This window comes from Vombatus ursinus, unplaced genomic scaffold (assembly GCF_900497805.2).
Source record: "Vombatus ursinus unplaced genomic scaffold, bare-nosed wombat genome assembly UNPS02014959.1, whole genome shotgun sequence".
Classification (NCBI taxonomy): domain Eukaryota; kingdom Metazoa; phylum Chordata; class Mammalia; order Diprotodontia; family Vombatidae; genus Vombatus; species Vombatus ursinus.
This window is the reverse complement of record NW_020954737.1, coordinates 15,261,014-15,322,613: the sequence shown is the minus strand read 5'-3', so window position 1 is coordinate 15,322,613 and position 61,600 is coordinate 15,261,014. Positions and strand designations below refer to the sequence as shown.

At 38.3% G+C, this 61,600-nt stretch overlaps 1 protein-coding gene and 1 pseudogene across 2 annotated transcripts; both read right to left on the bottom strand.

Moving 5' to 3' along the window:
- Positions 1-1,041: 1,041 nt before the first annotated feature.
- LOC114030374 lies at positions 1,042-4,691 on the bottom strand (annotated as a pseudogene).
- A 15,839-nt stretch (positions 4,692-20,530) lies between these two features.
- Positions 20,531-38,685, bottom strand: FAIM (Fas apoptotic inhibitory molecule). Of its 2 annotated transcripts, none has more exons than XM_027845229.1 (5): positions 35,502-35,556; positions 29,335-29,470; positions 28,164-28,392; positions 24,045-24,094; positions 20,531-21,079 (listed from the first exon to the last, which is right to left on the bottom strand). In XM_027845229.1, exons 2-5 carry the CDS (start codon positions 29,443-29,445, stop codon positions 20,930-20,932), a joined length of 540 nt encoding a protein of 179 aa, XP_027701030.1. In that variant the 5' UTR covers positions 29,446-29,470; positions 35,502-35,556; the 3' UTR covers positions 20,531-20,929. The 2 variants fall into 2 exon arrangements, with proteins under 2 accessions (XP_027701030.1, XP_027701029.1); XM_027845228.1 differs by lacking the exon at positions 35,502-35,556 and adding an exon at positions 38,630-38,685 and having other exon boundaries at positions 20,533-21,079.
- Between the last annotated feature and the right edge of the window lie 22,915 nt (positions 38,686-61,600).

Below are 61,600 nucleotides of genomic sequence, written 5' to 3'. Positions count from 1 at the left end.
GTGTGTGTGTGTGTGTGTGTGTGTATGTGTGTGGGTGTGTTCATACATACATACATTCATAGTTTCTAGTTTGGTGAACTTCTTGCTTCAGTTAATCTGAAGTTTGGGTGACCTTTCTCTTTTTTATTCAAACTTTCCCCTCACATTCAGTATTCTTCATTTTCCAGCTTTATATAATACTCAGTGTTCCAGCCAAACAAATACAATAGTGTTATATGAAGGAAAGGGAGCTGAAGTTGGAGTCAAAGGATCTGAGTTTGAATCTCAGCTCTGCCATTCCTTCCCTATGTGACCTGGGTCAAATCACTTAGTCTCTCTGGGCCACAGTTCTCCCATCTACAAAATGAGAGTTAGACTAGAAAATCTGTAAGGTCTCTTCCAGATCTAAATCTATAATTCTATGACTCCATATTATTTATCTCTTAAATAGTCCTATTCTTTCCCACCTCTATGCCTTTGCTCGTGGTTTTCCCTATGTCTATAGTATCTTCTTGTCCCCAGTTAGTCTATTTATTTATATTTTATATTCTCACTTTGTTTCATCCAGGCTAGTCCAGTGCTGTAACAGGTGGAGTAAAATACGCTTGATACATTTGTGTTAGGGGACCAGATTTGGGCTTTCCATTACAGACAGGGCTGCTCTTGGGAAGTCATACAACTTTGTAACCAATGTGACTTTAACGTGATTAATTGTGTAGTCATTGAAATAGCCTGATTGGAATAGTTTATGCCCCACAAGGGCTATGAGAACATTATTCTATCAAAATTATTTCAGATTTTTTTCAGACGTATTTTTTCAAATGTAGGTCCTCTCACTTATGAATATGCAACTCTTAGAATTTATTTTGATGTTCTGGGAACAAGGACTTATTTCCTACTTGACAGTACCCCTTCTTGTAGAACATTCTCAAAAAGCTCCATTCCTCTCTAATGTCTCCTCTCCCCTTCTACTCCCCTCCCCTTCACCTCCCGCCATCAAAGTGTATTTTACAATCCAGAAAACATCTCTTCCCCTCTGCTATGGCAGGAGTCCTTTGCAAATCAAGCAGCCAGTTCCCAGGGTAGTTTCTTTTCTGGTACATGGGATCCATTTTTGTCATCAGTTAAAGGAGTTTGGGTTTTCAAACACTGTGGAGTCATTGCTAAATGAGGATACATGGTTTAATTGGTAATTTTCCAGTTTCAGTCTCTCAAAAGAAATGCTGAGCTTTTGGGTTATGACTGACAGGTAAAGATTCCCTTCTTATACCCCAATACTCTCTGAGGCAGTTCATCCATCATGAAATCAGTGAAATTCCAAATAAGCTCTCCAATACATATTCTTTGTGCTTTTGGGACAGAACTAAATGATACTGCTGTAGTACAACTTTCTGATTTTCTTTGCTACTCATTAGAGGAAGGTACTAGTGACACCCAGGGATGACGTCTGCTCTGTACTGACTTTGTATAATTCACATAATTGGTTATTGATATGATAATTGGTTTCTGGTATAATTTACCAGCAGTGGATAGAGTGCAGGGCTGGAGTCAAGAAGACCTAAATTCAAATCTGACCTCAGACACTTAACTAGGTATGTGACCCTGGGAAAGTCACTTAACCTTGTTTGCCTATTTCCTCATCTCTTAAAAATGAGCTGGAGAAGGGAATGGCAAACCACTCCAGTAACTTTGCCAAGAGAACCCCAAAGAGGGTCAGAAAGAGTCATACACAGCTGAAAAATGACCAAACAATAAAATAATAATTTATACTAGTTCACAAACTGGATATTGAGCTGAAGCCTCACTTTGAGGTGTCTGTAATCATGGTACCAGGAGTGGTAGCTGGTTATACAGATCACATCATCTTATGCAGCCACAACATGATATGGCTTCATAATCCATATCAGGCTTAGAATTGGTCACAGGTCAGAGGATTCTGGGAAGATAGTGGAGTAGGTCAGAAAATTCCAAGCTCTTAAGCTTTGTTCACACCTCAGGGCAAACAAAGTGTGGGTAAAAATAAATAAGAAGAGGGGCATAACAGAGGGCCTCCTGGGACAACCAGAGATCTGAAGGAAAGTTTGGTCCCTGTGAAGAGTAAACACCTCCAGGCTAGGGTTCACTTAAACAACAAGTGGCAAGCCTTGGGGTTAGCTGGTTTGGGAGGCTGCCTCAGCCCCAGCCACAGGAACTTTTATCCCCAAGACAGTGAGGGGAGTTGGGCATCTGAGCCAGGAAAGAATGAGGGAACCTCTGCTGACAATGAATGCCAGACTCAGCTGTGCTGCAGAGAGCAGTTGGGGTGAGAAGGAACCAGCATATGCCCAGTGAGTGCAGAAGCAGTGGAGCAGGGTGTCCCTGGCTATGAGCACTTACAGGAGGCTGGAGGTTTGGCTTTGATTCCAGGCTAGTGGGGAAAACTGAAGATCTGAGGCCAGAGGCACCATCTCCCATACTCCAGGATTAGAGGTGATTACAAAAATTAAGCTATTACTACACAGGCAAAGGAGAAAGAATCCAACCATAGAAAGTTATTATGGGAATAGAAAAAAAGCAGGGTTCATCTTCAGAGGAGGATATTGAAGTAAAGTAACCCACTTCTACCCCAAAGAGTAACGTCAAATGGTCACCTGCCCAAAAATAATTTATAGAAGAACTTGAAAAAGACTTTAAAAATTAAATGAGACAGATTGAGGAAAAACTATAAAAAAAATAAGAACAATCCAAGAAAAACAAGATTATGAAAAAGAAAGTCACCCAATTAGAAGAGGAGATCCAGAATCTTAAGGAAGAAAATGACACCTTGAAAATTTGAGTTGGGCAAGGGGAAACCAACAAAGTTATAAGAGATCAAGAAATAATAAAGCAAAATATGAAAATGAAATGAAAAATGAATAGATGAGAAAGTGAAACATAAGAAAAACAACTGATCTGGAGAATAGATCAAGAAGAAGAAACATGAGAATGATTAAACTACCTAAAAGCTATGATCAAAAAAAGAATCTTGATACAATAATACAAGGTGGGGAAAGTAGAAATAGAAAAAATACATTGATCACCCCTTGAAAGAGATCATATGAAGAAAACTCATAGAAATATTATACTCAAATTCCAAAATCCCCAACTCAAGGATAAAATATTAAGAGCAACAAGAAAAAAAATTTTAAATATGATGGTGCCACAATAAGAATCACACAAGACCTCTTGGCAGAGACACTAAAGGACTGCGGGTCTTGGAACACTATATATCAAAGAGCAAAAGAACTGGGGTTCTGGCCAAAAATATCATACCGAGCAAAGTTAAGCATAACTCTGAATAAAAAAAAATGGACATTTGATCAACTGTCAGACTTCTAGAACTTTGTTAGAAAAAAAACCAAAACCTGAACTTAATAGAAGATTTGACATACAAGAGCCAAAAGAAACATAAGGTACATACCAAAGACTGATTAAAAGGGATTCAATAAGGACGGACCATTTACCTTTTATGTACGTACAATGTAAAACCTATGTCTCAGATTAGCAATTGGGTAGTTTGTAAGAAAGACTGAGGTAGACCTGAGTATGATATGACTTTAAAAAGTAAATTCATCTAGGAACAGTTAAAAAGAGTAATTATCTTATACAAATGAGGTGTGAGAGGAAGAACCAACACAGAAGAACTGGATGGGGGAGGAGGGCTGATAGTTCTGGTAACTTACTTTCATTGGTTCAAGAGGGAACAATACATATATATCTAGAAGAGTATAAAAGTCTTCTAAATTCAGAAGAAATAAAATGGTAAGAGGATAGGGAGGGGGGAGAGGATAAGGGAAGGATCTCTAAAGGGGTGAGTGAAGGAATAGGTTAAAGGGGGGTATAGAAGGATGTTTAGATTTATGGGAATGGGAGGATAGGGGATGGAGCCTTGTAGGGAGGGTAGGCTAAGTAATAAGAGAGCAAAGTAGGGTAGAAATAAAATAGAGGAGTCAGGAGGGATAGGAAATAAGAGATATACACAACATAAAAACAAAGATCAGGTGTAGAATTTGTTAAGGAAAGTATATGTCTATATATGTACGTATGTGTTTATGTATATATGTATGTGTATATATGTATATATCTATATATAAATATATCCACACTTAATTGTAGCCTTCCTAGAGGTGGAGGGAGAGGAAAAAAGAACAAAGTAAAAAGTGCACAGCAGAGAACAAAAGGAAACTTACAAGGAAGCAAAGAAAAGATGGACAGCTTTCTACACAACGTGTAGTTTATCATATAGGCTTTCTTGAAATAAAAATTTATTTGTATGTATTTTGAATCCTCTCTTTTGTTCTGCTGCGCACATGACATACTTTTCCCCCTTTTCTTACTTGATATTTAAGTTTCAATATTTAAGATTATGATATGTTTCTTTTTCTTTTTTCTACTCTGTATTTGAGTTCTGGTGTTTAAGTGTAAAGGAAAAAAAAAAAGAATTGGTCACAGGTCCCATAGGATCCAAAGCTTTTGCTGATCTTAAATTGGCAGGTGACAGGCACCAGCCAGAAAGGCTTATTGGCCATAGACCACATAACCACAACTGGATGATTCTTGTCCCTCCAGAACAGCTCCTCCATCACCTGTAGGTGGTGATTCAGAGAGATGTTCCCAGAAGTCACGGGCAGCATGAGCCTCACATCTGGACACTCATTAATGATTGTGATTCCACAGCAGTCACAGAGCTGCATCACCTCATCTTAGATATGAAAGTGGAGCAGGTCGAAATCCTTCATCAGCAGAGTCTAGTTGAATCCTTTCCCATGGATATCTGCATCCTTAGGCTTGTCAATCCTGTGGAAGTAGAAAGGTTTCCCAGTGATGAGAAAGGACTCTGGGTGACTGTTATAATCACATAATACCCACAGGAAGTGTGTAGATATCACACACTATCTGGGTTGCAGTCAGCACCAACAGGGTCACCTGCAATGAATACAGGTGAGCATGCTGTTCATGGATCAAATAAGACCACCATATCTGGAGGTTAAACACTTTTAGTTGGTCCTGAATACTCATCCCCTTGGCTTGCTTCCACTTTGCCCTCTGTCCCAGAGAAGCATTTCCAACTAGAAGTTCCCACTGCCTTGTAATCTTGTAGTTTATCAACTCTGTGCTCTGGGACACATCAGGGGTGGCAGCTGTCATTAGTGTAGAAGAGAGGAATGATATAGAGAAAAACAGTGGTGAAGCCAACATAGTTGAAGAAGTCAACATTTGTAGTCTAAATTAAATAGTGCTTGAGATACCAAGAGCTATTGGTCTTCTACTGGATGATACAGGTCAGCAGAGTATAAGTATTGAGGGTGTTGTTGATAACAGTAGTATTACAACACAATTCCTCAGGATTGCTATGCATCAAGCCCGCTGATGTTGGCCTCAAAGGGGAGGTAGTCACCCTCATATTTGACACATGGACTCCATTCACTCACAACACTGCGTGGTAATAGGTACTGTCAGTCCTTAATATTACCCTAGGGCATGAGTGCTGGGCCCAGCACTGAGGCATGAACACTTCCCACTGTACCACATTCAGCTTATGAAGCTACTCAGCTTGCTGTCTTGGCTCACAGTGTTAAAACTTAAATAGACTGACGATAGGGCCCGACTCCATTAGGGGTCTCTGGTACCAATGTTCCTGGAAGCCCTGGTTGTTCTCCTCCAAGAAGTCAATCCCAAAGAGCTAGAAGTCACTGAGATCCTTGCACTCATAACTTGGGGACTTCTGGGGGTAAGACCATCATTTTTTTCAGGGCCCATGCCCAGTCACAGAGAGAAGCCCAGAGGTTGTCCACTCAGGTCACCCACAGCCCATGGACCAAGGCTTTTGCTCCTCCAGCTACTGCCTGATTTTATTTTTAAAAGAAGTTTTATTGATCCCTTTTTACCAGTCATTTCCAGATAAAGTTGAGCATCTTTGACCCCCTCACCAAGGTAATAAAAGCTTAAGCAAAAACAACCTATACAATGACTAAATCTTACAAAATATTCAACCTTCTGCCCTATAGTCCTCCCACCAACCCCAACTTCTTTCATTTAGGAGGAGGGAGTCATATTTCATACTGTGTTCTTCAGGACCAGTGTTAGGTATCACACTTTCTCAGAAGTTGTCTTCCTTGTTTACATTACTGTTGTCATTTTGTATGTTGTTCTCTTGGTTCAACTTATTTCACTCTGTACCAATTCCTACAACTCTTTCCATATTTCTCCAACTTTCTTACATTTCTCAGTTCTTGGTGCCCAAAATTTTAAAAGTACTACCCATTTTACACTTTTATGAAAGTATCGAATTACTTGGAGAATGGTATTAATTAGTAAAATCTGTTGTCATTGTTGCTACTTAGTGTTTATAAAATCATTATGACGATAATATTCTATTATACTTGTATAGCACATATAGAGTTCAATCATTCCCTAACCAATGGGAATCCACTTTGTTTCCAGTTCCTTCTTACCGCAAAAAGTACTGATATATTTTATTGTGTTGTTTTTGTTGTTGTTCAGTCAGGTCTGACTCTTCATAATCACATTTGGGGTTTTCTTGGCAAAGATACTGGAGTGATTTACCATTTTCTTCTGCAGCTCATTTTATAGATGAGGAAATGGAGGCAAACAGGGTTAAGTGACTTGCCTAGGGTCACACAGCTAGTATCTGAGACTGGATTTCAACTTGGGAAAATGAGTCTTCTTGACTCTTGGCCTGGCACTCTATCCACTGTGCCACCTAGCTGCCCCTTTTAGTATATATAGGAAAGGGTATGAACACTTCAGTCACTTTCCCACATAAGTCCAAGTTGTTTCCAGAACAGTTTAACCAATTCACAGAGACAGTCATTGGAAAACTATGGTTAAAAAAGGTTTCATACATAAAATAAATTTTTAAAGAAAGGCAGTTCTGCCTTCATGGTAAGCCTTGCTTAGGTTAAGAGGGTATGGAGAGATGGCATTAGAAATAGGTAGAGTCAATGGTAAGTAGGTGAGCACTGGGTTAATAAAATGTTGGAATTTGTGTCAGATTTTTTTTTCTTACAAACAACGGAAAGTGCTGTGATGGAATGTTTAGATAAAACACAATGCATAAAAGATGCCTTCATTTCAATTTTGTACATTTGGAATGGGAGGCATTCATTTCCCAGGTAATACCACAGCCTCTATCACATAAGCAGGAGCCTTGGGGTTTGCTAAAGACCACTGGAGAAAACAACTCACTATAAATTTGGTAATCATTCTGAAAATCACTCAGTCAAATAAGGAAAGAAATTTAATGTTGGGTCTACATGGGAGATTTTCCACAATTTGGCAAGCAGCTGCTGCTTTGTTATAATTTCATTTTCATGAGCTACCCCCACCCTTAACCCCAAAAATGTCATTACCAAAGGGCCTGTGGAAGCCATTATCATTTCAACTGCTCCTCTTCTATTTCCTTTGCTGGCTTTTTTCCCTTTGCGTACCTTCTAATTAAACATTTTCAAGGCCTCAGTTCTTGGCTCTCTGTCCTTTCACTGTACTCTCTTCTTAGGCTTAATTCCTTCTCATGACTTCAGCTCTTACTTGTATCCTGATGACTTCCAAATCTTTATCTTGAGTCCTTCCCTAAGATAAAGGACCTGAACTCCACTCACTTCCCAATTCTGTACTTGGATTTCCTGAAATCCAACAGTTGCAAACTAAATTCACCATCTGTGGTGGGAGTAAGAAGTACCACCTCTACTAGGTTAGTTTTTTCTCCTAACATACAGCAAAGCTCTATGTGAGACTTACTTGGCCTAGGTAGAGAAGATCCCAAAGTAGGCAATATCACTCCATGGTGGGGAGGGGTGGGGTTGCTGGAACTATCCAGGGTGGCAGTAGTAGCCTCTGGTGCAATTGGGGAGGGGTGTTGAATAAAAATAAAGGGGTGGGGGAAGCATAAGGAAAGAAGAGAAGAGAAGAAAAATTTGAAAAAAACATTCGTACATTTCATTTGTTTTGACAGAGTTAAAGTCATAGTGATTACATTGTTTTCCAAATAAACATACAAAATGCAAGTTATAACCAATCAGTGGTCAAGCCCACTGACAGGTCTGAACAAGCAAGTGTTGGCAGGCAAACTTGTTGCGCATTGTTGGGAAGTCCAGCATGCATAGGCAGAAATAGGTGTGTGTAATGACTTGTGTATGATACAATACTATGTGGTTACATGACACAATATTGTGCCATTAAAATTTCAATGCAGGAAAAAAATCAGAAATTTACAATAAATTATTAAATTTAAGATGCATAATTTTAAAAATTACATATTTTTGAAATGATGCTAAAAAATAGTTAATGAGTTAAAGATTTCCAAGGGGGCACTGAATAATTTTGTTTTTTTTTTAAAAGGGGGCAATAGACCAAATAAGTTTGGGAACTTCTGGTCTAGGGAATTAAGACCCAAGCTGTTGCTGTGGTTTCCCTGTTGCCTAGGGCATAAAAGGCCAGTCAATGACCAGTCAGTGCCCTTCTACTTGATAGCAGTCTCCCTGCCATGTGATTTACCATATCCAACACATCCTACTGATCAGATGTGTTTTTTTAACAGACAAAATGGAAGGCTGCGTCTACCTGAACAAATGCCATATTCTGTTATGAGTATCTTTCTCATGACATGGCTAAGTAAAGCTACTTTTGTTAACTGTTAGATGGATTGGAAGTATTTCATTTTGTTCCAGTCCTGGACCTGGAACACCAAACTGGCCTGAGTCAAGTTCAGTCTTTAACAATTGGTTATTACCCATTTAGGATCCTATTGGAATGAGGGAGTGGTTCATGTGGTCAGAGTCGGAGAAGGGCAATGAAAAGAAGTGGAGCCCTGGGTGAAAGGATGATCTGATGTGGCTGCCATAGGTGACCCCTGGCAGGACAGAAAAGGGGACTGCATTTACCCAAAGGATTAGCTGAGTGAATGCTAAAGGAGGTGGATGTGGAGTTTAGATAAAGTTAATACCAGGAAAAGTATTCTTTTTTTTAAATTCAAAACTTAAAGCGCCAAATAAAATAGGAATTTCCATATATATGTATGTATAGAAATATATATGTAGTATGCATATATACATATATATATAGAAATTCCTATTTTATGAAATTCCTATTTATGATCATACTTTTGGAAGTAAATATTCCCTTTGTTAAAGGTCAATGTGATATATATATATTCATATATATATAAATGTTTCAATATATGTAAGCTTCATATATATACATATATATGTTTCAATTAACCTTTTTTTCTAGGCAATTAGGTGACAGTGGATATAACTTCTGGGCCTAGAGTCACAAAGGCCTGAGTACTAATCTGATGTCAGACATTTAGCCATTTGCGTGACTTACCCTGACAAAGTCACTCTGCTCAGTTTCTTCATCTGTAGAATGGGGATAATAATAGCACCTACCTCATGGGGAGTTCAGAGATCATTTAATCTAGCTACATACATACACATATATGCACATACATACATACATGTGTGTATGTATTTATACACATACAAATATATAATACACACACATGAAACATTGACCTTTAACAAAAGGAATATTTATTTCCAAAGCTATAATCACAGATACATAAATTTACTCCCACAATACATGGGAGGTATAATCTCCCTGTCCCCTTGTACCACCTCAGTCTTTGGGGAGGGGAAGGGGATTAGGTTCATAGTTTAGCTCCTTTCCCAAAGAGCACATAGTTCTATTAAAAGTCCAAAGGCCCCCCTCAGGCTTGAGTCCCAGGTACCCTGACTTCTCAGGATTTCTATCCAGGCCTGGCTAGTTGCACCACTCAGTCTTGCAATCCTGGCTCCAACTTGGGGATCACCTCCTGGGGATCATCTCTGGCACCTGAAACTGAGGACGAACAACACAGAACAGAAACACACCCCTTTCCCACTTCCTTGCTGTTCAGTAATTTCAGTTGTATCTGACTCTTTGTGACCCCATTTGGGGTTTTCTTGGCAAAGATACTAGAGTGGTTTGCCATTTCCTTCTCCAGCTCATTTTACAGATGAGGAAATTGAGGCAAAGAGGGTTAAGTGACTTGCCTAAGGTTAGCCAGCTAGTGAGTGTCTGAGGCCAGATTTGAATTCATGAAGATGAGTCTTCCTGACTCTAGACCCTACATAGGTGTCTACATAGGTCTACATAGGTGCCCTCAACTCCCTGGCCATTTCTCCAGTGTTGGAATAGAGATAGGCAGAGGAAGGAATTTTTCCTCCCCTCTCAACAGGTCAGTGGATGTAGCAGACAAGAGTGACAGAAAAGAGCAGCCAAAAAGATAGTGGAAAGAGAGGGACTTACTTGGTTGGTTTCACCAATTTTAAAGACTCAGGTAGCCAATCAAAAGAGATTATCCTATGCACCCACAAGGACTCTGCGGGCTTCACTGAATGTGTTCAAATGCCCTTCAAGGCTGGCTCTGTGTTAGAAACCTAGGTTACACGTAGTAAAATAAGATTGTACATGAAATTGTGAATCTATTATGTACAGCTTATTTTTCTTTTTAAAAATATAATTAATTCAACAGGTAACTTTGGAAGATGACTTATCTGTGATTCTTTCTGGTTTCCCTTTTGTTCTATGAATTGAAAAAAAAAAGCTTCAATGACCCTCTTTTATTTTTTTTAGGCCATTAAGTGAAAGTGAATATAACCTCTAGGCCTACAGTCAGGAAGACCTGAGTACAAATTTGACATTAGACCCTTAGCCAGTTGTGTGACTTACCCTGAGAAAGGTCTACCTCAGTCTACCTCAGTTTCTTCATCCATAGAATAACAATAATAATAGCACCTACCTCACAGGAAACTCAGAGGTCATTTGGTCTGACCCTACCTGATCAGGAACTAACTCTACTACATATCCAATGCTGTAGTGATGGAGAACTCAGTATGTTACAAAGCAATCCCTTCCACCTCTGAACAGCTCTAATAATTAGCTATTTCTTCCTCATACCTGTCAACTCTGAAAACAAATGACCAAAGAGTCACAAAGGTTATGTAACCACTGCTAACTGAAAAATAAAATACCAGAGAGCTCACAGAAGTAATGTCCCATCTGCTAGCTCTGACAAACAAAATAAATAACTAAAAAGGCACAGCAGCTATGCAAACACTGTTAACTCTGAAAATACCAAAGAGTTCCTGTACAACCATAGTTAACTTTGAAAAATAAAATAAAATAAAGGTAAAATAAAACCAAAGAGCTAACAGTGGTCATAAGCAAAAAGCTTTCTTTATTCCTTTGGAGGTGGGAAACTAGACACATGTGCCTCTAGGAGGAGACCCAGCTTTAGTAAGGCCAAGCCTTGATGAATATAGCAGGAGCTCCACAGTGAGCTGTAGCTGTGACAATGAGGGGTAACAGCAACAATGAGACAGGTCGGATTCAGAGCAGAGCTTCATGTCCGGAAGGTGGGTCCTGCAGGTGTTTGTCCAAGATAAGGGACCACCTATGATTTTGCTGCAGCAGAGTTCATCCAGAAGGTGAGAGCAAAGGATTGTTGTTATGCCAAGCTCAGGGCACAGCTTGTTTTCTGGACCTTAGCTTTGGAAAACAGGGTGTCTCCTAATAGTAAAAAGAGAGGAGTGCTCTTAGCATAGGGTTGACATACTGAACTTAAATTTACTTCTTTACAACTTTTACCTATTACTCCTAGCTTTTCCCTTTGAGACTAAGCCAAATAAATCTATAATGTTTTTAAGTACTAATCTTTGCCCAACATCACCTCAGCTTTCCCAAGGAGAGCTCTGTGTTTTAGGTTTATGGTAATGGGGATGGAGATTGTTTACCTTCATTGAATACGCAGAGGACAAGGTGCTCTGTGTGCCAGATGATGTAACTCATGCTGCTAAGGGCTATACTTGCATGTAATCAGGTATGCTGAAACTAGCTGGAAGTGGCTCAAGAGAGTAATTGTTAAACTTTCTATGAGTGTTCTACATCTCAGATATTGACAAATGCTACAAATCAGGGCTTGGTTTATTGTTTTGTTGATTGTCTAGATTCTAGACCTAACTAAGAAAGTAATGGATAAAATGTTAATAACTCAGATTAAACTTTAAAGTATGTCATCACTATATTTTTCCCCTTGAAAATTAGCCAATTATTTTTAAAAAGCCAGTTATAAAACATTTACCAGCATACCATTGCATGTAATGCCCAAGTTGCTTCTTAAAAGATTTCACGGTAGGATGAACATAACTGATAACACAAAGTGAATAATGCTGGTGGTTAAAAAAAAAAAATCTGCTCGTGCAGGTTCAGTTGGATATCTGAGCTAAAGGAGTGGAATTTTTTTTTTAATTGTGTTGTTACTCCCAATCAACAAAATCAGGATGTCTGTGCCTGGCTGGCCAAGTCTCCCTCCTGGCTCAGCCTGAGAGTTGTATAACCAGGCTAATGAGGATAGTTCAGACAATCTGAGGGGCACTTACAGGCTGGTGCCTTTATTTAGTACTTTTGGAAGAACCTCGATGGTGCAGAGGATATAGCTCCAGCCTTGTAGTCAGAAGGACCTGAGTTCAAATCTGGTCTCAGATACTTGACACTTACTAGCTGTGTGACCCTGAGTAAGTCACTTAACCCCAATTGCCTCACAAAAAAAAAAAAAGAACCTCCCCATGATGGTGTGGACATGTCCAATGGCACCTTTTTGAAATGACCACAGATAATCTTGATTAACTATCAGCAGGTGGGACTGCCCTCAAGATGCACTAGTTGGTTGGGAGCTGCCCCTTGACACCTCCTGGAAGACTGGTTTCTTGGCTGCTCCAAGATGAATTAGTTGTCTTAGATTTTTGGGAAAATGGATGTGTGTTACACAAAGTAATTCCCTGGAGCTGGCCTATCAAAGGAAGCCAATAGACCTGCTCAAACCTTTCCTCCTTTTCTACCTTTCTTCACCTAAGAGCTCACCCAAGAACCATGGCAGAGGCAGACATGCTCACCTGAATAGCCTAAGAAAGGAGTTCTTCCTAAACTCTATAGGCCTTCTAGGAAGCAGCAAGAGAGTCGAATGCCCCACAGATAACTCCAAATTGGAGTGTTCAGGGGTCTAGTCTTCTATTGAGAGAAGGGGAATTTCCTGAACAGAACAACCCAGGAAGTGAGAAAAGCATAACACATGGGGCCCCATGTATGTAAGGTGGCATGGATCCAATTTGATATAAGTTCCCAGGATCCATGGCCATAAACAATCTCACTGTGCTCGCATATCATTATGTAGCCAATTTAATGTAAACATTTGAGTTTAGCCAGTAAAAACCCCCACTTTGCTTGCACAGGAGCTCATGGTTGGCATGTTGTCTTGTTTCTCTATAAATCAAATGCCCACTGGTCGGTGAATGTGGAATTGTAAGCTCAGAATGCGAAAGCGCAAAGCTGTGCTTGTTTCGACCTGCCATCATGGAGAAGAATAATTAGGGGGATGCTGTAGGAGCTGGTGCTCCTATTCTCACTGGCCCCTGCAAGGTGGATGCTGTAGTTGCTGGGCTCCCCCCACCCTGTCTCGAAGAATAAAGTAAATTAACCTCTTATCATGTCTCTGCAGTCATCCTTCTGTCTGCCCAGATCTAGAGTGAACCTGCTAGGGGCTGGAGCTGAACAGCTCTTGTGTTACACCCCACTTTGGGGAGACGTAGCGACATGCATGACATGGAGGAGTGAGGTACCTGAACTTTGTCTTCTGAATTACAGTGAATTATGTGAATGGTATGGGTTGGAATGATTGGGGGGGGAGGGGAGTGCTTCTCATGCAGTCCCAAATGTATTCCACTTCCAGGAGAGTATGAGCTCTCAGTCGTACCACAACTCTTGGTGCAATGAAAGAGAGACTCTCTGGAATATTAGTCTGGCAACTACAAGTGTGTGTCCCTTCAGGAGTCAGTGGTACCATGACGCTTGAAGTCTCTCAGGTTTCCACTGGGTTAAAATGAGTCAGTCATCATCAGAGAATGTTGGGAGTATTGTCAAATCATGTTCAAACTACGAGGTGACACTGTGTGTAGAGTTTGGAACCCTGTAGAGAATTAAGATCCATCGGAGAAGGAGAATTGTGTCTTTATTTTATTGTGTTTTCTGCACTGTTTATGGGCTTCTGGGATCCTGCACCCAGTTCATGCCCAAAATTTAGGGAGCTAGGCAACAGAGTATTATTTGCAACTGCAAACTCATTGAATGGTATAGCAAGGGAGGCCCTAAATTGTAGCAGCTAATCCACAAAGTGGGTAATAATCTGGAGATGATCCTTTCTAATTAAAAAAAAAAAAGACATTACCCTTGAGCTACCCCGCTGGGGCCTATAGGGCCAATTATTTTACTACATAAGGCAGGGCTCTCCCTCTCCCCCCAAGACTTATGATTTCATTGGTGTAGTAGGGTGTGCCTCGTAAGAAAACTTCCTGTACTAATATAGATCAGCAACTAACTGTTGTGCAACGTACAGTCTTAGAGATTTGCCTACGGTCATGCACTACATATCAGAGGCAGGATTTGAACCCAGGCCTTCTTGACTATATTCTCTATATACTGGCACCAGGTAATGAGGATTACTCCTAAGTAGATGTGGGGGGGGGTGGAGAATGGGGAGTGGGACTCCTAAATAAAATCATTATTTGATAACCTGAAACTCAACATGTAGAAAAATGAACTCCTTATTTTCATAATCATCACTACCACCATTAAAAACCTGCTCCACCTCATGGTATCACCAGCTTCCCACTTTTCCAGGCTTATAACCTCAGCAAACATCTTTGACTCTTCCCTCTTCCTCCCCGCCCCCACATCCAATCAGTTGCCAAATCCTGCTCATGCTACCTCCAAAATAATTTTTGGCTCCTTTCCACATCCACTATGATTTCCCTTGCCAAGTCTTACTTTCTTTTCCCCTTACTGCCATTAGCCTCATAATTAATCTTCTTATATCCAGCCAGTCTCTTCTCCAATCCATCCTACTTTTTTTTTAATGCAAAGTTCAAATCATTTTGCTCTTTAACTTAAAAATAGTTAGTAGCTCCAAATAAAGTATAAACTCTCTACCCTAACATTTAAAGCCCTCTACAACCTAGCTCTAATCTGTTCCCAACTCACTTCACTTGACTTGCGCTCATATATTTTATGTCTTAAGTAAACTGAATTACTCTCCAACCCTTTTCTTGCTGTGCCTTCTCTCACCACAGTGCTTTTGCCCCTCCCATCACCCATGCCTGGAATGCTTCTTATCTCTATTGAAATCTCTCTCTTCCTCCAAAGTCCAACTCAAGTGCCACCATTTTAAATAAAATCATCTAAGAGACCTTATCTCCCAGATGAAAGTAATCTCTTCCTCACATTTCCCACACATAGCGTATTGTCTTGATCTCTCCTTTGTAAATATCACATTTCCACCTTTCATCTTGGTTGTTTATCTACATTTGATTTTCAGGTGCAGAGTAGATTCTTTACATATCTATCTTTGGATCCCAAGAACTCAGTACAGTGCTTACACATATTAGGTGCTTAATAAATGTTAAATTAAATTGTAATTAAATGGGTCAAAAATGAATTCAGATTGTTGGGGATTAAAATAGGTTTAATAACTTTGTGAAACAAGCCTTTCCCCTTGTAATGGGAGCAAACATATGATCCCCTCCCCCAATTGTAGGAACTTGGCTTTTTCCCAGTAGATCACCTATGCTGCCTTGGTGCTAAAAGACTTGGTACTTAGGGATTATATACTAATGTCTTGGCCTAACTGATGACAGCAGGGAGAAGGGGATGAATCAAAGAGACTTGTCATTACAAACGCTAGTGTTTCTACTCTGCCCATTATTTTTGCTGTGCAGGCCATAAATTCTGCTCTCATTAATTCTCATTTGAATCACTGGAGAACAGTGTGCTGTGTGGTGCCATGTTCTCCTCAAATTCCACAAGGTACTCTGTCTCATCAGGTATTGGATTATTTTTCTTTGTTTTGCTGTATTTATTCATAGATACCTGAACTTGTTTACTAGATCTGGAGGATATATTTTCTTCTGCTGTTACTGTTTTCCCCATTGATTTATCTGCTTATGTTCAAAATTTTTGAGTTTTCTTCTTCCTGAAATCTTTAGTAATTTCGAGTTTTTTTTTTCTGCCTTATTTTTCCCTACCACTCACTTTCTGACTCCCTCTCCTGATTGTGGTTTCCTTCGGGGCTAGATACAAAATCATCTTAGCCACCTTCCATGCTAGTTCACCAGCCTAGGTCTTTGCCCCAAGTAACTTTTGAGTGGTCAGAACTAGCCCCAGTTGGATGCTTCATGCTTAATGGAGTGCTGCACAGCTTCCTTTTTACCTCTTTTCCCCACATACTCATGGTGTCCTGTCTTGCTCCCTATTCCTTAGTTTTATGACCCTATATTAGTTTGTAGCTTTGCAGTACTGGTGTTACGGGATTGTCTGTCCTGACACTAGTTCTGCTGGTATTACAGCAGGACAGACACTGTCCTGGCACTGTCCTGCTGGTGTTATAGGGTTGTCTGCTGTAGCACTGACAGTTCAGAGATTTCAGTGCCAGTAATACAGGCTTTTGCTCCTGAAGGCTTTGGCTGTACTATCTATTGCAGCCAGGGGAAATTTCCAAAGCCTGGAATCATGTTCTCTAGGGCACTGGAAAGAGGTGGGAAGAACATGGTGTAGGGTTGTGTTTTGTTGAAAGCCTTTGTGTCCTTGGGGTCTAGCATGGGAAAGGAGGGTCACTTAGTCAGCTCAAGGTCAGTAAGTGTCAGTTCATGAGTTTAGTTTTTTTTTTCTTTTAAACCTTTTGGATTCTAGGCATCCCAGACCATGGTGCAAAATTTCTGTTTTGGAGAGGTCTGAGGGGTTGTAGGGATCAAAGAAAATGTCTAGTCTTCCATCTTATTGCTCACATGACCCAGAAGTCAAAATCAAAGAGGACTGGTAACTGGTACCAAGAAAATCTGTTCACTCAATAGAACTTAAAAATAGTGACCCCATCCTCAGAAGATGTCTCTCTTCCTCTATTGAACCTGCTCTTAGGTAAAGCAAACAACTTAATTGCTATTGCTATCTAGAGTAACTAACTTCTTCATTACTTCCACTCTATCCCCAAACATTCACTAAGAAATCTCTTCTTATTTGCAGAATCGAGGGTGGTAACTAGAGAATAGGTCATAGGTCATGCCTGGTGGGAAGAATAAGGAAGTATATGGTCCTAGCTTAATGAAGAATTGAAGGCCACATTCTAAGAGTGAGGGCCAGGGGAGAGGCTGAACACCCAAGAAGCCTCCAAACCTCATTAACAGTATCCAAAAACTGAAGTACAATACTTAGCAAAAACTAAGTACTAGGGGCAGCTAGGTGGAGCAGTGGATAGAGCAACTAGACCTGGAGTCAGGAGGACCTGAGTTCAAATTTGACCTCAGACACATAACACTCACTAGCTGTATGACTCTGGGCAAGTCACTTAACCCCAATTGCCTCATATATATAAAAAACCAAAAAACCAAAACTAAGTGTACTTGCATTTAAATAATCATACAAAAATATTTTATAAAATACTGCAAAAGGATGGAAGATTCTGAACAATATTCCCTGACAAAACAGTATTAAGCCAGTAGAAAGCTTAGCTTGAGTCCCAACAAAACAATACCAACCTGAGAACAGATGAAACTGGGAAGGACAACAAATATACAAAATGGAACATGTCTGCCAATGCTTCTGTATCAGTCTAGTCTTACTAGCTACGTGATCATTGGTCAGTCAGCCAACAAGCATTTATTAAGCACCTATCATATGCCAGGCACTATGCTAAGCACTGGGGATACAAAGAAAGACAAGACAGTCCCTGCTCTCAAGGTACGGTCAAATGCAGGAGACAACATGCAAATGACTTTATACAAACGATATATACAGGACAAATTGGAGATACGCAACAGAAAGAAGGCTCTAGAATTAAAGGGCATCAGGAAAAGTTTCCTGTAGAAGATGGGATTTTAGCTGAGATTTTACAGGAGGTAGAAATGAAGGAGAGTGTTCCAGGCATGGATGGCCGGTGAAAATGCCTGGTCAAGAGATGGAGTTTCTTATGTGAGGGTGTGTGTCACTGGATCACAAGGTACTTGGGGAGTTGTTGGGTATAAGACTAGAAAGGTCAAGAGATTAAAAGGGCTTTGAATGTCAGAGGATTTTATATTTGATCCTGGAAGTAACAGGTAATCACTGAAGTTTATTGAGTAGGGAGACATGATCAGACCTGCACTTTAGGAAGGTCATTTTGATAGTTGAGTGATGGTCTGGAGGGGGGAGAGACACTCATGGCAATAGCCTAAGCACAACCAGATACATGTCAGAGTTCAGACTAACTGAGGAAACAGCAGATTCACATCTCCCATTTAAGCTTGCTCTGGGCATATTCTCATTGAATGGAATGGTGGACAAAATCATCCACACCATTTAAATTATTTTTCTCTTTGTGTGTGTATGCATGAGCAAATTCATCTGTCAAGTATAATTAAGTCTAAGTTAAATATCATATATAATGTAACTCCATTGTACAAGGTGCCTCAATAAACGCAATCCCAGAGGCAGTTTTGTTCAATGAGCCTTGGATTATCAATATCAAAGGAGGCATGAAACAATGTTCACTAAAGGTATATGCCAGTAATAATGGATGTTCCACAGAGTCCAAAGGGAAGATGGGTTTCCATAGCAAGGCTCTCTATATTTTTCTGTTTGCAAACTGCAAAACACTGATTGTTCAAGCTGCAGAATACTACAAGGACTTGCCACAATAAGATCTATAGTCATTCAAAAGAAATAGGACCAATGCTCCACAGAGGAAAAAAAAATAAGTGAAAAATGTATATTAGGCAGAATGCAATGGAATAGATGGCTCATTTTATCTATCTTCCCTCTAGATTTGGTTAACAAAATAAATACTCCCACTCAAGTGAGGTCACCAGTAAACTTCTTTGATCTAGCTACTTTTCTTTTGGAAATCATTAGTTTTCAAGGGATACTGATTAGGCCCTTCAATTCAAGGGAGACCCAGGCCACTCACATCATCAATTCTCAATTTTTACATCACAACATTGGTGTTGAAGGTTTCTACATCTCATAATCATGGAATACTAAGATCTCCAAAGGATCAAAATTGTGAATGACTTAAAGCTGCAATGGAAAGATGCGTGCTGAGTCTTTGTGATATATTGTCGTATTTTCCTTGCTAGTATTTCATTTAAAATTTTTACATCAGTATTCACTAGGGAAATTGGTCTATAGTTTTTGTTGTTTTTTGCTCTTCCTGGTTTAGGTATCAGCACCATATTTGTGTCATAAAAGGAATCTGCTAGGACTGCTTCTTTGCCCATTTTCCCAAACAGTTTATACCAAACCTAACTTTTAACACATGCTAAGGACTAGTGTTACTGTGTTAAGAACCCTGACCTAGCTCCACTTATTAAGCTTGAGGGTCTTAGACAAGCCATTTGACTTCTTTCTCTAAGCTTCAGTTTTCTCATTTGTGGAATAAGACTAAAGCCTGCCTTGCCTTGCTCACAGGGTTTTAGGATTAAATGAGAATGTTTGTCAATCTACATTTATTAAGTGCCTCTTTGGTTCTGGGCACTGTGCTAAGCCCTAGGGATATAAAGACAGGTAAAAGCAAACCCTGCCCTCAAGGGACTAATACTCCTTTTTTGTCACAACTGTCAAGCATTTTTCCCCTCCCCTCAGGAAAAAAAACAAAAAACAGAAACAGTAGTAACAGATAAGTATAGTTAGGCAAAAAAAAAAAAAAAAATTCCCATATGCATATTAGGCCATGACCTACCCATGAGGAGGAGAGTAGCATTCTTTATCATTCTCTAGAATCAGTTGATAATTGCATTGATTAGAGTTCTTAAGTCTTGTCTTTACAGTGTTGTTATTGTATGTGTTCTCCTGGTTGTGCTCACTCATCAATTCATTTATTCATTTATATCAGTTCACCAGTCTTCCCAAGTTTCTCTGAAACTCTCCCTTTAATTATTTCTTAGAACACAATAGTATTCCATTACGTGAATATTCATAATGTTCATATTCATATACCATAATTTGTTCAGCTAGTCCCCAATTGATAGGTATTGCCTTAGTTTCCAATTCTTTGCCACCTCAAAAAGAACTACTATATCTATATATATTTTTTTCACATGTAGGTCTTTTTTCTCTTTCTTTGATATTCCTGGGATGCAGAACTAATAGTGGTATCACTGGATCAAAGGATGTGCACAGTTTAGTAACTTTATGAGCATAGTCCCAAATAAGCAGTTTTGGAACCTACTTCTAACATTCTGGAACTTCATCTAAGGCAATAGGTTTTGTCCTGATTGTGTCATCTGTTTTCATCACACGTCACGCATAATTCATAAAATGGATAAACTACAACTGAATTTCAACTTTTTTTATTAAAATCAGATACTGATAACATTAGATATTTCCTACTATGAGAAATCTTTAAAAAAATTGATTTAATTGGTTAAAAATGAGAAAAGAATTCCAGTATGTTCCAACTGTTTTAAACCCAAATAAATGGAACCTATCTTCAAGAGCTGAAAAAGACAAATTTATCAGTTTCTTTAAAAAAAAAAATAATCAGCACCAATTTTATTACAGTTTATTATATCAAAAGTTTCCCTCTTTAAAACATTTCTATTTTAGTCTACATCTTTTCTTTTACTCAGTGTTATATAACATTTTACATTATTCACAAAATAATTTGCATTATCTAAGGCTTACATAATCAATTTTTCCTCTGTGCCTCAAACAGAATATTAATTCCACATAACTAGAAAATAAGAATAGCACAGACTAAATGTATGGGGAAATACACATTAAATTACCACAGTAATTTTAAATCCCTGATTTTTTTTTTTACTTTACAAGTATCAAATTCATAAACAAGCAGTCACTCCAAAGTCTCTGCAATTTCTTTATCATCCACTATTAGAGTATGAATAATCCCTTCTTTTCGCTTTCCACTACTGACAGCCTTTATATAACATTCATGATTATCAATACTGAAGTGAGTTTCAGTTCCATCATCTACAAACTCACCCTAAAAGAGCAAAAAAAAAAAAAATTACAAAAAATTTTCACTTTTTCTGGTATTCATAAACATTGAAATTATTAACAAAAACAAGCTATTTAAAAATAGATAGTAAGATTAAAGGTTTACAATTGTGTTTACCTGTTAACTTTGGAACAAAAATTAAGTTAACCATTTCTATACTCCCAATATAATTATCTTTTTCAACTCTTGGAAGAAATACCTTTTAATAGGTCCAAGTGAAATCACTCAGTAGTTATAATTAGGCATACTCTTACGTGCATATTAATAAGTGTGATAAGACAAGAAAGTATAATTGCATCTTAACACATAATAAATAATTTTTCAAGTACACAAGTAGTGGATTTTGCTAAGACACCGGGCTATCAAAATGGCCACATAAACCCAAGAATCATAGAATTGGAAGAGACCTCAAAGGTCACTTAGTTCAACTCCTACCTGAAATATAAAACGTCTCTATAACAACTCCAACAAGTTTTCATCCTCTGTTTGAACACCTTCTAATGGGGAATGTACTTTCTCTTGAGACTCCTTATTCCATTCATGGACAACACCATTTGTTAGCATGTTTAAGCTAAAAATTGTCCACGGTGGCTGAGTAAAGGAGTCCAACCACTCTTCCAAATATTTGAAGACAGTGATCCCTTGTCTTTTCCAGACTAAATATTTCCATTCCTGACTCAAGCCTCCTAAGAGGCTTGTGAGAACTGTTATTGATATTAGTATTATTGTTTCAAATACTCTCAGCATCCAGAGATACTACTCTAGATGATGCATTCCAAGTCATTAATATCCTTCCTAATATGTAGCTTTTAGAACTGGACATAGGTCAGAATTGGATAACTCCAGGGTGTACAATGGGGTTTTATCACTTTCTTTCTTCTGAATCTTCTATTAATGCAGGAAAAAAAATGGCATTAGCTTTTGTGGCTGTCATGTCATGATTCTGACTCATACTGAGCTTGTAGTTGAGTAGAAACCTGAGGTTTTTTCCTTTTGAATAACTGCCTGTCTGGCCATGCTTTCTCTATCCTGCAATTGTGCAGCTGATTTTAACCCAATCTCAGAACCTTATAGATATATCCCTAATTATTAAGTTTCATCCTGTTAGATTTGGCTCATCATTCTAGCCTTTCAAGATTTTTTCAGTCCATTTACTGTTATCTAACTTGTTAGCTATCTGTTCCATCTTCTTCCTGTAATTTGCAAAGGTATCAAGAAGATCCCTGTATTCCTTCAGGAATTTTAATGCTACAATTTTTCCCTCTATCTATATGCTTCTACAGCTGAATTCTCCTCATCCTCACACCACCTTAAACCCAGGCCCATCCTGCTAAGGATGGAAAAGGCTGATGTTGTCTCTGGAAGGAGATGGGGTGAATATACATTTGGATTTCCAGGGTGAGGGAGCAAGTAGGAGGACACAAGGAATAGGTAGCTGCTCTGACACTACTTAGGCTTCCTCTGGATTTGGCTTCTAGTGGTACTGTGAAAGGCCAAGACAAATACCAGAGATAGGGGGAGGAAAGATGAATAAATGTAAGAGCACCGGATTTGAACTGCCTCTGACATACACATCTATATGACCTCTCAGTGCCCTTGGTTACTCTCCAAAACCAGGAACTACAGAGCTGCTACTGATCATTATTGGTAGTGAGGGTTTCCTCACTCAGAGTTCCCTACACCGATGAAATCATGGGAACAAACCAATCAACAGGACATATTTGATATGTGGATAGAAGATGCTGCCTCCTCTCCAGCAGATCCACCTCAGTTCCCAGACCAGGCTACAACACTATTTGCTCTTCTTCCTACTTATCGTTTCACTGGCAGATAAATGAATAAATTATAATATCTATTTACACCAAATATATACATATTTATACCAAATGTAAACCTATTTGTACAAAATTTAACCTGAAATGGCACATGTCCAATAATGATACTCTCTTGCCTTTAAATATTTCTGGCACTCATTTCTACCCATTGCAATTACAGGGCAAGCATCTAGGGACTTAGAAGAGGCAGGATTAGCAGGTATAGTAAAATGGGCCCAAACAAATTTGCCTAAATTAGCATACTTAATACTGTTTAAAAATTCCTATTTAGCTATTTCACTTCTAGCTCTCACACTCCTTTCTATGTTTGTTTTCTATCTTCCCTGTCAATCTCGGCTTCATTTTCTGCAGATTTTTCCCTGTTAATCCATTTCTGATTCTTTTTTTGACTTTTTTATACTGCACCCCCAATCACTAAACTATAATTGCAGTTTGACTACAACTATAATTTGTAGCCCATAAGTGGGCTGGAGGGTATAGCGGACTTGGAGTCAAGAAGATTCAAATACAAATATTGTCTCATATTTACAAATTATGTGACCCTGGGCAAGTCATTTATCTTCTCTTAATTTCAGTTTCTTTGTCTGTAAAATGAGAGAATTAGACTCAGTGGCCTTTAAGGTCTCTTTCAGCTCTAAAACTGAAATCCTATGATCTTTTTTATTTTATTAAAATGCTTTATTCTGTATCTATATGTGTTATCTATTTCCAAAGGTCCTTGCCAAGACATAACTTGAGTCTTGGCTTTTACTCTGCAGAGTTTGATATGTGTATTTGTACCAAAACACCTGAGTAGTGTTATTTTTACAAATAAAGTATTTTTACAAATGGGAGAAGAATCTGTGTGAAGTACAGCAAGCAGATAGTCTATGCTGTTTCCATTACACACTATTTCCACATTCATGCCTTTCTAGTGACTGCCTAAGGAAAAACACCTTGAATTGAATATTAGGATGATTTCACACTTTAAAAAAAACAACAACCTTATAAGGCCTTAATTATTTACATAATACTTATGGTCTGGGAAAACCTGTTTTTTTTTGAAACATCAAGAACATTTTAATGCCAATTATGTACAAAGCATGAATCTAAGCAGTACCAAAACATCTACTTACTGCTGTCTCCAATTTTTTACCATTGCACCAAACATCCATGGTATCTTTCTCTGTAAGCAACAAGAAAAGAAAAGACTGTCTACTTTGATAAGTTAATGTTAGAATTCTATATTTAAAGGGGAAAAGTTATCTTTAACAATAGTATTTCAGAAAAATTATTCCACTTTATTTCTTTTTTTAAAATTCCTTTCACAATACAAATCCTTTTACTATGATACTCACCACCTTTTCATAGCGTTGATATTCATCTAAATATTAAAGAAATTGTAAGTATTTATTCTTTATTCATAGACAAAAACAAAATAAACCTTTAAGACAATATCATGGTCCTAAGAAACCATGAAATCCCATGAAAGGCTAAAGATGGTAATATTAAAGAAGAAAGGAAGGCAAATTAATGTGTGCCTAGAATGAATTTTCCTGACAGAATGTCTTCAATGAGTATTTTTTAAAAACTGCTTCCCAGAAAAAAAATTTCCCCACCTAGAGATCCTGGTGATATAAGCTTACAAAAAAAATAATAGCATGGTAATAAGGAAATGATGAACAGAATTTCAGCTTTAATTTGAATTTCCCTGATCTATTGTCAGAATAATTTGGTGTTGCTATTTTCCTTGTTTTTATAATGACAATATTTGGAGGAAAATACTTAATGACTGGGAACTCTAAACCTATCAAGTATTCAGTAAATGATGCTGACATGCTATACAGTAGCGGTTCCCATTTAAAAATTTTTTTTTCTTTTTCTTTTGGTGAGGCAATCAGGATTAAGTGACTTGCCCAGGGTCACAGAGCTAGTAAGTGTCAAGTGTCTGAGGCTGCATTTGAACTCAGGTCCTCTATCCATTGTACCACCTAGCTGCCCTCCCCCCTTTTTAAAAAAAAATTCAGAAGCATAATGTAAATTCCTAAATTTCTCATAGTTTACACTTAGGTATGTGAAAGTGTATTTGGAGGGGAGTAGGGTGAAATGGGAAGGAAAGTCCCATACCATTCACGAGTACTGTTATCTATATAAAGGCAGGAAAGGTATTATGTCAACTACACTATGAAGTATAACTATACTATACTAATGAATAAGTAAAAATTATGTAAGCGTACATAAACACAAAACAGCTATGATCAACTATTATGGAGGCAGGCTAAGGCTAACTCAGATCGGTAGACCAATCATAACTAAAGTGAATCTCAGATAGTATTCTAATGTAAAGGTTTAAAGTTCATTGATTCTGGGAGGTAGGCATATAGAGAAAAAACGAGAGATGGAAGGAAGGCTCTGAATCTCGAGCTGTAGGGAAAGCTTAATTTGTCACAATATGTAAAGAGCCTTTGTGATACATTTGTATATCCCGACCTGGAAAACACTGTTGAAAGGAATCATAGCTTACTAGGATCTGAGCAGTTTACTTAGGGTCCCTACCTTCCTAGAATTAAATTGATAGCATTATAAGCATACATGTTGTTAACTCATCCAATAACATTTTAACTGATGTGATCTCAAATTTATTCTATCATAAATGGGAGATGCCTAGACAATATTCCATTTATAATTTTATACTTCTGTCCTTCCCTAGATTCCCTTTTTCTATATAATCATTAGTCAAGTCTCCTACAGGAGGTGAGTTTGAGCTAGCCTGTTTATTAATAGTATACAACATATGAGATGCTAGTATACCACATCAAGGGATTTCCTTTGGCCATCATAAATATGCCATTATACTGCTGATTTTGCTTAGTTTATAAGAACTGAAAAATAAAGACTTCCTTTCATTGTCTTGATTTTTTTCAAGCACAAAATTAAATGTTAAGTATTCCAGCTACTAGCAGATGCCTCACAATGTATGTGGCTTTCATGTTGAAAGCCTATACAACAGTATTCTAATCTATTCCTTCTTTGCCTAGTAGTATTCCTCAAAAATCTGCTAGAAGACATTACAAAAATCGAGGTCCTAGACTAAACTTTCTCAGGTTTCCTACAGTAAGCAATAGGAAACAAAGTACATGCTTAAGTGAAATCCAAGGAAAAATCAAACCTCATCTTTGCCAATAACCTTTAACCTTTTAATCTAACAGATCCTTTCCCAGAGCAACAAACAGTAGAAGTGACAGGTTTGTATTTTACTTCCTCTTCTGAAGCTCTGGTGTAGTTGCTACTGAGCAGTGAGATTTCAAAAAGCAGGTAAAAAGGAAAGAATGGAACTAAGAACATAGATAATCCACGACTGGATAAATAAACCCCTGGAAAATTAAAACGCAATCTAGGGTTAGTAATTTTGTGAGGACATCTAACATATAAAACTACAGGAGTCACAGATTTGGAGTTGGAAGGGACAATCTAGTCCAACCCGCTTATTACAAATGCTCTTGACAAAATAGCTAAGTAAATGGCAGAAATTCCTTTTAAAATTCTGTCTCATCTTCAATAGCACACAGTTTAAATAGGTTAAGGATTTAATTCTCTCCTAGAACTATATGTTATATCTCATCATCTTCAATAACCAATACTGCTTAAATATGACAAGGCTTTAAAGCCTTTCTCAGAATTGTATATTTCTATTGGTAATTTTTCTTTTTGGAAGACTATTTTTATTCCAGTTAAGTAATTCACATTCTCTTAATATTCAAATAGGTCATTACAGACCAACCATTAAAAATAAACAGGCCCACGTGTTACAGCCCTAAAAAAAAATATCAGTGGTATAAAAAAGAAATTTGCAAATGCAGTACCTTATGCCTATATTTCTTCTCTGGATTTTCATGATGTTTATGTGGGGACCCAAAGAATATTTGTTCCAAGCAAATATTTGTATACTTACAGCTTACTAGTTTGGGGAGGAGGAAATAAGTGTAAGAGGAGAAAGGTGGTAGCATTAAATACAGACAATACCAATACAAAATTTATGAAACAATCAGAATTTGGAAACTGCAAGATTTCTATTGAAATGTCTGTGCTTAGGGAACAAAATCTGAGGAATAAAAAGTCTGTTCCCTATGTGGTCTATCAGCAGATTGTATGTTATTGAAAATCTGACCCCCGACACATTCCTAAAACAAACTTCTATTACATCTCAACCCTTCCCCCAAAGTACAAAATAAGTACTTTGAGAATAGGGATGCTTATGTTTCTGTCTTTATATCCTAGCATCTAGTACAGCATAAAATGGTGATAACAACAAGAGCTGACATTTACATAATACTTTAAGATTTGCAAAGTACTTTTAATTAATGCAAAGTACATCTGTTCCTCACAAAATGCTTAAAGTTTAGATCGAGAAAACAATCTCCCTTACCTAAGTTCTACAAACTAAATCTCTGATTTAGCTACTTCCCATTCAGACAACAATGTTTTGCATACTTGTCTTTGAACCTGAAATGTCCTTAATGCAGTAAATGTATGTTATCATTCTGTATACTTAATTAATACTCATTTTCAAAAAATGACTTGTAAGAAGGAGAATTTAATTCAACTACAAATAGTAAAAAAAATTGTGTTTGGATAATTCTCCTATCTTCAAAGAAAGGTCAGTAATGTTATTAACAACAACAACTAACAACAGCTAGCATTTATGTAGCACTTGAAGGTTTATAAGGTGGTTTATGTATGTTATCATATTTGATCCTCACATTAGCCCTGTGAGGTAGGTGCTATTATTATTCCCATTTACAGGAGACAGTAAGTCTTGTTAGGTGTAAAATACCAATATACACTACTGCCAAAACTAATGATTTCGGGCTGACAAGACTCTTGGAACATGTAAATATAGCACACATTCATGGGAAAACTATTTCTAACAGTTCTGGTAGAGAATGCCAAGATATAATTGATAAAGAGCAGCCTCACTAATGGCATTTCCTTCCATGTATTCCTAACAATTTAGGACACAAGTTAAAAAATACTCATCCATTCATATAAAAAAAAAATTTCCTTGAGAATTGGCACATTAGAAGTAATTTAACAAAATAAAAATTGGGCTACCTTGGTCATCCCTATTCAGTGTTTTCATGAAAGGGTAATGCCTAAAAGGAAAAATGAAGTTAAACATAAAAGATTTAAGCCATCTAAAACACAAAAAATACAATAAATGATTAACGGATGTTACAGAAGGATCACAAACTTACCCAACACAATTCTAAAATCCACACCATCCAAATGTAAAACCCAAGTATTTGTTGTTTTTGATCTGTTCTCCATATATTTCTTGAGACTTTTCCCATCAATTTCCAGAGTATATTCATAAGCAAAACCACTGACTGCATCTATGTTTATGGTAGCTTTTGTTTTTGCAACTCCAACACTAAATGTTTCTTTGCCCACCAGTTTGAACATCCATTCTCTTCTTATCTCTTCCTAAGTAGCAAAATATAAAAGCAGAATAAGAAGAAAATAGTAGAACGATATATTCAGTTCTAGATAGAAGACCCTTTTCTATCTGCTTCATCACAAATGCCTGTCTTCACTCATCTCCTTGAAAATGTCCTGAAGTACTGAAGTTGCGTGAAGGGACGCTTTCAGTTTTCCAATAGAGGTGGCTTTGTCCTGAAGGTTGATGATGTCTAACTGTTCTTCTAAAATGTCTCTTCCTATATCCAGAATCTGCACAAAAAGCCTCTCTTCACTCTCTCCCCTAATGTCACAGGACACAAAATGATCTGTTCTGGGACAGGTGAATGCAGAGAACTAACAAGGGAGATAGCAAGCAAAAACCCCTCCCAAACACTTAAAAACAAACAAACACACAAAAAACCTGTTCAACAGAAACTGCGACAAATGCAGGACAATGCAAGATAGGTAAAAATGAAGATCACTGAGGGGAAAAATACTAGAATGAACAAATGCTATTGGTCCCCAAATCATGGAATGAATTTAAATTCATAGAATCACAGTGATTAAAGCTAGAAAATATCTTAAGTATAACCAACCCCAAGTTCCCACAGAATAAGGTACTAAACAACTCTGTCCTAGAGAAGTACAGAGGTGAAATTCACTGGTGCCCACAATTTTAAACTAACCAATTCATAAGTAGATAGTTGGCAAGAACTGCTTAACACTAAACATAATCATACAAGTTATGAAATTCATCTCAATTAACTAGTGCCAGAAATTATAATCACTGAGTTTATAACTATCATTAATCTTTTTGAAGCAGTGCAAAACAAGCCAGAAATCTGAAAAAGCCTTTTTTCCCCTAGTTCAGCTTTAATTGCTCACAATAATTAGTCTATATTCCAGACAAGTATAAACCACACATACATATTACATTTATAAACAAGATGTAGGTTTTCTTCCTACCTTTCCATCTACATACACAACACGTTTTCCTGAAGTGGTCCCATGTTCAAATTCAATCTTGTGAATACCATCACTTAAGGCAACTTCCCAAACTGCTACAAGATCTGTCATTGTTCCTAAGTGGCTATAACAAGATCTAAGAAAATGAAACAAAGCAATTTTTATGAAATTAAAAATAATTATAGCCAAATGACAAAATCATTCACCACATAAGAAAATACCTGGTTTTAAAATGAACCTGTTATTATTGCATGTTAAGGAGAGATTATTCAAGAACTGACCAAATATAACTTTTTTCTATTCCATCCAGTCTTCCTTTAAGATATAAACTACTGTACATGATTATAGTCCTTTAATTCCAAACAAAGTCGCCTTCATTTTAATAGGATTAAAAATCTATTACTCCTGAATAGAACACTCTGCTCCCGGATACAGCCTTGTAAGGTCAGTCTTTTAAAATTAAAATATAAGTAATGCTGAATTCTGTGTTCTCCTACATTGGCTCAACTACTATAAATAACAAAAAATCTTCTAATTCAAGGTAGTAAGTCTATTATAAAAAGTGTTTTATTATGCTAGTGATAACCTACATTTAATTGACAGAGAGAAGTATTCTGAACTTAAGAAAAATGAATGCTATATTTAAAATTCAATTAAAATATGTATGCATCTACAGCAACTTTTTAGCCAATTTGTTTTTTAAAAAATGAAGTATAGTTTGTCACAAACTTCTGATACTGTATATATGAATTTACATGACATTACTTCTAGACCTGTGCCAATGATTTGTTTATATTCATAGTAAATTAATAGATGGATATGATCTATATAATATTAAAAACATAGCTGTACAAAACATTTTTAATGGTATGTATATTTTGATTAACATATTTATTACTATAGCAACACTAGAGCAACCATATATCTTTTCTGGATGCCCATAACAATTCTTATTTTTTCCACATCCTAGTTTATATTGCAATGAAAACTATTTACCTTACTTCATCTTCAAAGAGAGCAATCTCATCTTGGGATGCCATAGTTATCAAAACAGCCTTTAATCCAATTAGCAGCCAGGAGAAAGAAAAGCAGAATTGCAGCAAAGAAATATTGAGAGCAGCAAAGATCACTAAACTACTAGGTACTTTTGTTATCCATCCATTTGGGCCTGTATAGTTTATAAAGAGAACTTTTACATATCATAGAACTGACATCTTTAATTTCTAGACCATAATCTAAATTGTGCAAAGTATGGCCAATTACACTTTTTCCTGTCCTTACTCAAAACTTAGAAGAATTTTTCTTTCAAGTATCACAGTAGTTTTAGTTATTTAAATGTGGAAGGGTCTTTTAGACTCATCTAATCCAATCCTCTAATTTTTAGAGGAGGAAACAAGGCTCAGAAAGGTTAAGTGATTTAATGTTACAAAGCAAGGTAGAAGCAGAGCCAGGACCTAGAATCCTAGAATTGACCAACTGGTCTTGGTCAAATTCATCTTCTGATGAGTAACTGAGTTACCGTCCCATATATATTCCAATATAAATCAGAATTCAGTAAACTCTGCAGATTCACAGATTCAGGATTGCTAGTACACACAGTAAAACCATCATGGGTTCAATGGTTTTCTATTTATTCCTTTATGCCACCCTAATAGGAAATTCATGCCAGAGTCTTTATGTCCCTACCTTTCTTTTAACATAAAAAGGAGTCAAACAGCCCATCTTGGTTGGATATTATCAGAAACTATAAAGTGTTTAAGAGAAGTGTTAAAGAGAAATTGGCAACTAAAAGAGGTTTTTTCCCCCCTTGTTTAAGAAGAATGTAAAGAGCAAAGAACAAGGAAAGCTCAGAAAAAAAAAAGTCTAGAGTATTTTGTGCAGCAAACAAATAAATCCCCATTTGCCCAAAAATCTTTGTGTCAATAACACTTTTCTATTTCTGGAATCATTAGACTCATCTCCAGAAAAAGGGAGGAGTTTCTTGTAGTCATAAAAGCATACAGAATACATATATATAAAACAAATCCTTAATCCCTACTGTTAATCTGGATAATTCTTGCAGTATTAAGTTTTTTGTCTACACAAAATGGTGTCTACAAGTTACTGAAAAAGTACTGATTCTCTTTGTTTGGAGCCCAGCTAAAAAGAAAAATAATTGTCATAATTTAAAATTTAAAGTGTTTTGAGATTCCTACTCATACAACAAACATTTTTTAAGCATTGACTAAATAATAAGGCACTTTGTGGACTACAACCACCACCACAATCATAGCCACAACCATAACAACATAGTTCCTGCTCTCAAAGTATTTACATTCAAATGGAATCTTAATAGAACTCTGCATTCTATTATTATCTCTCATTTCTAGAACCTGTTCCAGTATGGCAAAAAAGCTAAAAGCTTATTATAATTATGCCTGGTAGGGCCTTAGTAAAGTGAAATTGTATATACTATTTATAAGTTATTGTTCCCAAGCTGCCTGTGTTTCCAAAGTCAGGGAATGTGTGAAAAGTGTTTTCAATGAAGAGGCTGAACTCAAGATTAAGCAGTAATAACTGTGACCCAAATAGTAATAGCACCTTACCCACACACAGAACTTTACAGTTTACAAAATGTTTCCACATATATTATCTTCTGTTGTGCTCTATATAACAAACTAGACTTAGGAGATAATCAAATCTAAGAGAATCATGGAATTTTAAGAGTTGAAAGGACTTTTAAAATTCATCTAGTCTAATCCACTGATTTAACACTTGAGGAAATAGACTCAGAGAGGGATTAAGCAACTTGTCCAGCTAAAGCCTCACATAACTGTAAGTAAAATGTATGCTTCCTTTCTTTACTAAATCACTATATGTATTAAAGCCCCATATTTCACTGATGATGCAAAATAATACAAAGAAAGAACAGGCTACAAACACTGAAAGGAAAGCTCCCAAATTAAATATCCATCATACAAATCCAACCCATCTTAACAGGTAAGAAAAATGTTTAAAATTTAGTGTTTCCACTGTCAAGGTGACTTCTTATGGCAAAAGTTCTATTAGCTTTTTAACTTCCATTTCATGGTGAGCAATAAATTACAGTTTTAAGTATGTTCTGTGACAATCATAGAACTTTCATAACAGAATGATTTAATTACAGTGGCCATCATGACTTCAATACTATGAAGACACTAGTATACATATACTACATACAAATACGAAAAGGGTTTTTGTGACTATATTGATAGAGAGAAAGAGCAAAGGATAAGACCAATGCTTTTAAAATTCCGTTCAAGAATAGGTACAAAAAAGGTGATTGATAGGTATAATCAAAAACTAAAGACTAGCAGGGCATGAACCCCAGGATAAGATGATAATAGATGATAAAAAAGAGGCAGAACTATGTAACTTCTATTTTTTTCTTACACAAATGATTTCTTAACAAATTTGTACTGGAATGGATAGCAAAAGTATTTAAATGGGAACTGAAATTTAAGATAAATGAGTATAGGCAAGACAATTTAGCAACCTTCAATGAGTTTAAATCACTAGGAATGTAAAAATGTGAATTCACGCTACTGAAAGTACTCCAAGGTCTTGAACTCTGAAATTCTCTATCTAATCACAATCCTATACCTTTCTACCTGTTCTTTTGCTTCACTCCTTCCTGAACTTGCTCTTCATCATTACCCTGATCTTTGGTTCATTAGTTTGCAGTTGACACCAAATCTTCAATTCCCTGTTTATTACCTACTGAAAGATGTGACCTTGACAAGACTTGAGGGAATCTACCTGTTTAAATCTTAATCGTGGGAAAATGCTTGTTCTCCTCACTTCTCCTGGGAACCTTTCAGGCTCAGCTTAAGTGCTACCTCCTTTGAGAAGTCATCAGTTGTGAGTGCCCCCTGTTATGTTTTTATTTTGTATTTATCCTTGATTTACTTGTGAACATACTGTATGACATTCACTAAAATGTAAAGTCCTCGAGGGACTGTGTTATATTTGTATTCTCAGAGGCTAGCATATGGATGACATTTAATACTTATTGACGGACTTGATTCAATACCTTTCCCTATTTTCCCAACGTAGCATTGATGCTCTGGCCTTGTTTTGAGTCTTGACCCTCTCCCACCAATGGTGACATGACATTATTCTCCTCCAATGAATCTCTTGCTTCATTGTCCTTCTATCATCTGTAGCCTTCTAATCCTCAGCCCCCAATTGCTCCTACCAATTGCCTTCTCTGCTCCCACTCCTGAGCCACTGAACCTTCCTAAAGGTTGTCATGAACTTACACTGTCTGAGCCCACTGCAAATTCATGTTACCTAACCTCAACTGGGCTTTCACTATTACTGCAAGACAATCTTTTTATTGATTTCTGATTAACTTCCTCCTGTCAGTCTTTCACAACTATTCCAAGACTTCTTTTTTTTTTCAATTTCAACTCTTCTGTTCCCCTTTCTCTCAACAGAGAATGTTCTCTGTCCTATTCTACTGAAAAAACTGAAGCCATCCTTCATAAGGTTCATCCTCTATACCCGGGGTGGAGAACCTGTGGCCTCCAGACCACATGTAGCTCTCTAGGTCCTCAAGTGCAGCCCTTTGACTGAATTCAAACTTCACTGAACAAATCCCCTCAATAAAAGGATTTGTTCTGTAAAACTTGGACTCATTCAAAAGGCAGCTCCCAAGGACCTAAAGCCATAAGTTCCCCACCCCTGCTCTATATTTTAAATACTTTCCATGAAGACTCAGCCTCTCATTTCTTCCTTTACTTTATCTGATCGCAGAGGATGAGGTTACCCTTCTTGCCAGGGCTAACACTTCTATCTGTAGCCTTGATTCCATCCTCTGCCATCTTCTCTGGGAGTCTGTTCCATTGATCATTTCCTACCCCCTTCCATCTCTTATTAACTAGTAGTTCCTTCTCTGTTGCCTATAAACAAGTTCCCTTAAAACAACGAAAACAAAAAACCCACCATGGACATTGCCAGCCCTTCAAACTAGTCTTCTATTATCTCTCCTATAATACTAGACTCCTAGAAAATGGTCTATACTTATTACTTGCTCTATCTCTATGTCTAAAAATTTAATTCCATGCAATATGGTTTCTGACTATAATACGCTACAGGATCTGCTCACTCAAAGGTCACCAAAGCTTAATTACTAAATCTGGTGGCATTTTCTTAGGTCTCATCTACTTTCACCCTTCTGTAATACTTGGCCACCACGTCCTTCTTCATGTTCTACTATCATCTCAAACTCAACATACGCAAAGCAGAACTCATCTTTCCCTCACAACTCTCCCTTTTTCCTAACTTCCCAATTTCTGTTGACAGTACCATCATCCTTCTAGTCACCCATATTTACAATTTTAGAATCATCCTCTCTCACCCAAACAGATGCAAAATCTTGTCAATCCTAAGTCCACAATTTATCTTGCATCCATCACCTTTTTCTCCACTCACACAGCCACTACCACAGTTCAGATCCTCATCACCTTTTATTTGGATTATTTTAAAAGTCTGATGCATCTCCTTACTTCTTCCTCTCTAATCTAGCCTTCCCCTGCTGAAAATTTTTCAGTGGTTCCCAACTGCTTATGGAAAAAAATACAAACTCATGAGCCTAGTATATTTCAAGTCACCCACAACCTCACACCAGTCATTTCTTTTGATTAAAAAGTAGGGTGTGTGTTTAATACAGATAATAATTCTTTTAGGGCAGCTAGGTGGTGCAGTGGATAGAGTGCCCAGCTTGGAATCAGGAAGACTCATCTTCCTGAGTTCAAATCTGACCTCACACAGAGTGTGACTCTGGGCAAGTTTCTTAACCCTGTTTGCCTTAGTTTCCTCATCTGTAAAATGAACTAGAGAAGGAAATGGCAAACCACGTTTGTATGTAAAGAAATACAAGGTAATGGGGAAAGGCAGGAAAGAACCTAGAAACAGGAGAGGTGGCGTAAGTCAGGAAAGATTTCATGTAGAATGTGGCACTTAATGTGGCACTTGTTGAACCTAAGAGGGAGAGGAGGCCAGGATGACAGCTAATCCAAAGGTTAAGAGATGGAATGTGGCATATGAGAACAATAATAAGACATCTTAAAGACCAAACTGAAATGATTTTGCTTCTATTATATACATGGTTTGACTTTACTAGTACTACTGTTTTACTAACTTACATGTATAATGTCAAATCTTGTTAAGAGATACAAAGACAAATCTGAGAGTTTCCTAATACGTCCAATGCCTTCAAGATAGTAAATGTATAATACTGGATGAACAAAATTTCCCCTGTAACAAAAAGATGTAGAAAGAACACTATTTGTAGTCAGTTGACTTAGAGTCTAGTCTCCCACATACACTAGATGTGTGATCTGTGACTGTGGACAATTCACTTAAACTCTCTCCCTATCAACATTTCTTCATCTGTACAATGGGGACACTAATATTTGCATTAACATCATCCAAGTGAAACAATGAACATAAAGGGCTTTGCTTACTATACGACATCTCACAACATCTACTACTATTATGATTAGCTTTAACTCTCACTTATTTCAAATTAAGAGTATTTTGGAAGGTCCAGAACTGTAAATTCATGAGTATAGGGAGTTCTGAGTATAGAATTCCCCATAATGATCGCAGATCAGCAAGGTGTCTGTAAATAACAGTCTCAGAAAGTTGCCCAGTGCATTGGGAAGCAAAATGACTTGACCACGGTCACTAACCAATATAACCTTCTACATAAATATAAAAGTATAGTTTTAAACAAATAAATATATGTATGTATGTATGAATGAATGAAAATATCTGTCTGGTGCTACATGCTGTTGTTCAGTTGTGTCTAATTCTTCATGACCCCATTTGGGGTTTCTTGGCAAAGATACTGCAGTGGTTTGCCATTTCTTTCTCCAGCTCATTTTACAGATGAAGAAACTGAGGCAAAGAGGGTTAAGTGACTTGCCCAGGGTGACACAGTGAGGAAATACCTGAGGCCAGCTTTGAACTTAGGTCTTCCTGACTCCAGGTTAGGCACTCTATCTACTGCTCTCCCTAACTGCCCCCTAAATTACAGTTCTGACCATATCACTCCTCTGCTCAAGAACTCTAGCAGTTTCTTACTCTCCTGTTTGGCATTTAATGTCCTTTGCAATCTGGTTCTAACTGACCTTTGCAGACATTTCATATTATTTCCTTCATGCCTCATGCTGGCATGTAAATGATTCTGAGTTCCCAAAAGCTATGTATGCCAGGTCCTACCTACTTCTGGCAGCTTCTACTATGCTGGAAAGGACTCAAAATACCAACTGGGTGACAGATGTTTATTATTCAAGGACCAGACTATTTAAATTCAGAGGTTCATCACCAGAAGAATGACCACTAGACATGAGGTTAACTTCAGCAACTCAAAAACAATATGAAAATGAAAGGCTTGTGTCCTCCATCAATCAGTTGAGGAAGTACTTACACTGATATCAAGGACCTTTTTGGATATTCTTTTGGAGTTACAGTAATAGGATTTGACCTATAATTAAGAGTTATGGTTATACTACCTTAACTTTCCTCATCTGAAGAATTAAGAATGAATTAAAGGCAAGCCTTGAAATTTGTACATTTAATACTTTTGTTTCTTTGGATCTGAGGATTTTTGCTTTTTGAAGAAACTTAAGAGCTTGGCTTTGGAAAAACTGCGAAAGTGTACCTCCATCTTTAGGTGGCTAGGTAGTGAAGTGAAGAGAGTGCCAAGCCTGTAGTCTGGAAGACTCATCTTCCTGAATTCAAATCTGGCTTCACACTTACTACCTGTGTGACTGTGGGCAAGTCACTTAACCCTGTTTTTTCTCAGTTTCCTCATCTGTAAAATGAGCTGGAGAAGAAGGAAATGGCAAGCCGTTCCAGTATCTATGCCAAGAAAACCCCAAACATAGGTCACAAAATGTTGGAAACAACTGAACCACCACCACCATCCTTTCAAAGAAAAGGTGGGGGGCTAATTAGGGTGTAATATGGAGCACACTGTCAGATTCTGTTGGTGTACTGTTGGTTATGCAAAACTGCCTTTTTTTCCCTTTCTTATAAAAATTATTTCTTACAAGAGATGGCTTGTGGGAGGGATATTATTCATAGGTAAAACTGATGTGAAAACAAGACACCAATGCAAATTTAAGAAGAGGAAGATTTTAAAATTAAAATGGACTGGATAGGAAAACTTTCTATTGCATTGTGTATGTATGTGTGTCTGTGTTTTTATAAAGTCTCAAAAGTTTGAGATGTTACAAATACTTATTTGTAGTTTCACCTACAGGTGCTAACTTAAAAAAAAAATCTGTGCCACAGCAACACAATCCTAAATCTCGCAAGTTTCAAAGTCGGATTTTAAGCATAATTTCCCGTTCTTCCTGACAACTCAGACCACTAAGGCATGTGGGATTGTCAAGATTCCCATTGAAGTTACACGCAACTAGATTTTTTTCCCTCCTAACCCTTTATCAGTTCTAAAAAAAGAACTCACGCTGCTTTTGTTTCAATCTAGTTACTTCTAAAATAATTTTAAAAAGTTTACATTCTAGAAACACTCACATTTAGAAATACATATTTCCAAGAAATATATTAATACTAGATGACCTATTGTGATTTTGGTCGCCTGGATTTCAAAACTGGAAAGAATGAGAAAACAATTTCTATTTCTTTTTTAAGTTGTCTTGGGTGAATCCCCGGGTGGGTAAATCCAACGAGGAACGAAGCGATGTAAAGACACGCCCGCGGAGGGGGGGGGGGCGGTGCAGGGGAATCTGCTTATTTATCCAAAGCTCCCAAACGAGGCAGAACCACGAAGTTTGTTTGCGGTTGTTAAGATACTCGGCCCGCACTCCGCTCTGGGCTCGGCGGACGGTCCCGGGGAGCCCCGGGGCATCCTCGGCAGCGGAGGGGGCGGACCCCCCGGGGAGCCCGCGCCCCGCGCCCCGAGCCCGGGGTGGACGGAACAGAGGCTCGCGTCCCCGCAGTTCTCGCTCCCCCGCCCCCTGCTGCTGCTCTGGGGCGGGGGAGGGTCCTGGGGAGCTGTGGGGACCCCCGGCCCGGGAGACAGAGGGCGCGGGCGGCGGGGCGCCCCGGGTCGGAGGAGCCGGGCAGGGGCCGGAGGGAGCGGGAGGGATGGGGGAGCTGCTGATCCCCAGCACGAGCGCCCGCCCGCCCGCCTCCCGGCCTGCTTTCCTCCCTCCTTCCCTCCCACTCTCCATGACACTTTCCCCAGCGCGCTCCGGCACCCCGGTGCCCGCCCTCGGCCCAGTCCAGAGAGCCCTCTCACCCAGCTGGCTTCCTATGGCCTCCGCTCTCCTCGCCGGCTCCCGCCACGCCGCTCCTCCCCCCGGCTCCCGCCCCGGCCCCCGCCCCTGTGGCAAGATGGCGGCCGCCTCGGAAGGGCCCAAGTGGACTCGCGGCCGAGCGCGAGGCGCAGGCAACTACGGTGGCCCTGGTGGCCTCCTGCTAGCGCGGCGCGAGGCCTCGTCTGAGTCCTGGGACCCCCCGCTAGGGCGGCTCAAGTGGGTTGTTTCCCGCCTGGCCCTCCTGACCTGAGGCTAGGTAGAGAGCCTCGATGATCCTGACTGAGTCATCTCTCCCTTAAGCCTCAGTTTCCCCATTTGTTAAATGTTAATACTTAAAAACACCACGTCCCTCCGATGGATGAGTGATGTCATCTGAGTGAGCAACTCTTTGCTGCACCCGAACAGGACACAATGCGTCCCCCAATCTTCCATGGCTGATCTTTACTGCCTCTGCTACCCAAGATATTTCTCTAGATCTTTTAAGATCCTGTGGACACCAGGGCAACATAGGCTGTGCCTTTCTTTACATCAACGGCAGTGATAGGTTGTCAATATCGTTGTCTTTTACGTGACACTTGACAGGTCATCCCTCTGTAAAGCGCAGCAGTCTCCTTACGACACAGTGGTCTTTCTGTTGCCATTGCAATGTTGTTTCTTCACCTAGTGTGGTATTGCAAGTTTCAATTCAATTCATCAAACATTTGTGATACGGTCCTGTGATAGGCACTGGGAATGCAAAGAAAAAAAACCCAGCTATATAACCCTCAATGAACTTATATTCTACTAGAAAGAATGTGACATATATAGAGAAAAATGTTATACAGGAGAAACTTTTATAGACTATGTAATATAGTGGAAAGAGCCCTGGGTTTAGAGTCATAGGACTTTGGTTCTAATCCTGGCTCTGCTAATTACTACAGTAAAATGTACTGCCCATATAAGATGGATGGTGGCTGTCCATCGTGCTCACAGAGGACCAAAATGACATCACTATGTTGGGGTCAAAGTACTTTGTGTCCCACTGTGGCTGATCAGACCAATACCAGCTCAGAAGGCTCTACCAGAGGTCAGGCACAAATAGCCCATATGAATGTTTGGAGTGGAGATGTCTCTAAATTTGCAACTCACCTTGGTTGTCTAAATGAGCTGGAGGGAGGAATGGACAGATATCTATGGAATCTTGCCCACTCCTCTCACTGGAAGACTTTGATTCCTGACTGAAGGGGAACAGAAAAGGGTCCTTGAGGCTGGCAGCTCTGTTCTGAGAGGAGGTACTAGACTAGAATTTTATCTGTCTTCTTTCCCCATCTAAATATTGCTGGTCTACAGGTATATATATATATATATATATATATATACATACATATATATATATATATAAAGATTCAAGTCACTCTCCTAGTTGCTATCTCTTTAAAAAAATTTTTTTTTACAATGTTTTGTTTCTTACATCATCATATTCCCAGTATTCCTCCCAGAGAGCCATCCCATATGACTAATAGTATTTTTTTTAAGAGAGAAAAAAAAATGAGCACCATTGATCAACACATTGAAAAAGTTGAAAACATGTAAGGGGTAGGTAGTTGCTACTCTCTTTTTAAAAATTTTCATTTATATTTTCAGTCAGTTCCAAATTGTGTTCCTACCTCCACCCCTCCCCTAAGAAATAGAGGCAAGAAATAGAATACCCATTATACATGTGAGGTCATTCAAAACATTTCCACATTAGTGGTTGCTGCCTCTTAAAGAGGAAGAGTATCCCAATCTTGGCAGCTAAGTGGCTCAATGGATAGAGCGCTGAACCTCGAGTCAGGAAAACCTGAGTTCAAATTTGGCAGACACTAGCTGTGTGACACTGGGCAAGTCACTTAACCTCTGTTTTCATTAATCCACTAGAGAAGGAAATGGCAAACCAATCCAGTGTCTTTGCCAAAGAAAACCCCATGGACAGCATTGGTGTGCTATGGTCCCTGGGGTCACAAAGATTTAGACCTGACTCAACAATCCAACCCTATGCCTGACTTGACTTCTTCCCATCAAAAGCTTACACAAAAAGTTAGTTACATAAAAGACTGTCACAAATGCTAAATAGTGGGTAAACACATTTATCCAAGAAGATAGGAAACAGAAATCAGAGAAGTAATGAAGATTAGAATATACCAGAAAATACTAAGTGTGAACAAGCTCTACCAATGGGAGTGAGAGGGTTTTATAGAGGCAAATTGGAAATCAGAGACATGGTAAAGTGCTGGCTCCTTTACATAGCTGAAGGCTCACAAAGTCAATCTCTCTCCTCTCCTTTTCTTCCCTCTCCCTTCTATCCTCACTTACTCATTCCCTCCTTTCTTCCCCCATCTCTGTATCTCAGTCTTTATGTCTATCTATTTATCTCTCTGTCTCTGTCTCCCTGTCTCTGTTTTTGTCTCTGTTTCTCTGTTCCTCTTTATCTCTCCTCTCAGATAATTACAAGTGCTGGAACATTGCCCAACTGTGATCCTACTGGATCACACTTTGATTCTGATTCCACTCAGCTGTCCATTTGTAGTACTTGTACAAGACACAGTATATCCTGATAAACTAACTCAAAGAGCTGAATGTCAAAATCTACACAAAAGTCAGTCTACTTGGTTTTTTATTGGTGTGTTACTAATTAATATGAATACTGGTGTTTTAATGGATTTAGATTTCACTGAAGAGTTCCTGTAGTGTTTTAGATGTCATGCTTGCTTAGATCACCCTATGGTTCTTCCCTTCTCCACTCAGCAATCTCTTCATATACACCAGTACTTTGCAATCAGCATGTCCTTTGCAAATGGGAGCATTTGAAAACCAAGGGGAGCACAGAAACCCATGATTCTGATATGCAACAGGAAACAGAATCTGTTCTTATAGTTCACACATTGTTGGTAGCCTCTGATCAAGTGGGGTACTACATTCCAGGTTACTATTCTTCCGTGAACAGTTTAGGTCTCAAGGCACAGGGCCCTTGTTGCTGTTGCAGGAAGAAAGATCTACACTTGCTCTGACATTCACCTATCTAAATCTTATATCACCCACTTCCTGATAAAGCCACTAAAATCAATCCTTTCATTGGATTAAAAAAAAAGTTATTAAAAGCTATACTTTTAATTTACAGCACATTCAACCAGAATTCCCTTTCACCACAAATACTAGCTTTCTTTCCATTTTTCAATGCTTCCTCACTCTCCACTCTCAAGACAGTCATTCAGTTTCCATTGCCCAACACCAGCTTTGAAGTTATTTCCTACCACTTTTAAATAGGTCCTCAAGATCTTGTTCTGCCCCGACTCTGACGCATCTGCTTCTCCCTCTTGGTCCCAGAGCTACCTGAGCTCTTGACACCAGGATTTTGCAATCAGCATGATATCATTTGAAATGGGAGCATTTGAAGGACATTGAAATCTAAATGGAATCCTTCTATTTCAGTTTTACTCAAGACATTCTCTAAACCTCGAATGTACTCCTTCCTTACCTCTCTCTGTCTCATAGAATACCATTCTTCCTTTAAGATGTGACTTCCATACCATCTTCTATGTAAAATCTTCCTGATCCTGCTACTGTTCTCCTTCCCAAATTACCTTGTATTTAAGTACTTTACATTTATGCTGTCTGTATTTTGATATGTACTTGTTGATCTCTCCTATTAGGTAAGGGACAGCAAATTGGTTCAGCGGATAGAGGGCTGGGCCTGGAGTCGGGAAGACTCTTCTCCCTGAGTTCAAATGTAACCTTAGACACTTACTAGCTTTGTGACCCTGGGCAAGTCATTTCACCCCATTTGCCTCAATTCCTCATCTGTCAAATGAGCTGGTGAAGGAGATGGCAAACCACTCCAGTATCTTTGTCAAGAATACTCCAAAAGGTGTCACAAGACATGACTGAAAAACAACTGAACAATTACAATGTAAGCTTTAGCAGGGATTGTTTCATTTTTTGTACTTGTAACCCCAGAATAGCACAACGTTTTGGGTACATAGTAGATGCTTAATAAATGCTTCTTGATTGATTGGTATGACAATGTCAAACTTTTGGGAAGCATATTTCTCTCTGTTTGGTACTTTGCTTAATACTCAGGAGAGAGATAGAATGCTGGCCTCTAAACCTGGGTTCATGTATCGCCTACAATACTCCCTAGTGTGGCCTGAACCAGATTAAAATGTAATTGGGAACACATTGCTCATTTCTCTGGACTTTTTCAATGTATTGTTCGGTTGTGCTAACTTTTTTTCCCTCTCTAAAAAATACTATTTGTTATATGGGATGTTTCTCTAGGAGGAGAAAGGGATACATGGGATACTTCAGTGATGTAAGAAATAGAAAAAATCAATAGAACTTTATAAAATATTTTTAAAATGTAATTGGGAAAAATTTAGCAAAATAAAATGCAATAAAATATAGATGTTAATGTGTGGTTTTTCAAGTCAATATACACCTGTAGGGATCCTTATGTATGGTTTAACAGTCCCTGTTTCTATTTGAGTTTGATGCTATTGCTCGTCTAGATAACTGTCTAAGGCTATGAGTTGCAGGGAAGGTGCCAGCCTTCGCTGATAGAGGGAATTTCCTTATCTGGGAGGGATATCTGTTTGTCAATGAAATGATTGGCCCAGTTCCTATCCTGATCCTTGACACACACACTCACACACTCAGAGGACTGTGGAACACTTGCACTGAAATGAGAGATGGTCCATCAAGTTCAGGGATCCTCTGGTAATTCAGTTTGGCTGGAACACAGAATTCATGAAGAGGAGTAATATAAACTAAGACTAGAAGCCTAGGAGATTTGTTATTCTCCTTGTAGTTTCATCTACAGATATTCTCAGAATTATCTGGCCTAGATGGGACTCATGTCAAACATTCTATAGGCTTGTCTTCTCCTCTACTCTTTTTTCAGGTTTTGTAAGGCAGTATTACTCACTCTATCATAATTCTCTCCATAATGTTTTGTATGTGAACTTGTACTTTAAATTAGTTTTGCCTTTGATCACCATGGGAGCTCAAGTATGAGGGATGATTTTTAAGTTCTTTTGATCCCCTTACTATGATGAGTGCTTTACATTGGATAGTTTTTCCAAAAATGGTGATAATCAGAGTTAATGTCTTTGATTTTATCCTTTTTTTCAGAGTCAACAGAAATAGGTTAGGTTACAACTATATTTGCACACAATGTTATTTTTTATCTATCCATAAATCCATAAATTAGATTTTTTTAGTTTTTAAAATTTATTTTGATTTATCAACAATCACTTCCATAAACTTTTGAGTTTTAAATTTTTCTCCCCCTCCCTCCCCAAGGTGGCGAGCAATCTGACTTAGGCTATACATATACATTAATTAGGTACTTTTTTTTATCTTCACTTCAACCAATCCATCACTAGTAATTTGCTAAGCTCCTACTATGTGCCAGTCCCTATGTGATGTGTTCCAGGGGATGATACAAAGATTAAAATGAAATAGTTCCTGCCCTCATTCTTTTGGGGGAGACCACATGTATACAAATAAGTATATACACTTCCCAATCAATTTTTACCAACAGTACATGCAAGCCAGACTAATTGCAGCAGCAAGGCATTCTGTAGAAGAGTCAGGAGGTGAAATGTGCCAGGCCATGGCAAACCATGACCAACTTGACTACCAACTCCCCTCAAAATCTGACAGTGACAATGGAGGCAGCCTAAGACCCTGAGACCAAAGGAAAAGAAGTGCCCCATATCACTAAACCCTGTTTCCAGTCCCATCTCCTCAGCCATTATCCAGGGAATCAGCCTGTGAGGATATGACCTAGCAACTGTCTGTGAAGGTGCTAAAGCCCTTGCCTCCCCAGCAGCCACAGCTAAATGAAGACCTGGAAAGCTGTCATCACCAGGATGGGTCTATCAGATGGTTCAACACCAGGAATGGATGTGGTTTTATCCATATAGCATGGGATACAACATTGGAAATAACATTAAAGAAGATGCATTTCCACTGTATCCTAAGCATCTTTCCATCTGACACTACTTGTATTATCTCCTCTTATTATAAACAGTCCCTGCTCCTTGAAAGCAGAGATTGTCTTGGTTTTCTACTTATAAGGAGAAGGGAATAAGCACACACACACACACACACACACACACACATATACACGCGTGTGTGCACATACATACATATATAAATGTATATAGATACACATATAGAGGTATGTGTGTTGTGTTTGGGCTAAGCACTTTTACAAATATCTCATTTGATCCTTACAATAACCTTTTGATGTGCTATTATCTCCATTTTACAGTTGAGGAAACTGAGGCAGAGGTTAAGTAACTTGACCAGAGCCACACATCTAGTAAGTGCCTGAGGCTAAATTTGAACTCCTCTCTTCCTGATTCCAGGGCCAATGTTTTAACCACTACACCACCAGTTGCCTCTATTTATAACTCTAGGGCTTAGCACAGTGCATTGTACGTAGTAAACAATCTTTTTTCATTCATTCATGCAAAGAGATTTTGTATGAAACTACATTTCATTGGTACAAGGACCTCCCAGTTGAGGAAACTCCCTCTACTAAAGCATGTTGGCACCTTCTCTGTAGTTTATAGCCTTAGAGAGTTGCCTAACTTGAGAGGTTTCATGAATCCATGTCTTCCAGGCTTCTGAGGCCAGCCCCGTGTTCATGCTATACCACTGCCTCTCTCCATATGGGGTAATTTTGGAGAGCAGTAGCATCTGGGGGTACCAGGAAAAGCTTTATGTAAAAGGCACTGCTCAACCTGGATGGATCTTGAAGGAAGCTAAAAATAAAAAGTGGAGAGAAGTTAAGAGGGAGTGCATTTCAGGAATGGAGAAGAGCCAGTACAAAGATAGGGAGACTGATTAGGATCAATGCTCAATATTATACATGAATAAGATGTAGGCAGAAAATTTTGAGGAAAATAAAAATGTGACAGGATGAGATATCAATCCTTTGTCATTTTGTGCCTCAAACTGTTAAGATTGTGTAATTATTAATGATATGATTGATAATATGCTATCAGTCAGCTGCTAATATTTGTTTTGCCCTGGCTTGGGGGTCCGTATGAGATAAATCTGAAGGAAAGAAGCAAAATGGAAAGAGGGAAACATTTTTGGTTTAAGGGATATTCATGCACACACATATTATGTAGAACATACATTGTTTTAGGATGTTGAAATAGTGATTACATAATAGATCATTTAAATGGAAATTGGAAAGTAGAAAGAAATGAGATAAATGTAGGCAATGTAATATTTGGAACTAGTGAGTCTAGAAAAGAAGGCTTGAGAAAATTGAGGTGAATTTCTAAGGTCAAAAGCAGCAATGATGATAGTGGGCCTAAGCAGTTCATTAGATATATAAGGGACATATCAAACTCCTAGGTCCCAAAGGTCCTGTTTATAATTGAGCAACTGATATGCTATAGGACGATTGCTACAGAAGCAGTCTAAGATCAAGCTGTCAGATCTCTTCTGGGAGGCAGGTACCCGGCCCGTCCAAATGTCGGTAAGCAATAAAGAGTCTACTGACGCAAGAAAAGGAAAAAGAGAAGGAAATTGGAGAACTAGGATTTGTTGTTTCAAAACTACAGTTTCAAGTGTTTCGGGTCTATAAAGCTGTCACTAACCATGAAACTCATGGAAAAGAAAAAGGGAAGGAAGAAAGAATAATAAAAAGGAAGGAGTGAGAGAACATAGTCATACATCCATAGTCTAGCATTTTAGAGCTGGAAGAGAGCTGAAACTCTCATTTAGTTTAGACAGATATACCTTTTTCACTAGTTTTTTTCCCCCCACAAATCGATTTTCAGGACCATTTATAAAATGACTAAATTCTGAATCAGACTACTTGATTCTCTTTAGCTAGCTCTTCTGTTTCTGCTTCATAAATAAAATACATTCTACTGTAAGCCCTTGAATGTTTATACTTAATCCAAATTTTCTCTCTGAGATAATTGCACTTCATTGCTGTTGTACAGTTGTGTTGTTCTCTGAAATACCACTTTCCTTCTAATCTTGAATTTTTCCCCTAATTCTGGAAAATGCATGCATTATATATATTTACTTTTAAAACTAATAAATAATTACAAATAACAGGGATTTTATATTGCATTGCAGTAGAAACTTCAGACCCTTTCCTACATTCCCAGCGATGATTGCAATTTGTCCCTATTCTGATTAATCCTTTGTTATGAACCCCATGAGAACTTGTTATTCTATCAGTTCATATTTTTTCCTGGTACTATGTTAATAATTAACTAATGAACTAATGTTAATATTTAATATTTACTTAAAACATGTTAAAATTGTTTTAACATGTAATTGGGAAAAATAAAACATTATTAAAATAAAAATAATTAATGATATCTGCTGATGGATGGTTAGGTTTTTTAGATGCTCCTGTTTGCAGATGACACGCCGATTGTACCAAGCTCTAGAACATTGTCCACTGGAAAGAAATCTACCTAGCAACCTACATGGAAAAAAAAACCCAAGTGAATGAAAAATTCATATTGCCCAGATTGTGACATGCAGTTGCGTGGATGGAAAGTACATTTACTTGGTCCATTAGTACTTTAGCCACTGTAGTTGGACTGGTTGCTACTCCCACAATTGAATAGGAAGGAGAAAGCATTTATTAGGTGCCCACTATGTGCTCAGCAATGTGCTAAGTACTTTGCAAATATTATCTCATTTGATCCTGACAACAACTCTGGGAGGCAGATGTTATCATTATCCTTATTTTACAGTTGAGGAAACTGACATAAACAGAAATCAAGTGACTTGTCCAGGGTTACGTAGCTAGTAAATGCCTGAGACTGGATTTGAACTTAGGTCTCTCCTGATACCAGGCCCAGAGCTCTATCCAGTATACTACCTTGCTGCTTAGGTCAATAGGAAGACGATAGTAAGCTGGGTTGCATTTTGGAAATTGCAGAGATTTCAGCCAAGTTTCCCTTTGTTGTCAAAACTCATATCTTTAACAGTAAAATTCTCCCAGTAATGCACAAGACTGCAAATCACAAAATACTAAGATATTAGGAAAGTTAAAATGGCAGTTGGCCCAAAGGACAATGGAAAGCCAGGTCTCATGTTACCAAAAATGATTTGAGTTCTAGAAGTAGCATGTAGAGAGAGTAAATGTAGCAGGAACAGTAAAACCTTTTCTCCTGAAAAGGAGAACGTCAATGCCACGTGAATACTTCACTCTCCTGCCAGTTTTCTTCGTTTGAATGTCAGCCCCAAGTAATCTGAATAAGCTGCCCAGTTGGCCCCAAAGGGACTCGTGATACTGAACGAACAATTACGAAAAGGGTAGAAATCAGGGGATTCTGCCAAGCCTAGTTATCTATTCCCACTGAAGATGCTGATATGAGTATAATATATACTGCCTCATTCATTGTTTGTGCTTCATTCTGGAAGAGGACTGTGACATTAGGAAGTTGATGTCATGACTTTCAAGTGAAATGGATTTAGGTGAAGGAGGGCTGGGAAAAGTCACCAGCCTTGGCGCAGCTAGGTGGCACAGTGGATAGAGCTCTGGCCTTGGAGTCAGGATGACCTGAGTTCAGATCCAGCCTCAGACACTTGACACTTACTAGCTATGTGACCCTAGGTAAGTCACTTAAGCCCCATTGCCTCACCAAAAAAAAAAAAATCACCAGCCTCATTTTCTCTTCTGGAGCCATCTGGGCCCATTGGCCAGATATAGATCAGGACAACTGGAGAGGGCCCCAGATGCAATGGGAGTCCTTTTTAAGCTAAGGTCTTTAATGGGTTTCAGTTTGACAGAGGCAATGCTCAACTCAGTGATTAAGGCTAGGTAAGAAATTAGACAAAGAAAGGCGGAAACTTAGTAAGAAAACAAAAACAAAACCCAAAATCAATCTGGGAGGGGAAGACCCTCAGGGTTTCTGGCCAAAACAAAACAATTGCTATTTACACTCATTCAGAGCCTGGAGCCCAAACAATGACCAAGTGAGGCTCGGGCTGGGACCTATTGTTGGCCAATCAATGAGAGCCAGAGTGATTTGGATTTAAGACATGGTCCTAAAAAAAAAAAAAATCTAGCTCATAATTCCCAAGATATCTTGTGAGGTTTATATTCATTTGGGCAGGGCACTCACAGGTAAAGGTATGATTCCCTATGTGGACAGAGTGAGAGGAGGGAGGGAAAGAAAAAAAGAGAGAGAGGGAGGTAAGAAGAGAGGAAGTTCTGAGGAGAAGAGGCAACATAGAACCTTAATCCAACTATTCAAATGTCTGAATTGCATGTATCCATTTGTATAGGTAATTGACCCCTGTTTCTTCCCCCCCCCCCACACTTAATAGTATTTTTTTCAATTACATGTAAAGATAGTTTTCAGCATTCACCTTTATAAAATTTTGAATTACAAAATTTTCTCCCTTCCTCTCCCCCTTCCTCCCCAAGACAGCAAGCAGTCTGATATAGGTTATACATGCACAGTCATATAACTCATATTTCCACATTACTGATGTTGTGAAAGAAGAATCAAAACAAAAGGAAAAAACCATGAGAAAGAAAGAAAAAAAGAAAGGTGAAAATATTATGCTTCCATCTGCATTCAGACTCCATAGTTCTTTTTCTTGATGTGGATAGCATTTTCCATTGAGTCTTTTGGAATTGTCTTGGATCACTGTATTGCTGAGAAGAGCTAAGTGTATCATAGTAGATCATCGTACAGTGTTGCTGTTACTGTGTACAATATTCTCCTGGTTCTGCTCACTTCACTCAGCATCAGTTCATGTAAGTCTTTCCAGGTTTTTCTGAAAGCTGCCTGCTGGTCCTTTCTTATAGCACTATAGTATTACGACTGCTTCTTGATATATCAAAAGGGCATACCCCTAAAATCTGTGGACCAGAAAGCTATCAATTATATCACAAAAATATAATCTTAGTAGAGAAGAATATGTGATTTCATTTTCCAGAAGTTATGATATTTAATACTAATAACTGATGTTTATATAGTGCTTTAAGGTTCACAAAGTACTTTACCTAGATTATTTCATTTGATCTTCACAACAACTGTGTAAAGTAGGTGCTCTTATTATTCTTCAGGCTTTCTTTTCACAGAAGAGTAAACCGAAGCTCAGAAATGTGAAGCAAGTTGCTGAGGTCACATAGCTAGCAAGTATCTGAAACAGGATTTGAATTTGATACCTAACTCCAAATCTAGAGGTCTTTCCTATATCTCATGTTTTTAAACAGATATGAATAATTCCCCCACCAACAGGAATTATGTTTTGGTAACTGTATCTTAATGAATGTGGCCAACAGATTTCATCTTCTGATGATGAGACTTTGCTATGCTGGTCTTTGAATGACTGACACAGAGTCTGTCACCAAGACCAAAGTCAAAGCTTTCCAGCACCATCATAAGAAGTCCTGCCAGCTGAACTGATATAACTTTAAAAACTCAGGGTAACTGCCATGTTATGATGTGGCATCAGAGAAGGGATTTAGTGGTGGATCATATACAGTTTCAGAAAATCAAAATGGCAGCTGGCCCAAAGGACAATGGAAAGACATGTGGTAATTATAATCAGGCTGCCTTATGTTATCAAATATGACTTGAATGCAAGAAGTGGCATGTAGAGAAAGTAAATATAGCAGTAAATGCAGCAATAAAACCTTTTTCTTCCCCTGAAATGTTAATGTCACACGAGTACTTGGCTCCCCCTGTCAGTCTTCCTACTCTGAATGTAAGCCCCAATTAATTTGAATAAAGCTGCCCAGCTGGCCCCACAGAGTCTCATTAGCTTATTTTTTTATTTTTATTTTTATTTTCTAATTTTTAGGCAATTGGGGTTAAGTGACTTGCCCAGGGTCACACAGCTAGTAAGTGTCTGAGGTCAGATTTGAACTCAGGTCCTCCAGACTCCAATGCCAGAGCTCTATCCACTGTGCCACCTAGCTGCCCCTCTCGTTACCTTATTAAACCAAGTAGAAGGGAGTGGCAAGATTAATCTTGGAGGAACAAAATATTATTTTGGTCTAAGCACAATCTTGGAGGAAGAATATTAATTCTCTCCATTACAGGAGGATTTTTCATAGTACATTCCAACAGAATTTACACTCCTTAAGGGCAGAGATGGTTTCATTTTTGTCTGTATCCCCAGTGCTTAGCACTATCTGTGGGACATGGTAGGCATTTCATAAATGTTTGTTGATATGAATTGAATTGATTGAATGACAGAAGTCAGGAATCAGCAAATCAAGTTAACAAACATTCATGAAACACATCCCATGTGCTAGGCACTGTGTTAAACACCAGGGATACAAAAAAAGACAAAACAAAAACAAAAACCCCACCAATTCCTGCTCTCAAGGATTCATAGTCTAATAAGGTAGACAATATGTAAACAACTCTGTACATTCATGACACACAGGGGATAAATTGGAGGTAGTCTCAGAAGGAAGGCATTAAGATTAAGGAGGACTGGGAAAGGCTTCCTGCTGAAGTTGGGACTTTAGCTGAGACTTGCGGGTAGCTAGGGAAGCCAGGAGGTAGAAATGATGAGGGGGAAAGTTCCAGACAAGGGATAGCCATCAAAAATGCCCAGGGTCAGGAGAGGAAGGATTAGGAAGGAGGCCAATGTTACTGGATCACAGAATTGGAAGGGAGATGTAAAATATAAGAAGACTGGAAACTTAAGAAAGGACCAGGCTTTAATAGCCAAAGAGAGTTTTATATTTGATCTTGCAGGTAATAGAGAAACACTGAAGTTTATCCAATAGGGGAGGTGACATTATCAGACCTGAGTTTTGATAGCTGAATGGAAAATGGACTTAGAATGGGGAGAGATTTGAGGCAGGGAGACCAACCAGTAGGCTATTTTTTAGGCTATAGTCCAGGACAGAACCTTGGAGGACACCTATAGTTAGTGAGTACAATCTGGATGAAAATCTAGCAAAGCAGACTGAGAGGTCCACATAGAGATAATAATTAAATCCATAGAAACTACTGAGATCACCAAGGAAAGTGGGCCCAGAGGCTTGGAGGATACTCATGATTACTGAGTGTTTGATCACAAACTTGATACCAATCTTGGGAAGGACTCATGAAGATTCCAAGTAATGAAGAGTTTGGGCATTTGATAGGTTCCCAGAAATCATCCCATTCCCAGAGGATATGTCCTTCATCTCATTGAATTCTGAAGATCCAATTACTAAACCTTTCAATGAAACTCTCTTGCTCTAACTGCAACAACGCCCTGTCTATGGTAGAAGCTTCCCTGTTATCCAAGGGCATGTAACTCAGCACTTCATTAACAGGGAAACTCTATATGACTCCCCCGCTGGCTCCAAGCCAGTCCTGAAGCAGCATCTGGACTCTCTTGCCTCCTTTAGTTGCTCTCAGCCCACATAGGACCTTCAAGGATACTGACTTTGTTTGTAGGACCTGAATCCAGCCACCTTCTCTTCTTCCTCAATTTTCCTGAACTTGAATTTAAGCCTTGGTGTGTAACAAGCTAGGCTGGGACCTAACAACTGGTTCTGAACCTCTGCCTATACCTTGACTATAACTTCCCTTGAACTTTGCCATTTGTCAATCACCTAGAGAGCTCTCAGTCATGGACATACAACCCCAAGCTTGGCATCAAGCACTTGAACAGGAAAGATATTAACAATATGCACTAATTTAGAAGCACCTAAAAAGCAGCCAAGTATTGAATTGCTTGGCAAGTATTTTGGACTGTTTGGAAATAGAGAAGGGGTGTGTGAGTGTGTGTGTGTGTGTGTGTGTGTGTGTGTGTAATATCCACCATGAAAAGCAAAATAAATGTGAATAGAAATAAAATTTGTTTGAATAAAATCTTCTTTTTTTAAGGCAATTGGGGTTAAATGACTTGCCCGGGGTCACATAGCTATTAAGTGTCAAGTGTTTGGTTTGAGGTCGGATTTGAACTCAGGTCCTTCTGACTTCAGGTGCTCTATACACTGCGCCACCTACCTGCCCCTTGAATAAAATCTTGAGAGAAAAGTCTCATCTTGTTTACACATCAGAGAAAAGGGCAATTTATAGACTTTGAACCAAGATGTACCAAAATGCAGCTCAAAAGGCTGGAGATTAAAATCTGAGCTACCTAGAAACAGGTCAGAACCTTAAAGGTCTTAATTTCAGGAATAAGACATGTTGAGTCTATAAAGGCTGACCATTCAAAGAGATGGGAAGCCTGAGTTATTGAGATTTTTTAGGAAACTTTTGAAATCTGCATTGATCTGTTACTTAATGCAGGGCACATGCATACCATAAAATTGTTTTTGTATTCTTTCATCAAATATATATTGGACTTTAAGGAAAATGTGTTAATTACATAAGTATATATTCTCCCATTAGAGAATCCCAAGTTTACCTTCAGATGGAAGGAGAAGGGACTAGGAGCTGATGGTAGTATGATATACACTCCCACACACCCACACCCACACCCACCCGCAAACATATATATATGTATATATATAATAGCTAGCATTCATATAGCATTTTAAGGTTCACAGAGTACTTTATAGATACTCTCTCATTTTATCTTTGCAACAGCCTTGGGTTGTAGGTGATAGTATTATAGTTATTTTATAAATGATGATACTGAGGCAGACAAAGGTTAAGTGGACTTGCCCAAGGTCACATAGCTAGTAAGAATCTGAGGCCATATTTGAACTCAAGTCATCCTGACTCCAGATCTAGCACCTGATCCACTGTGCCATGTAGCATCCTCTAAATTTAGAAGAAGAGAGTGCTGGGTTTGGAGTCAGAGGATCTGGTTTTGAATACCTGGCTATACAACTTGCTACTTATGTGATATTGGACAAGTCATTTAACACCTATGGGTCCCAGTTTCCATATCTGTAAAATGAGAAGGCTAGATTAAATGGCCCTTCCAGTTATAAATCTTTTATTTTATTGGTTTCTACTGATAGGCTTAGCGGGACAATCTGTATTTTCTTTCTTTCTTTTTTTTTTTTTCTTGTATGAAAAGGGAAACTGGAAAGTAGGGTAGGTTAGGGAGAGCCTTCAGACATCCTGCTAAGGGATAGGCCAGTAAGAAGTGAGAATACTTTCTGTTCCAGAGATTATGTGAAATGGGGATTCAAAGTTTGGAATCCTAGGGAAAGCATGTCAGCATTGGAAAGGACTTCAAGGTTTTCTAAGTCAAACCCTACCTAGGGCATGAACATCCTCTTTAGTCTCTGCTACACCAGTGTAGGCTTAAAATAATTTTGTGATAGGGAACTCATTGCCTCACTAAGCTGCCCATTCCATTGTTGGACAGCAACGTGTTGGGTAGTTCTTTATGTTGAGTCAAGATCTGCCACACTAAAGCGATGATAAAGTATTTTTCTCTCTTCTCTGTAGAGAGGTAAAGGACTACAGGTATAGAATGTTGTGTTTGATGTGAGATACGGCCCTCCTTTCAATAGGTTTTTCTTGCTATGAGGAGGAGAAGGTGTGGAAATATATCAAGTTTTTAAATGTAGTATAAAAATAGGAGGCATCAATAAAACTTTTTTTTTAACAAAAAATCTTTCTATAGCTTCTAGCTGTTGGTCCCAGTTCTGATCCCTCTTCCACATGAAAGACCTTTATTATAACAAGTCATTTTGCTTAACAGGTGTACTCAAATCTGGGTTAAGGCTTAAAAAACAGTGAGCCTCAAGTTCTTTGCTTCTTTGTCCTGTGCCACAGCTTTTTTTTTTAATTTCATTGCCATCTGGCAACCACCAGCTGCCTCTCTATTCCCAGCCTAGTGGGCTTTGAGCACTTTCCCCTTATCCTCCTGTGCTTTAGTTATGATATCAGGAAGACAGTTCATGGGAGCAGCAGGGGAGAAATTAAGGTTGCTGAGATCCTATCCTATACCAACTTCATTGGTAATGTCATGGCCCAGAGTTCCACAGATTATCTGGCCCAGCACAACCCAGTTGGCAGCTGCTAGCTTCACTAGAAAATGCTGCCAGTGTCTGAGATAATTCCTGTTCATGCTGTGTATGTAAAAAGGAGGTTTATTATAAACCACTGAACTTCCCAGATTTATTTTATTATGTAATTTTTTTTTATTATTGTCAGGGTGAGGCTGACTGATTTACTCAAGTCATACTACCCTTCTTAAAGTAAATGTAAAAAAGAGCAATCAATCAATCAGTCTCAATTATGGGCTTTAGACCAAGTGGTCCATGGTTAGATTTCAGTAAGTCTGTGCACCTAAATGGGAAGAAAAGTTTCATCATTATTTTCACTAAATTCTAAATGAAATTTCTTTATTTTAAAACATTATTTTAAGAATTTCATAGGTTTTGTCAGATTTCCAAAGGGGCCTATAGTAACCCCTGCTTTAGAATAAGTGCAAAAATTCCTTTAAATTAGAGTGACATTGAATAGAAACTTCGTCACATCCCTGTAATCATCTATAAATTATCAAGCTAGCTTAGTACTAGATTAATTTGAGGTTGGAACAGGCCTGACATTCCAATAAAATCCTTGAGGAGTAACCATGGACACTGGAAGCAGAAACTTTGGGTTTAACTTTGAGGAGCACCTTATGAATTTTGAAGGGTCTGGAGGATGTTGGACTTCCCATCTTCCTGTTGGTGTTCTAGTGGTATCCCCAGATTAGCTGATGGCAGGGTCTGCATTGGGAGCCAAGGACAGATTGGGCATAGATTCATAGCTCCATAAAGAGCCCCGAAATGAAACTGAGAGCTCTGATCTACCCCTTTGCCACATTTGTTCCCTAAGCTTGAGTGTATTTTCCCTGGACTCTATGTATTTGTGGGATAGTATGTCCACAGACTTTTATGGAGCCGTTTTCTACCAACTTTACTCATTATACCAACTTAGTAAATATGTAAAAGTTACTTAAGGCTGGTTGACTAAAGTGAGTCTCAACTGATAATCTCAGGGGTGGAAAAAGCATGCTGGTGGGGGGTTTGAGCTGATGTCATTAGAGAATCACCTCCTGCATTTCCCTAGAACTCTGAGGGGGGTATGTAATCTTTTTCCAGGACCTGAGATTCATCTGTGAGAATGGGAGTTGGGTCAGGGATCCCAGAGCTTATATGGGCTACATCACAAACTTAATAAACACAAATACTTCAGCATTCGAAGAAGAAAAGACAATTGTATGAAATTGAACTTGTTACATACAATTTGGTTTTTTAAAACAATATATTAAATTTAACATGGGTAGTAACAACAATGTCCTATTTGTCAGTGTCCCCTTCTGAACTTCCTTCTGTTCTGCTCTGTGTATTTTAATGTCTCATTAAATCTTTTTTTTTTTTTTTTTTTTTTTAATCCTCAAGGTTTGTTTTCCCATAGGTCAGGAGCAGTCAGAAAGAAGAAAGTCTGAATCTTGCTTTGGGGATGATTAGTTATGGTTATTGTGAAAATGTTGATTAAGAGAGTTTATGTTAATTTTTGAAATGTTTCATGATATTTCCATGTTTTCCACTAATCAAACTGCTTTGCTAGACTATGATCAGAGGGCTAAGAAAATTGTTAACCGCTGGATCCAAGCAGGAAGCATTTTCAGTGGATGGGGTCAGAACCATGAGTCATAAGCCTAGAACACAGGAATAACCAAAAGTAGGTATTGTTGAAGAGGCTATAGTTTGTTCTGATGGTGATGTAGGTAGGAGCTTCTAACACTGAGCTCATTGACGATTGTAGTATTTAAGAATTTATTGTGTATAGAAAATCATGCTAAGCGCCACAGGAGAGTCAAAGTTTAGATGAGACAGTCACAGGCTTTAATGGGGTTTATAGCTTAGGAGAGAAAAAAACCTTACATTTATGTAGCACCTCAAGTTTTATAAAACATTTTCCTCACAACCATTCTAGAGGTAAGGCAGAGAGTGTGAGCCTTATTACCTCTATTTTGTAAATAAGAAACAGACTCAGAAACTTAGCAACTTATGTCAGTCAGCTATTAAGTGGCAAAAATAAGATTCAAATCTAGGCCCCTTTACTCTAATTTTGATACTCTTTCCACTATACAATGTTGCCTAACTAAAATTCAGACTAATTATGTAATTACTTACATTGTCACAGTTTATTTCCCTTTATTTTATTCGATTTGTTGCTCAAGTGGTACCTACGCAAATCCTGTCAAATCATTGCCTGTGGAGGGTATACAATGAAAGAGTAGCCTAAAATGCTACTTAGAATGTATCTTTTTCTTTGCACCTCCTTTGGAAAAAGTTGTAGCTTGATTATAAACAACATTAATGCTGATACAGAGTGAACTGAGATGAACCAAGAAAACAATTTATGCAAACAACTTTCAGAGCCTTAAGAACTCTAATCAATTTATAGCCTTAAGAACTCTAATCAATTTAAGTACCAGAAGACCAATGATGAACCACTTCCTACGAGAGAAATGATGGGCAATGTGGGAATTTGTTTGCTTGATATGCATATTTAATTTGACTATGCATAGTGATAGAGTCCCCCCCCCAAAAAAAAGAGAGAAAGAAAAATGTTGAAGCATTTTTAAAAAAATGTACAGAACTGGAGGAAATCCAAAAGGAATCCCAGACAAGCAACATAGCCTTGAAAGTTATATGTTGAATTAATTATATACTTTTAAAAAAGGCAAACTGTACATAATAGAGATGTCTAAGGAATGCTTAGAGGTCATCAATTCTATTTCCTCCCCGTTTGGATTATTCTCAACTTTGTAAGATGATATCCTTGGATATAAGTAACTCTGCTTTGCATTTTGATAAGTTGTATTCCAATCCCCTCCCCCCCCTTCTTTGTTGAGGAAAAGTAGTACTGCATAATTCTGCATGAAGTTCCTTGGTACATGATCTACCAATTTTTGTCCACTTGTAATATTTCCTTTTTGATCTATAATCTCTGAAGCTTGGCAATAACATTTCTATTTGAGTTAAATCTGGGGTACTTTTCTGTTGGTGGCTATGCCACTCATCTCTCCTATCTCTTCATATCCTATTGCTCAGATTCCTTCTGCCACTATCTTCTCCTTCAACCCTATTTCACATTATGAAGTGGCCTTAGTTTTTACCAAAGCTAACACCTCTTCTTGTTTAAGCAATCCCATTCCATCTCATCTCATCCAACAGATTGCCCCAACTATCATCTCCATTTTCACTTCTTTTCTTTTCTTTTTTTTTTTAGGCAATTGGGGTTAAGTGACTTGCCCAGGGTCACACAGCTAGTAAGTGTCAAGTGTTTGGTCTGAGGCCAGATTTGAACTCAGGTCCTCCTGACTTCAGGGTCGGTGCTCTATCCACTGTGCCATCTAGCTGCCCCACTTTCACTTATTTTCAATCTCTCCCTCCCTACTGCCTACAAACATACCTATGTCTCACTCGTCCTGAAAAAAAAACAAACTTCAATTGATGCTTCTATTCCCACTATCATCCTATATCTCTTCTGCCCTTTGTAGCTAAACTCCTTGAAAAGGGCCATCTACAATAAATACCTCCATTTACTTTCCCCTCACTCTCCTCTTTACCAGGGTCTGCAGCCTCGAGGCCACATGTGACCCTCTATGTCCTCAAGTGCAGCCCTTTGACTAAATCCAAACTTCACAGAACAAATCCCCTTAAAATAAAATAAAAGGATTTGTTCTATAAAACTTGGACTCAGTCAAAAGACCACACTGAAGGACCCAGAAGGCCACATGTGGTCTTGAGAATGAAGATTCCCCACCCCTGTTTACCCCTTATAGTTTGACTTCCAAACTTATCATTCCACCAAAACTGCTGTCTCCAAAATTATTAATGATCTTTCAGTTGCCAAATCCAAATGGTCTTTTCTTAATCATCATTCTGCTTAACCTCTCTGCTGCCTTTGACACTGTTGATCACTCTCTTCTACTTGATACTCTCTTCTCTCTAAGTTTTTAGGACACCAGTCTCTCCTGGTTCTCATTTTACCTATCTTACTGTTTCTTATCTGTCTTCTTTGCTGGATCCTCTTCTAGATCATGCCTTCTAATTATAGGTGTCCCTCAGGGTCCTTTCCTGGGCTTCTTTTTCTTTTTCCTCTATACTACAGTTATCCCTTCTACATCATGGGCATTAGGGGAATGGTGTCCCTGAAATCTGGAAAATCTGTGTAAAAATTTTTGGCCCTCCATAGCAGAGAAGAAGTCTGATTTTTTTTTCTTTTTCTTTTATGGGGTGTTCACAGTACCTTATTGTAAAATTTGGGTTAAGTATTTGGTCATAGACTATATTATATAATACTATACATATATTGTATGCATTTCTGAGTTTCTAAACTTTTTCTGTGTCATCTGCTGGCCTTTACATGTTGCCTTTGGCTTCTGCAATACTCTCAGAAAATTCCCATTCAATTTTTTATGCTGACCCATAATATATCAAAACCTCGATGGGGAAAATCATGATGTAGAAGGGATAAATGTACTTTATTTTGTGATCTCATCAGCTCTCATGGATTTAATTACCAACTCTATGCTTATGATTCTCAAATCTACCTGTCTTGCTCCAAATTCTGTGCTGACTTCTAATCTCTAACTACCTTTCAGACATCTTGAACTGGATGTCTAATAAGTACCTTAAATTCATTATGTCCAAAACAGAACTCATTATCTTTCCCCTTAAACCCTCTCCTTCCTACCTTCCTTATTACGATAGAGGGCAATGCCATCCTCCCTGTCTCTGGGGCTCACAACCTATGAATCATCCTGGATTCTTCATTATCTCTCAAACTCCCACTCCTCCCATGTTCCATCTGTTGCCAAGGCCTGTCAATTACCTTTGCAAGATCTCTTAAATAACTCCTCTGATATTGCCACCAATAGTGTAGGCCTGAATCACCTCACACCTGGATTATTGCAATAGCCTGCTGGTGGGTTTACCTGCCTTGAGTCTCTCCCTACTTTAACCCCTCTTCCACTCAGCCACCAAACTCTTCTTGATAAACACCAGTATACTAACTATTGCCTCCAGGATCAAATACAAAATGGTCTGTTTGGCATTCAAAGCCCTTTATAACCTAGCCCCCTCTTACCTTTCCAGTTTTCTTGTACCTTACTCCCTGACATACTCTCTTCAATCCAATGAAAATAGCCTCTTGGTTGTTTCACAAAAAAGACAGTCCATCTCTTTCTTCTGGAAATTTTCTCTGGATTTCCCCTAGGCCTGGAATATTTTCCCTCTGCAATTCTGACTACTGACCTTCCTAGCTTTCTTTAAGTCCCAACTAAAATCCTATTTTTTTATTGGAATCCTTCCTTAACCCTTCTTAATTCATGTGCCTTCTCTCTGTTAATTATTTCCTATTTATCCTGTATTCAGCTTGTTTTGTACATATGTGTAAAGTTTGCATGTTGTCTTCCCATTAGATTGTGAAGTTCCTTGAGGGCAGAGACTGTCTTTTGTTTCTTTTTGTATCCCCAGCACTTAGCACAGAGCTTGGTACATAGTAGGTACTTAATAAATGTTTGTTGATTGATTATGCGTATAATTGGATCACTTTACCCTCTAGTTCTTATATTTCTAGGGAATTTTCTGACTTCCTGAAGTAAGCATGATATTCATAGTTTTTGTTTCATAATGTTTTTCTGGAAGTTCAGTGATTCTTAGATGGACCCTCTCAGCCCTGTATTTCAGGTCAATCATATTTTGTTACAAAGATCTTATGTGTTCTCCCAAGTCTGCTATCTTTTGGCTTTGTGGTAATATCATTGAACTTTTATCTTTTCTTTTTTCCATTCTTTCCCCTAAGTGCCTATTGCCTTGCTTAGGTTTTATAACTTCTGTTCAAAGTGATCAAATCTCCCTTGGAGATTTCATCATGAGACATATTCTCTTCTGGATAGTTCTTACTGTGCTCTTTTACCTCATGTCATTTCATCTTTGTACTAGGGGACTTTCACTTGCTTGCTCATTTTTTAGTCTTTTTGCTGTTTAATGATAGGAAACTCCTTACTTTTAATTATTTTAGTATTCTTCCTTCAATTTATTTGTCAAATGTCTGTCTTGAGCTAATGAGGAACTAGGCTAATAGAAAACCTCTGATGCAGCTGTATTGATGGAAGTCCCCCTCAGCAGGCATTTGATAGCTCTTTCTTGAGTGAATATATGAGAATAGTTGGAGATGATGCTTGGTAGGAAGGTTAAGACTTGAAATAAAAGGGCTAGATTTACCCTTGAATGCCAAACTGAGTTTAAACTTTATCTTTTAGTCAGTGGGATGTTATTGTGGGCTACTGAGGCAATGGAGGGAATCACATAATATAAGTTATAATTAGGAAGCTTAATCTGGACAGCAGAAATAGGGGAAGATTATAGAGGGAAACCAGCTAATAAACTACTGTATTAGTCCAGGTGACAAGGGCCTGAACGAGGGATATTTGAAATGGATGAACTAATGGGACAGTGATTTTTAAAGGAGACAGCAACCCTCTGGATACATCAGGCCAGAGGATAGAAATAAGAAGGAAAGAGAATTGCTGCTAATGAAGAAGGAACAGTAAAATATAAGTTCAAGGTTCTGAGCCTGCTGGTTCCTGGGAAAATGCTAGGTAATACTTATTAAAAAATAAGAAAGTCAAGAGGGGAATTGGTTTTGGTGATAGTGGGAAGATGAGTTCTGTTTTAGATATGTTTACTTTGAAGGTTCCCTTTATTACTGCTGAAACACCCCTCTAGGTAATTCTATGACTCAGAAGTTATTTGTTGAGATTCTACCTTCACTGCTGTCAATAACAGTTAACAAGACTTTCTAGTTGTTAATGGCTTCAGGACTCCTCCTCTACAACTGTTCACGTGTACAAGCCACTACTAAAGTTCACCACTTTTGCCTCAATCTTCTTTGCTTCTTCTGCTAAGTCTTCTCTTAGATTCAGAACTAAAAGGAGCTATTTAAAACCATTTTTATTTAGTTTGAAATAACTTTTTATTGATTTATTTTGTTTTCATATCA

Bases quoted from the DNA above. Each gene is read 5' to 3' on its own strand.
- FAIM (XM_027845228.1), bottom strand. From the start codon at position 29,445: ATGACAGATCTTGTAGCAGTTTGGGAAGTTGCCTTAAGTGATGGTATT. The intron at 28,393-29,334 runs GTAGGAAGAAAA...TTTGCTACTTAG, and splicing joins TTGTGTATGTAGATGGAAAG to GAAGAGATAAGAAGAGAATG. The intron at 21,080-24,044 runs GTAAGTAGATGT...TTGCTCTTTTAG, and splicing joins GTAAAAAATTGGAGACAGCA to GGTGAGTTTGTAGATGATGG.